Here is a 71,723-nt window from a genome sequence, read left to right on the forward strand (position 1 = left end):
AGAGGCAGAGGTATAAAAGGTGGGGGGGGGGGTGGCATTATTGGTCAGGGAAAATGTTACAGCGGTACACAGGCAGGATAGATTAGGGAGCTTGTCTACGGAGGCCCTATGGTGGAGCTGAGAAACAGGAAAGATATGACCACATTAATGGGCTTGTATTATAGACCACCCAATAGTCAGCGAGAATTGGAGGAGCAAATCAGCGGAGAGATAGCTGGCAACTGCAAGAAACACAAAGTTGTGATAGTAGGGGATTTTAATTTTCCACATATAGATTGGAACTCGCATACTGTTAAAGGTTTAGACGGGGTCGAGTTTGTAAAATGTGTTCAGGAGAATTTTCTACATCAGTATATAGAGGTGCCAACTAGAGAGGATGCGATATTGGATCTCCTATTGGGAAATGAGTTAGGGCAGGTGATGGATGTGAGTGTGAGGGAACACTTTGGATCCAGTGATCATAATGCCATTAGTTTCAACCTGATCGTGGATAAGGATAGATCTGGTCCTCGGGTTGAAGTTCTGAACTGGAAAAAGGCCAAATTTGATGAAATGAGAAGGGATCTGGGAAATGTGGATTGGCACAGGCTGTTCTCTGGTAAGGATGTAAATGGAAAGTGGGAGGCCTTCAAAGGAGAAATTTTGAGAGTGCAGAGTTTGTACGTTCCTGTCAGGATTAAAGGCAAAGTAAATAGGAATAAGGAAGCTTGGTTCTCGAGGGAGATTGTAACACTGATTAAGAGGAAGAGAGAGTTGTATGAAATGTACAGGCAGCAAGGAACAGATCAGATGCTCGAGGAGTATAAAAAGTGCAAGAAGCTACTTAAGAGGGAAATCAGGAGGGCTAAAAGAAGACATGAGGTTGCTTTGGCAGACAGAGTGAAGGAAAATCCAAAGAGCTTCTATAGGTATGTTAGGAGCAAAAGGATAGTGAGGGATAAAATTGGTCCTCTTGAAGACCAGAGTGGTAGACTGTGTATGGAACCAAAGGAGATGGGGGAGATACTAAATGGTTTTTTTGCATCCGTATTTACTGAGGAAACGGGCACGGAGTCTACGGAAATGGGGCAAACTGGTAGGGAGGCCATGGAACCTTTACAGATTAAAGGGGAGGAGGTGCTCGCTGTCTTGAGGAAAATCAGAGTGGATAAATCCCCAGGACCGGACAGGGTATTCCCACGGACCTTGAGGGAAGCTAGTGTTGAACTTGCAGGGGCCCTGGCAGACATATTTAAAATGTCAGTATTCACGGGGGAGGTGCCGGATGATTGGAGGGTGGCTCATGTTGTTCTGTTGTTTAAAAAAGGTTCCAAAAGAAATCCGGGAAATTATCGGCCAGTAAGTTTGACGTCGGTGTTGGGAAGTTATTGGAAGGTGTGATACGGGATAGGATCTACAAATATTTGGATAGACAGGGACTTATTAGGGAGAGGCAACATGGCTTTGTGCGTGGTAGGTCATGTTTGACCAATCCATTAGAGTTTTTCGAGGAGGTTACCAGGAAAGTGGATGAAGGGAAGGCGGTGGATGTTGTCGACCTGGATTTCAGCAAGGCCTTTGACAAGGTCCCTCATGGGAGGTTAGTTAGGAAGGTTCAGTCGCTAGGTATACATGGGGAGGTAGTAAATTGGATAAGACAGTGGCTCAATGGAAGAAGCCAGAGAGTGGTTGTGGAGGATTTCTTCTCTGAGTGGAGGCCTGTGACTAGTGGTGTGCCGCAGGGATCGGTGTTGGGTCCATTGTTGTTATATATCAATGATCTGGATGATAATGTGGTCAATTGGATCAGCAAGTTTGCTGATGATACAAAGATTGGAGGTGTAGTGGACAGTGAGGAAGGTTTTCAAAGCTTGCAGAGGGATTTGGACCAACTAGAAAAATGGGCTGAAAAATGGCAAATGGAATTTAACGCAGACAAGTGTGAGATATTGCACTTTGGAAGGACAAATCAAAGTAGAACGTACGGGGTAAATGGTAGGACTCTGAAGAGTGCAGTTGAACAGAGGGATCTGGGAATACAGGTACAGAATTCCCTAAAAGTGACGTCACAGGTGGATAGGGTCGGAAAGAGTGCCTTTGGTACATTGGTCTTTATAATTCGGAGTATCGAGTATAAAAGTTGGAGTGTTATGGTAAGGTTATATAAGGCATTGGTGAGGCCGAATTTGGAGTATTGTGTACAGTTTTGGACACCGAGTTACAGGAAGGATGTAAATAAGATTGAACGAGTGCAGAGAAGGTTCACAAGGCTGTTGCCGGGACTTGAGAAGCTGAGTTACAGAGAGAGATTGAATAGGTTGGGACTTTATTCCCTGGAGCGTAGAAGATTGAGGGGAGATTTGATAGAGGTGTATAAGATTTTGATGGGTATAGATGGAGTGAATGCGAGCAGGCTTTTTCCGCTGAGGCTAGGGGAGAAAAAAACCAGAGGGCATGGGTTAAGGGTGAAAGGGGAAAAGTTTAAAGGGAATATTAGGGGGGGGCTTCTTCACGCAGAGAGCGGTGGGAGTGTGGAATGAGCTGCCGGATAAAGTGGTAAATGCGGGGTCACTTTTAACATTTAAGAAAAACTTGGACGGGTTCATGGGTGTGGAGGGATATGGTCCAAGTGCAGGTCAGTGAGACGAGGCATTAAATGGTTCGGCACAGACAAGAAGGGCCAAAAGGCCTGTTTCTGAGCTGTAATTTTCTCTGGTTCTATGGTTCTATTGTTATGCTGGAGGTGATGAAAGGGAGGAAGAGCTGAGGACATGGAGGGTTTTGGAAACACAGATAAGAATATTAAAATTGAGACATTGCTTAACCTCGAGTCAGTGTTTGTCACTGAGCACAGGGTTGATGCATTAACAGTATTTGGACTAAAATTCTGATTTAATGATGAGAAATCAATCAGCAGCTTTCTGGACACAGCAGCACAATAAATCGGATCAGAAGTGGACTACGTGGCCTCTCAAGCCTGCTGCTCCATTCAATAGTATCATGTTTTAGATTCCATACCACAGAATCTTTACAATGCAGTAGCAGTCCATTTGGCCCATCAAGTCTACACTGCGTTATTGAAATTGCACGCTACCTAATCCCACTCTCCCGCCTCAAAGCCCCAGAGACCCGGGTTTGGTCCTGACCTTTGCTGACTGTGCAGATTTTGCACATCTTCCCCCGTGGGTTTCCTCTGGGTGTTCTGGTTTACTCCCGTGGTTCAAAGATGTGCAGATTAGGTGGATTGGCCATGTTAAATGTTCCCTTATTTTCCTAAGATGTTGCAATTTTGACACTTATTTTGAAAATTTTCTCCTGGTTCTTGATGAACTCTTGACTGGAACATGAAAACATCTATCATTGAATTCCTACATTGCAAAAGGTGGTCATTCGGCCCATTGAGGCTGACTGATTCTCCGACCTGTCCATGCCACCTCACATATTTACCCCGTTAATCCTCCTAATCTAAACGTACTGGGAGACATAAGGGCAAATCTAGCATGGTAAATCCACTTACCCTATCAATGGAGTGTGGGGGGAAACCAGAGCACCCGGCGGAAAGCCACGTGGACACAGAGAAAATGTGGAAAATACGTATAGTCACCCAAGGCCTGAATTGAACCCGGGTCCCTGTCATTCTGCAGCAGCAGTGCGAAAGCCACAATTCTTTCTCTTCCATAAGACCATAAAATGTAGGAGCAGAATTAGGCCACTCAGCCCATCGAGTCTGCTCCGCCATTTTACTCATTCCCATTCTCCTGTCTTTTCCCCATAACCCCTGATCCCCTTATTAATCATGTATTCAATCTGTCTCCAATACATTGGAGGATGTATTCAATCCTCCAATAAAACGTAGGATGCCATTTGCTATATTACCTGCTCTCTCAACATGCCCAACCACCTTCAATGACTTTTGTACTGAGAAACCGAGATCCCTTTTTTACGTGCATTTCCTTAAGTGTTTCTCTCTTTATTTCTCCACAATCTCAAAATGAATCAACTCACACTTCTCTGCATTGAACTTCATCTCGTTAGGTGATTGACCCACACAGGTGCCCGACTGTGGCAATTCGGAGAATTTCACAGTAACTTCATTGCAGTGTTAATGTAAGCCTTACTTGTGATGAATAAACTTTACTTTAACTTTACTTTTCTTTACTTTTACTTTATCTGCCACTCGTCTGCCCAGAGGACAGCAATGGAAGCGTTCACTCAGCATCTACACATTGTTCTGAGCTCTCGGGTCTCTCGTCTTATTCACTCAGCCTCTCAACATAGAACAACCTCCTCATTCCGGGGGGCAATCTAGTGAACCTTATCTGTACCGCCTCCAATGCAAGCTGATCTTTTCTCAAATGTGGATACCATAGCTGTACACAACATTGCAGATGTGGTCTCCATAAAATCCTGTACAATTGTACAAAGACACCTTTCTTCATCTACCCCAATCCACTTGCAATAAAAACAAACATGCCATTTGCTTTTGTAATTGCTTTAATGAATAATCTGGATTGTGCTCCGAATTCTCTGCAACATTTTAAATCCGTCACATTTCAACGTCTCTTCAGCTCTGAAGAAGAATCATACAGACTCGAAGCATTAACTCTGTTTCTCTCTCCATAGATGCTGCCAGATCTGCTAAGGTTTCTAGCATTTTCTGTTGTTATTTCAAATTTCGTCTCTCTGCCATCCTCACCTTTTAGACATATATTTGTTTTTTTTTAACTTTCCCGTCAGACTTCGGCCACCAACTCTCTTGTCATTTAAACATTGCTGCACTTCTCCTTGTTTAGAAACGACAAGAGAACAGCTCGCACTCGATTCAGTGAGAGTAGTGAATGAGAAATTATGTGAGGAGTTGTGACAGAAAATGAACATCTCCGCCTTTTCCCTGCAACCCTGCACATTCTTCCTTTTCAGATATCATTCGAATTCCTTTAGAACGTTTCAATTGAATCTATATCCACCACACTCTCCAGCAATACATTCAACACTTTACACACTCACTGTGTGAAAAATGTTTTCCTCGCGTTCCTATTCCTTCCTTTGCCAATGATGCTAAACCTGTTCTCTCTCATCTTCATCATTCCAGAGTGGGAAAAGTTTATCCCTATCCACTCTGTCCAGATGCCTCATAACATTTAATGCCTGTAAGTGGAACCCCTGATGGGATGGTGAGATTTTTAAACCAGTCGACATTAAGGTACTGATAAAACTCGCAGCATTCAGTTAAGCGACTTCTAAATGCGTTTATGAGCTAACAAGAAACAATATGAGATGCAGTAATTGATTCAAACGAGTAATTATGATTGTAAAACACATATGCTGATATTTTGAATGGATTATTATTAACTTTAAGGAAGATACCAGTTAGCAGTAAACCAATACAGATGAGACTTTGTCAAAGGGTCATCTGGACTCGAAACATCAACTCATTTTACTCCTTTCAGATGCTGCCAGACCGGCAGAGATTTTCCAGCATTTTTTCTTTTGATTACAGATGATCGCATCAGCAGCAATTTGCTTTTATTTTAGAGTTGTACTGTTGCACCTCATTTAGAGTTGTAGGACTGAGAAACCTCACTAATGAAATGGATTAGATACTTTGGAACTATTTTCCTTTTACTTTTCATTGTCTCTCTATAATCTTCCTACCAGAATGAATAAGTTCACAATTCTCATCTTTCAATTTCATCTGCAACTTATCCACTCATTCCGTCAACTTGTCTGTGTCCTTTTTGAAGTTTCACACTATCCTCCTCACAGTTCACAATGCTTCCAACTTTAACATTATCCCCAAATTCTAAAATTGTGTCCTGTGCACCATTACGTCTGTCACTAATAGATCCTGGGATGTTCACAGTATCTACACCTTTTGTGCATACCAAACTGGTTTGAGGCTTATATCAGAAAAGAGGAGACAATGCAGATACCTGCCTGCATATTCCACGCAAATGTTGCAGAATTGCAGTCAAGTGGTTCTGTTATTATTGTTAAGAGGAAGTAGCAGAGAATGTTTTCGATCCATCGACCTCTGAGCTATGGGCCCAGCATGCTTCAGCTGCGCCACTCTGCTACGGCAAGCCCAGCTTCGCCTACCTTCTCCCGCCTCCACCCCTCCTCCCCCACCGCCTCAACCCCCTCTCCCTCCTCTCTCCTCTCCTCCCCGCATCTCCCCCCTTCCCCCGTCCCCCCTCCCTACTGCCCTCTCCCTCTCTCCCCCCTCTCCCCCCCCCTCGTCCCCTCCGCCCCTCTCCCCCCACACCCTCGTCCCCTCCGCCCTCCTCCCCCTCTCCTCCCGTCCCTCTCCCCCCTCACCCCTTCCCCTCCAGCCTCCCCCTCCCCTCCCCGCTCCCCACTCCCCCTCCCGGTCCCCCTCCCCCTCCCCCTCCCACTCCCCCATCCCCCTCCCCCTCCATCTTCCCTACCCCTCCCCGTTCCCCCTCCCCCTTCCCCAACCACCCCTCCCCCATCCCCCTCCCCATCCCCCGTCCCCCATCCCCCTCCCCCTCGCCTAACCCTCCGCCTCCCCCCTCCCCTCCCCTCCCCCTCCTCTCCCCCTCCCCCCTCCTCCCTCCCCCCTCTACCCCTCCCCCCCCAGCCCCGCTGTTCAAAGATGTTCACTGTTGTTGTGCAAAGTGTTTCACTGTTTTTCCTGCTGTGCTCTATGATGTAGAGGTTTACAACATGGAAACAGCCCCCCCGGCGCAACCTGTCCATGCCGCCCAGTTTTTTCTTACCACCGAGCTATTCCCAATCGCCCGTTTTTGTCCCATATCCCTCCAGGAACGTCTTACCCATGTAGCTGTCTCAATTGTTGTTGAGAGATGATTTCTGCTGTTGTGTAAAATGCTCCCCTGTTGTGTTTCCGGCTGTGTAAATGTTTTCTTTCTCTGTTCTGTTTATATGGCCCCTGCTCTGCAAATGTGTTCCATGTTGTGTGAGAAGATTCTCCGGGAAGATGTTTCTGTCATAAATTGTTGCATATTGTGTTAAGATGTTCCCCGTTCATATGCTTTCTTGCATATAAAAGTGATTCACTGCAGATCGAGGTTTTTTGGGGGAAAGAGAAGCCGATGTAATTACATGTCTGCAGACTCCATCTAAAAGTCACAAGTCGTTTCATTATCAGTGATAATAGGAATAGCAGAGGATGGTTGTGATCCACCTCTGAACCACTGCTGGGTTGTGGATCCAGCACGCTTCCGCTGTGACACTCTGCCATGGTAAAAGTCAGCTGTGCTGTCTATCAATGTAGTCATAGAATCATAGAAACCCTACAGTGCAGAAGGAGGCCATTCGGCCCATCGAGTCTGCACCGACCACAATCCCACCCAGGCCCTACCCCCACATATTTTTACCCACAATTCCCTCTAACCTACGCATCTCAGGACTCTAAGGGGCAATTTTTAACCTGGCCAATCAACCTAACCCGCGCATCTTTGGACTGTGGGAGGAAACCGGAGCACCCGAAGGAAACCCACTCAGACACGAGGAGAATGTGCAAACTCCACACAGACAGTGACCCGAGCCGGGAATCGAACCCAGGATCCTGGAGTTGTGAAGCAGCAGTGCTAACCACTGTGCTACCGTGCCACCCAGGCAAATTTTCGCCGTTGTATCATTTAATACTCGTTCCAGTGTCAGGAGGTTCAGCCACTGCATCACACCGAGAAGAAAACAGAGAAAAACACACAATCGCAGTAAGAGAGATTGTCTGGACACGTAACGACAGACAAAGGTGATGAAAAACCGGCAAAACACGGAATTGGAAAATCAATCATTATTTTAAAAGGAATTTTCTGTTGCAAATACATGTTTGTAAATATAATTCCTGCTGTGCAACTGTGCTCTCTGTTGTTGAGAGGTGTTTTCTGCTGTTGTGTAAAATGCTTCCCTCATGCTGAAAGTATCTTTTCGGCTGTATAAATATGGTCCATCTTGTGTAATTTTAAAAAATGTTCTGTTAATATATGCCCTGCTCTGTAACCGTGTTCCCTGTTGTGTCAAAATGTTCACCGTGAAGATGTTTTCTGTTCGGCAGAAAGATAATTAACTGGTCTCATGATGTTCCATATTCGGTTAAAATGTTGCACGTTATGTTAAGATGTTCTCTATTCTTGTATAAAACTCTGGTTAAACTGCAACTGGATAACGATCGCCCAATTTCGACTGCATTTTACCCTCTGTTAGTGAATGGGATTGGGGGATTCACATTGTGTCCAACACAGGCACGTGAGTGAGATTTGTTCAGTATTCGTCCGTCTCTGGTTGTAGTTGTGAGTTTGTGTTTGTTTTATTCATTTCGAGAGGTGGGCATCACTGACGAGGCCAGCATTCGTTGCCAATTTCTAACTGACCTTAAGAAGGTGGTGGTTTGCTGCTTTATTGAACTGCTGCAGTCCCTGAGGTGTCGGTACAGCCACAGTGCCGTTAGCCAAACAGTCTTTCGGGATTTTGCCACTGCGACAGTGAAGGAGCCGCGATGTATTTCCAAGTTAGGATGGTGAGTGGCTTGAGGGGGAGCTTGCAGTGCAGGTGTTCCCTTGTATCTACTGCCACTGTCCTTCGAGATGGTAGAGGTGGTGGGTTTGTGGGTGTAGTCGAAGAAGAGTAGATGAAGAAACATTGATCCCATTGCCAGAGGAGAGAAGGTTGGTTTTAAATGTGCTGAGTGTTTAGGACATGGGATGCACTGCCTGGGAGGGCGGCAGAGGCAGCATCAAATCAGAGCTGTCAAGGGGGAATGGGATCAGCACCTGAAGTGAAAGGATATCCAGCTTTATGAGACAAGGACTTGGAAAGGGATGAGATGAGATGCTCTTTTACAGACCAGCATACAGACAAAGGGCCGAATGGTCTCCCTCTCTTGTTGTATCCATTCTAAGATTCTAGATATATGAGTGTTGGACTCATTCTGTATCTTTCTGTCTCTAATGCGACATATGTCTGTGATATTAATTTCTAAATCAATCTGAGAGACTTTGCAAATCTGTACACATTCTACCTGGAAGATACCTAATTGAAACTGGGCCTTTTGCTCTAATTAGTGCTTGATTCCACACGATCCTCTACTCAAAGTCTTGAACGTAACATCATCTGCTTATCTCTGAAATTCATTCTCCATCGTCTCATTACCGAGATTTTCCTTTAGTACGTCTGTGCTCGTCGACTCAAATGTTCCAGGTCATAGCAAATTCGAAGTTATAGAACAAAGAACAAAGAAGATTACACCACAGGAATAGGCCCTTCAGCCCTCCAAGCCTGAACCGACCATGCTGCCCGACTGAACTAAAACCCCCTACCCTTCCGGGGACCATATCCCTCTATTCCCATCCTATTCATGTATTTGTCAAGATGCCCCTTGAAAGTCACTACGATATCAGCTTCCACTACCTCTCTCGGCAAAGAGTTCCAGGCACCCACTACTCTCTGTGTAAAAAATCTGCCTCGTGCATCTCCTTTAAACCTTGCCCCTCGCATCTTAAACCTGTGCCCCATAGTAATTGACTGTTCCAAACTCGGAAAAAGCTTCCATCCATGCCTCTCATAATCTTGTAGACTCCTATCATGTCGCCCCTCAACCTCCGTCATTCCAGTGAGAACAAACAAAGTTTCTCCAACCTCTCCTCATAGCTAATGCCCTCCATACAAGGCAACATTCTGGAAAATCTTTTCTGTACCCTCTCCAAAGCCTCCACATCCTTCTGGTGGTATGGCGACTTGAATTGAACACTATATTCCATGTGCGGCCTAACTAAGGTTCCATAAAGCTGCAAAATGACTTGCCAATTTTTAAACTCATTGCCCTGGCCGATGAAGGTAAGCATGCCGTATGCCTTCTTGACTACCTTCTCCACCTGCATTGCCACTTTCAGTGACCTGTGTACCTGTAAACCCAGATCCCTTTGTCTATCAACACTTGTAAGGGTTCTGCCATTTACAGTATATTTCCTATCTGTATTAGACCTTCCAAAATGCATGACCTCACATTTGTCCGGATTAAACTCCATCTGCCGTCTCTCCTCCCAAATCTCCAACTGACCTATATCCTGCTGTATCCTCTGATTGTCCTCATTGCTATCTGCAAATCCACCAACCTTTGTGTCGTCCGCAAACTTACTAATCAAACCAGTTACATTTTCCTCCAAATCGTTTATATATATGACAAACAACAGAGATCCCAACACTGATCCCTGAGGAACGCCACTTGTCACAGCTCTCCATTCAGAAACGCACCCTTCCACTGCTACCCCCTGTCTTCTTTGACCAACAACATGTCGGTCTGCAGCGATAGTTGATGTGCATTTTTTCCACGCTACTGCAGTTCTGCATTGCGGCCAGTGGATGTCAGCACACTCTGGTAGACTGAAGTTTAGAGATGAGAGAGGGACACAACAGACAAGGATCGTTCACATTATATTGAACCTGAGACGGAGAACTTCGAAATACTAAATCTGTTGGCCAGATCATTTTGAAATCTACCAGTACGCTGCTTTCCTCTGTAATTAAATTCAATCACTTAAATTATGATAAATCAGCAAGGCGATGCTTTTTAAGTGAATGTATTAGTGCCGGTTGGCATTTTATTTTGAACCAAGTGGCATTTTGAATCACTGCTGTTTCGGATAGTAAGAATTGAATATCCAACCTGCAGTCTGCATTGCACCTTTTGCTTGTACAGTGATCATTAAACGTTTAGCACTCCCACTTTCTTATGTACCTTCACCCTACAACGTCTCCCTGCCCCGTCTCACAAGGCAGTCAACGTCGCACCTTCACTTTGTCTTTTACCCATGGGAGGCTTATCGTGACCAGTCCCCATGTGTTTCACTTTGCTCAGTTATATTGCCCAGATTGCATACAGTTCCAACTTTTCTATTCTCCATTAATAATAAATGAATGAAGAGAACCATCCCTTGATTAAACACTGTCAGCCTTTAGCGGGTGATTTTCATGAAGTGATGTGTGTGATTCCCGCCTTTATGCTTCTGTACAAATTCAGTCATAGGAAAATTATCCAAATATATCTTCAATTCTCCTTCTCACTCACAAAGAACTGAATAGGTGATAGATACAGTTTCAATAGTAGCTTTAAAAGATAGAGAATGGATTTACAAATTTAAAATCCAAGGGCGACATCAATGCCTGGAGTGGTTTTCAGGCTGTGGCGACCAGAATAACAATGCACATCCTCAAATTTGGATTATTCAAAATCATGGAATGGATCATCCATTGTGGATGGAAGGTAACTTTAAACTGTGCAGATGTGCTGTGCTTCAGGAGCTTGTTTTCCAAAAATCTACATTAATCAAAAATGCTGCCTCATCCGATGAGCATATCCAGCATTTTCTGTTTTAGATTTCCAGCTTTGCGTTCATGGAATCCCGACAGTACAGAAAGAGGCCATTCGGCCCATCGAGTCTGCACTGACCACAATCCCACCCCCATATCCCTACATATTTTACCCGCTAATGCACGCATCCCAGGATTCGAAGGGGCAATTTTAGCATGGCCAATCAACCTAACCCGCATATCTTTGGACTGTGGGAGGAAACCGGAGCACCCGGAGGAAACCCACGCAGACACGACGAGAATGTGCAAACTCCACACAGACAGTGACCCAAGACGGGAATCGAACCCAGCTCCCTGGAGCTGTGAAGCAGCAGTGCTAACCACTGTGCTACCGTGCCGCGTTGTGCTCTGTGCAGATGTTTTAGTGGAACAGGGAACAGGTTCTGATTAGCCCTGTGACAGATAGAGTAGAATGTGTCTCCCGACTATCAAGCCTGCGAGATTTGCCTCCAAGCTGTACATGAGAATGAGGAAGCGAGAGAGAGGGAGGATCATTCTGTGATGGACACATTTCCTGTATAAAGGTGTGAATTTCCACAGCTGTTTCAAAAGACATAAGATGTTCCAACACGAGTTGCAATCAACGAAGTTCCTCTTAACAGTTCTTGGCGTTTTAACTGTGAGATTGTTGAACTGACGAATAGTTTCTACATTGTCAAAAATCCATAGATGGACAAATAAAGGAAGGCTCCAATGCGCGGCTCTGTGGCGCAATGGATAGCGCATTGGACTTCTAAGTAAGGGCAAGTTAGCCATTCAAAGGTTGTGGGTTCGAGTCCCACCAGAGTCGCATTGTTGATCAGATTCGTGGCCACCAGTTTGCTGCTTCGCTGATGTGATTCAGCTTCGGCACCGACAATTCCTGCTCTGCCATCTCTCCATGCTGTTTCTGTTGACTCGGCTCCCAGGGAAACCACTGACTCGAGAATAAATCGCAAACCCCAGGGGCTTTCTTAAAGTTTGACACGACGTTCGCTGGTTGGGTTAGAAATAGTAACATATTTTCAATTAGATATTTCACTTCTTCTGGGAGATAAAAAAGATTAAAGAACACACACACGCAACAACAGCAATTGATAAATAGCTACAATCAAGAAATCAATATCAGTGCCCTGCAACCTGGTGGTGTTATTCTGGTGTGTCTGCCGCGCTTGTCCTTCCAGGCTGTCGTAGTCGTGGGTTTGGAAGCTGCTGGCAAAGGAGCCTTGCTGAGTTGCTGCAGTGCATCGTGTAGATGGTGCGCACTGCTGTAGTGGAGGGAGTGAATTTTTAATGCTTGGGAAGCGAATGAAGTGGGATGCTTTGTCCTGGATGATGCGAAACTTCTGTAGTGCTGTTCAAGCTGCATTCACCCAGGCACGTTATCTCAGGAAATCAAGTGCTCCTGTTTACCCCCACAGTCCAAAGATGAGCAAGTTGCGTGGATTGGGTGGATTGGCCCTTGGTCCCGAAGGTGTTTGTATGGGTAGATTAGCGGGGTGGATGCGTGGCGCCGCGGGGATAGGTCCTGTGTGCTCTCTGTTGGAGAGTCGATACAGACTCGATGGGCAGAATGGTCTCCTTCAGCACTGTTGGGATTGTATGATTGTAAGGCCATTCGACTGTGTTAGAAATTCCCTGAGAAAAAAAATGGAAAGCTGTATTTGTGGAATTTACAGCATTGGCTTTATTGCAGATTATTTTTTTCTGCAAGATGAAGAAAATACCTGACCGAGTAAATAAATAGGAGACATATTTGTGGGGAGTCTCGAAACATGTTTTTGTTTCATCTTTGTAGATCATCCACTGTAAAGGTAAAGACAATATCGACTAGCAAGGATAGGACATTACGACTTGCAAAATTGAACTGATCACTTGTAAGGACTCAAGGTTCTCGCTGGGATTTGAAACCGGGATCTCCTGTTTACTAGGCTTGTGCAATGTCCTGTTTGCTCAAGTCAACAAAGACCCAAATCCCACCCTACGTGTTCCTTGCACGAAGGTACTAAGATTGACAGGTCTGAGCCACGGGAACTGTGTAATTGGAAGGTTTCATCCTGGCGACAGGAATATCTCCCCACAGCTGCTTTCGGAGTTGCTGCATATTTCCAGCATTTCCTGTTTTTGATTTTGTGCCTTCATTATAGGAGTTCATTTACTGACAACCCAAAAGTTGTCTCTTGGACGCAGCACCAGATAGAGCTTTTCTGTGATCTTCACACAGACAAGTTCACTATTCACTTTCCTACACAAGTGCTTTAAAATCGGCTGTTTTCACACTGAGCACCCTGCGGCATTGCCTTCAAACCTCACCCCACCCTCCACCCACACACCAGATTCTCAGTGGTACAAGTGTATCTGAGGAATTCACAAAGATAAGAGATCACGGTGTTTATGAGGGAATATAAAGGATTAATCCATACTCACAAACAGATTGATTATGTGAGAATCTCTCTCTCTCTCTCTCTCACACACACACACACAGCCACGGCAGATGGTGAAATTTGACATCAGGAAAAACATCTGGATTTAAAAGTCCAATGACCACGAATCGATTGTCATAAAATAACATAGCTGGTGCACTAAAGTCCTTTAAGGAATGGTTTTTTACCTGGTCTGGACCTACATGTGGCCCCCGACCCACAGCAATGTGGTTGACCCTGAGCTGCCCTCTGAGGTCACCTATAAAGCTGCTCAGTTTAAGGACAATTTAGGATGGGCAATAATTGCGGGCCCAGCCAGCGACACACACATCCCAGGAATCAACAAAGAAAATTAATCAGTGATTCAAAATGAGGGGATACAGAAAGTCAGTTGCAGTACCAAAAATTGACAGGTAAAGAATTAATTTATAAACTATTTTACAGTTCCGGAAGCTGGCAGTCAGAACAAGTAACTTCTACACGCACAGTTCAGCTGATATAATCAGAAAGATCCCAATCCTCATTGAGCAGCAGATAATGCAAAGCGCAGTCTGAATACAGACAGACGCACCAGAGAAAGCATTCCTTCTGGTTGCATCTCAGCTCCTGCTCTGTCCAAGACCACAAAAAAACTACAAAGTGTCGTGAAATCACACAAACCAGCCTCCCATCTATTGACACTTCCCGCTGTCTTGGAAAAGCAGCCAGTTTAATCATGGAGGGACGCACCCTGTTCATGCTCTCTTCCACCGGCTTCCGTCGAGAACAAGAGACAAAGGTCTGAGGACTGCCACTAACTAACTGAAGAACGAACAGGACTGAACAAGGAATATTCCACAAACTCCAGAAACAGGCAGTCTTGCGTGGCCGTAGCCTAACGGGTAAAGCGATTAATTTCGCTACTGTCCATGCTGCGATCCAACCACGGCAGGTTCCAGCCCAGTCTCTTTCTGCAGAAATCTGGTGGAAATTCCTGAAAACCGAGCTTTCGCCCATTAACTGAAATCCACCGTTAGTTCCAAACAGCTCTCTCAGAATTACTTTCCTTGTAACTTTGTTCATTTAATTCTCACTTATCTTCGTATTTTTAGATCGGAACTATTCCACGATGTATGCTTGATCTGGATGAATTGTCAATGGTCCAAACTAGAACAAAATGCTTTGTATCAATCGGCTAATTGAAATTCTGTGGCAGGAATACTAACCTCCTCAAGAAGAGGTTTAATACTGAGCTGAATGAACTGTTTTTGTTTGCAGGGTTGAAAGGTGATGTCACTGGCCTGGTAATCCAGAGGCCAGGATTAATCTTTGGGGACACGGAGTAAATCCCACCATGGCAGCTGGTGAAATTCACTGATTTAGCACATCGGCACATGGATAGAAAACAGACACAGGAGGAGGCCATTCGGCCCAAACAAACCTGGAATTGAAAGCAAGCCTCAGAAATGGCGGCCTTTAAATTTCCGTCGATTGTTTTCCCACAGAAAACATCTTTACAGAACAACAGAGAACATTTCACACAAAGGGAAAACTTCTGCTCAAGACGGATCATATTTGCAAAGCGGGCACACATTTACACAACAGGGAAGAATTTGTCAGAACCACAGTGAAGATCTGTCAACGACAGAGTCACAGTTCCAAACAGAGAGAACAGTTACACGGCAGAGAGCACAGTTACACAACAGAGCATACATTTCAAAACAGGGCCTATCTTTGTGAAACAGAAAATCCCTTTTCATACATAATCATTTTTTCCATCTCAGTATCTTGGTCGAATATTTTCTGTCTCTCATTGTGTGTGTGTCCTAATAGTTTTTTTTACTGCTTTTCTATGTGTCTTTCTCTGTTACATTCGGGATGATGTTATGTGTTATTGTTCAGCCAGGGTGAGCTTCCCAACACGTAGGCCTTGTTTGAAATAAAAAGAGACAGTGAATAATTTCCTGGCTCGCGGGCAGCAGTAACAAGCAGGGAGGTATCAGCTTTCGAAGCAGAGTGGCGCAGCGGAAGCGTGCTCGGCCCATGGATCGATGGATCAAAACCATTCTCTGCTATCACATGCTCACTCCATCAAGTAGGAATATTCTGTTGCTGCCCAAAGGCAAATCAGGGTTTTCTCTGTAGTTCATTTGCTTCACCTTCCTGATTTTCATTAACGAGTAGCACAGCGTATTTGTCTCAGTTGCCTGTCCAGTTTATTCAGCCAGCAGCGCGGGATCAATTCCCGTATTGGTTGAGATTGTTCATGAAGGCCCCGCCTTCTCAGCCTTGCTCCTCGCCTCAGGTGTGAATCCTCTGGTTAAATTACCAAAGTAGCTGCGATGGCCGAGTGGTTAAGGCGTTGGATTCGAAGTCCAATTGCGTTTCCCCGCGCAGATTCGAACTCTACTCGCAGTGATTATGGTTGGAAATGTTTGCTTCAGGCAGGGACAAAGTCGCCAACTTTTTCTATTCAGTATGTGGATCTCCATCATGCTTTCAGCTGCATGGCTCTGGGCCGGGTGTCGGAAGCTGAGCTTGGAAAGGACACCTGGGTGTCCTCGGGCTGGCATGGACGCGATAGGCCGAATGGGTTCCTTCTCACCCGGTGCGGAGAGGGGAGGTTCGGGATGGCGACCTCCTCGTGAACCTGCTCCTGGGCCTGGCGAAACGCGACATTTACCGGTCCAGGCAGCGGGCGATCGAGGAGGCCGTCCATCCTGACTGTCTGCCCCTCTACCGCGGCTACGTTCGCGGCCGCGTGTCCCTGGAGAGGGAGCATGCGGTGTCCAAGGGCGTGGTTGACGCCTTCCGCGCCCGTTGGGCACCGCAGGGGTTGGGGTGTGTTATTGACCCTGACAATCACATTTTAATTTGATGTTTTTAAGTTTCCTTTGTACTTTCATTTCTGTTCGGGCTGTTCCACCTCCTTTTGGGGAGCTGCCCCTTTTTTACTTTGTCCTGACTTAATCTGAGTTTCTTTATTTGGTTTGACCTAAAAAGAGGGCAAACCGGGCACACATTTACACATCAGGGAAGAATTTGTCAGAACCACAGTGAAGATCTGTCAACGACAGAGTCACAGTTCCAAACAGAGAGAACAGTTACACAGCAGATAGCACAGTTACACCACAGAACATACATTTCAAAACAGGGCCTATCTTTGTGCAACAGAAAATCCCTTTTCATACATAATCAGTTTTTCCATCTCAGTATCTTGGTCGAATATTTTCTGTCTCTCATTGTTTGTGTCCTAATAGTTTTTTACTGCTTTTCTATGTGTCTTTCTCTGTGTGTTACATTCGGGATGATGTTGTGTGTTATTATTCAGCCAGGGTGAGCTTCCCAACACGTCGGCCTTGTTTGAAATAAAAAGAGACAGTGAATAGTTTCCTGGCTCGTGGGCAGCAGTAACAAGCAGGGAGGTATCATCTTTCGAAGCAGAGTGGCGCAACGGAAGCGTGCTGGGCCCATAACCCAGAGGTCGATGGATCAAAACCATCTTCTGCTATCACATACTCACTCCATCAAGTAGGAATGTTCTGCTGCTGCCCAAAGGCAAATTCGGGTTTTCTTTGCAGTTCATTTGCTTCACCTTCTTGATTTCCATGAACGAGTCGCACAGCGTATTTGTCTCAGTTGCCTGGTCAGTTTATTCAGCCAGCAGCGCGGGATCAATTCCCGTATTGGTTGAGATTGTTCATGAAGGCTCAGCCTTGCTCCTCGCCTCAGGTGTGAATCCTCTGGTTAAATCACCAAAGGTCAGCTCTCCCCATTGATGCCTCCCAGACACAACTGGGACTGTGGACCTTGCTTTAATTTTACAAACAATGGACGAATCATTTCTCTGACACATTGTTCAAATATAAAAGTGTGCAAAAAGTAAACTGAGCATGCGAACCGGAAGCATCCCTAAAATTTCATTTCTATTACAGTTGTATCATTTCAGGAACAATCGGAAACAACCAAAATCCAAAGATGCAGAACAGCTCCGTGATTCGAACACGCAGCCCTCTACTCTGAAGTAGCATTGCGCCACTTACCACTTTTTGCATCAGAGTCATGTTCGGTGAATTCAAAACCAGACAGGGACAAGAGAGGTGAACTGCCTCTCTCTTTACTTTCTCTGGATTTACATCAAATTGAAAAGTAACAGCGAATCAAGATTAACGAGAAAGCAGAAAGGCAACATTTTCCTGTGGGAGAAATGTGTTCTTTGTTACGGATGTTAAACCACAAGAGGTGGTTTGAAGAGCCACCATTGCATGACGAGGTGGCCGAGTGGTTAAGGCGATGGACTGCTAATCCATTGTGCTCTGCACGCGTGGGTTCGAATCCCATCCTCGTGGGTGGTGCATTTGTTCTCCTTATTGGCGGTAAACTGATGATTCGTTCCGTATTTTGAGGTTCACGGAACCAAGATGAAGTTTGGGGACACATGCTTGACGGGTGAATAGTCCAGAACAATTCCACATTCCCATTTTTCTAATCCGATGAGAAACTCGATTCAAATCAGGGCACCGGTTTTGGACAGGAGTTTGCCACCAGATTAACATGTGCTTTCAGAAGCTCCAAAGCAGACGCCAGCTTCATTGGCGGCCCGAAAGACAAATTTTGTCTTTCCAGAATAGGCAGCTCAGCCATGAAAATTAGCGCCGTCTTAGCGGGATTGGCCATGCTAAATAGTCCCTCAGTGTCAGGGGGATTAGCACGGTAAATATGTGGGGTTACGAAGTTACAGGCTGGCTGGGATTGTTGTCGGTGCAGGCCCGAGGGACCAAATGTTTTCCTTTTGCGCTGTAGACATTCTCATGAAGTTCCAGGCGGCCGTTTCACTTCTCTGAGAGCACTGATACACCAGTTCCTGATTTCTTCAAACTTTACCTAAAAAGCCGACTTCGATGAGATTCTGACCCACAACCTTTGAATGTCTCACCAGACAACATTCTCTCTTCCACATTCTTCCATCGGGACAAAGATACATCAGTCTGGGGTCACCTACCAATCGACTCAAGAACAGCTTCTGCCCTGCTGCCATCAGACCTCTGAATGGACCTCCCTTGCATTACTTTGATCTTTCTCGACACCTTAGCTATGATTGTAACACTACATTCTGCAGTCCCTTCTTTCCTTCTCTATGAACGGTATGCTTTGTCTCTATAGTGCACAAGAAAAAATACTTTTTCACTGTATACTAATACATGTGACAATAACAAATCAAATCAAATTAAATAAAACAATGATGAGAAGTCCTACATGCCATTCTTTGCGCCACAGATCCGCAGCTGCAGCGCTCATACTGCAACAAAGAGTGATCAGAGTAGAAAGTGCATCTTGCTGAAATAATAGGCCAATTCCAGTTCAACATTTCAGCAAACGAGCAAATAAACACGACACGTCGCGCTAGGGAAAGGGTATCGTGGGGAAAAAAAGACAAGAATCAAAGTTCATCAGACGTGACTGCCGTCGAACTGAACAGAACCAGACATCCATTATGCAAATACTCCCAGTGACACAAGAGAAGCCCTTTCTCCAAATAGGTGTTTGTATAATTTCATTTGTTGTTCTTGCACTGACAGGTAACAGTAAATCACAACCACAACAACCAGTAACAGCCAGTTAAATAATCATCCCACAGTCGCTGATAATGGAGTTTCTGACAGTGACAGACAGTTTCTGACCACCCTCCGATTGGGCCTGGAGGAAACCAGATTCACTGTCAGAGCTGAACTTTCTGCAAATTAACAGATACAGTGAAAAAAAACACAGAAACGTAACATCGCAGCTGGAGGAGGCCATTCGGCCCTTCGAGCCTGCTCCGCCTTTCATTATGATCATGGCTGATCATCCAACTCAATCGCCTGGTCCCACATTGTACCCACATATCCTTTGCTCCAGTTTGCCTCAAGTGCTATATCTAACTGCTTTGAAAACATTCAGTGCTTTGACCTCAGAAATATCCATCTGTGTCCAAGGTAAAATTCAGTTTGAAGTTGCTGCCAGTGGAAACTTGGTTTAAATCAAAGAGCAGGCCTCAAAGCTCATCAATGAGTTCTCAGTCCGAAACAGTAGTAAACAGGTGGCAGCCGTCCTGAAAAATGAGACAAGCCAAGTTTACTTTATATTCTGTGCAATGGGCACACCTGGAGCCTGATGAAATCAGCAACTAAGTTAGTTCTGTAATTATAACGAATGAAAATAAGGGTTGTTTAAGCAAAGTGAGTGATGATGGTATAGTGGTGAGTCTCGCTGCTTTTCCGAAAGAGTTGACCTGGGTTCGATTCACGACCATCGAATTGGTAATTTATTTAGAACCTTATCCGCGGCATCTTGTGTTTTAAACCGAGTGGACAGAAACAGGGCGAACGCAACATTTGGCAGTTATGACATAAAATGGAGATTTCTCTTTTTCAGTTTTTATTCGGATGTAATTCGTTTCTGATGAAAAATTATTGAAATAGAAAAACAAGTCTCTGATCTAATAAATGAGTTCTCAGTCAGAGACAAAGATACAAAGGACAGGAACAAATTTTACCTCACACACTGGGCTCTGCACAATCCTGGTGCCGAAGGAAGTTAATATGAACGTTACTGAGGTGGAATCCAATAGGGTTTCCCCACGTAGGTTCGAACCTTGCTCACAGCGATTATGATTGGAAGTGTTTACGTCGGCTGCTTCACAGAGCCGCAAATCCCAGTGAATGTTTGGTATGAAGGTTTTGGATCTCCATCATGCTTTCAGCTGCATGTTTCCGGGCCGGGTGCAGCTGGGTGAACTTGGAAATGACACCTTAGTATCTCCGGGCTGGCATGGAGAAGCTAGGCCGAATGGGTTCCTTGTCTGCTGTTACCTTTCTTTCGTCCTTTCTATGGTTCCATGAGGAAAATAGCATGAACAGAATGTTTTTTAAATCAGCATCAGGGGCACAAGGGCATGTCAGGGGAAGATTCTTGTGCAATGACACACAGAGCATAAGAAATACATTTCATCAGAATATAGTGAATGAATGAGAATTTCAAAATGCTGCTTCGATGATATGACATCGTGTTCATTCAAACACATTGCAACAAGCTGGTCATTACTGGGCGTTCTGTATTCCTGGTGATAACAGTTTGGGAATGGAAGGAGCAGGTTCACATCTGCACATTGTCAGGCCAATCTGTGTCTCAGATTGAGAGCTCCCAGGACAGGCTTTCCTCTCCTCTCGCTCTGTGCTGTGGATTCTCCAGGATTAGTTGGAGTTTCCCTGTTCAGTAACTGTTAAAGTCTCTGAGGACGGTAATGCTCATAGTGTCTGCTCCCGAGATTCAGGGGGCTGTCTCCAATCAGAGCTGTGCCTAAGTTAACCCAGAACTGGTTGAAATATTGATGTTGTTCACAAGCTGAATTCTATTTGATCTGATGAAGATGCAGATTGTGTGCACTCGGTTACTAAGCAACAATATCTCACCTTTAATTGAATTAATGAGAGGGGTTCAAGTGATAGACAGAGACAGAGTGAATTCGAGCAGTGAGACACCGACGGCTAGACAACGTATCAATGACTGAAATCCTTGTAAATTCCGGCTTTATACGGAAAGATTCTCTTGGAGAAACAGAAATTGCAGTCTCAGCTCTCACTGATATTGTCGCTGAGAGACATTATTAATTCCACACTCAGGAACAGTGCTGCATTTTGACAGAAGAGATGGGGAGATTTTAGGAAGTGTGTCAGGGTCCTTGGGAGGGTGTAAATGTGATTTACTGCACTGGACACAGCGATGAGGGATTTTAGCTGCAAGGTTTGGTTGGAGAATCCAGAGTTCCTCTCGTTGGAGCAAACTCAATTGAGTGCGGCTCTGAGAGAATCGTAAAAGTGTATAACATATTGAACTAAGATGTGGAGATGCCGGCGTCAGTATTGAGTACTGAGGCTATTGTAGCAATGTCGTCGTCGCTGGTGTAGAGTGCCATTGTCCATTGTGACAAGGAGTATTCCTGGTTCAACTACTCCATGGGTGTTGAGTTTCTGTAAGAAGTTCGTGGTGTCGTTTCAGAAGCCGGGGGTCCCTTTTCGATGGGTTTAAGGATGCCCTCGACTTAGCCAGAGAGGATCTCACACAGAATCCTATTGCCTAATGTTGAACTAAAGTACTCAGGCGGAAATTGTTGCAGTAACAGCTCGCAGAAAGATTTGGGAACAGTGAAGATTTAAAATGTATGGAAGGCATAGGGGCATCGCACTTCAGAAGGAAGCATTCGGTCGATTGAGTCTGTAGCGGCTCTCTGACAGAGCATCCCACTCTATCCCCAGGTAATTACCCCGACATTCCCCCTAACCCAAACATCCTGGGACATTGTACGGCAATTTAGCATGGCCAATTCACCAACGCTGCACATCTTTGAGGAAACCCATGGGGACACTGGAAGAATGTGCAAACTCCACACAGACAGTGAATCACGGACAGATTTGAAAGCGGGTCACTGGCCCTGTGAGGCAACAGTGAAAGTGGTTGTGGATAAGATAAGTTTATTTATTTGTCGCAATCGGCTTACATTCACACTGCAATGAAATGACTGTGAAGATCTCCTCGTCGCCACATTCCGGCGACAGTTCGGGTACACTGAGGGGGAATTTACCGATTCACCGAACCTGCACATCTTTGGAGTGTTGGAGGAAAGTGGAGCACCCAGAGGAAACCCACGCAGACACGAGGTGAGGGTGCAAACCCCACACAGACAGTGACCCAAGCCAGGAATCGAACCTGAGGCTCCGGCGCTGTGAGGGAGCAGTGTTAACCACTGTGCCGTCTCAAATAAATTAAAACAATGCGATAGCCGGGAGTCGAACTCGGGTCAACTGCTTGGGAAGCAGCTGTGTCACCACTACAGCAACATCACTCGGCCAGAAAAGCCGAGTAATGGATCAATCAAGTTCTCTACGAGGATGGTGGAAGCAGAGACGATCAATAATTTCACAGAAATAGTTTATCCATATTTGCTGCGTGTGTGTCTGATCTACAGGACACCCTGCAGTAAGTCACCATGCTTATTTGGACAGCAGCGTCCTCCTTGTGACATGTACCACCAAGAAGGACGAGAGAGTCAGCAAAGTGGAAACGGCACCACGTTAAAGACGTAGCTAATCATTATTTGGACAGAAATCAACATTCCTTCTTAATGGTTTAAAACATGGAATTTTGTTCCCAAAATCACTATGAATTGATAAAGTGAGGTTTCAATTCTTTCCGGTTGTATTAGATACATATTGTTCCATCTGTATCTTTCTGTGTCTCCGATTGTTTGTGTTTGCCTGTTGGCACCTGTTCCAATTTAACATGTTCAACTTACCGCTCATTCTGTCCATATCAACCTTACATAAGGTAACAATTACAGCATTTGAGTGATTTTGCCCTGCCTCAAACACTCATTTCTGAATGTTTCGCTGCTGTCAGAATATTAATTAATTATTTCTTGATACTTATTACTGAATTTAGCATTAATATTTCTCTTCTGGTTTCAAAGCATCGTTGAGGGCAGGAGACACTAAATGACAAAGGAGTTGATGGTATGAGGCTAAGGTAAATGCACTAGTACTGAGACTATAAATGTGCATAATATTCCAAGAAATGTACAAAATTGGGACAGAGATTCCACACTCAAAGAAATGCAACAATTTCAATGAAGAATCATATAATCCCTGCAATGCAGAAGGAGGCCGTTTCGCCCATCAAGCCTGCATAGAAAACAACTCACCGAGTTCCTATCCCCGTAACCCCATGTATTTACCTTGCTTGTCCCCCTGACACTAAGGGACAATTATAACATGGCCAATCAACCGAAGGCACACATCCTTGGAGTGTGGGGGGAAACAGGAGCACTCAAAGGAAAGCCACGAGGACACAGGGAGAACATGTGAACTGTACACAGACAGTCACCCTAGGCTGGAATTGAACCCGGGTCGCTGACGCTCTGAGGCAACAGTGCTAAACACTGTGCTACCCTCCCGCCTTAAATTTGATTTTATTTGATTTTTGGTTTGATTTATTATTGTTACCTGTATTAGTATATTGGGAAAAATATTGTTTCTTGTATGCTATACAGACAACGTATACCAATCATAGAAAATGAAATGAGAATGTAGTATTCCAGTCATGGCCAGGATGTAGAAAAAGATCAGTTTAATATAAGGTAGGTCGATTCAAGAGTTTGATGGCAGCAAGAAAGAAGCTGTTCTTGAGTCAGTTGATACGTGATCACAGGCTTTTGCATCTTTTTCCCAACAGAATGTCGAAGACAGTATGTCAGGAGTTTGTGAGTTCCTTGATTATGATGGCTGCTTTTCTGAGGCAGCGGGATGTGTAGACAGAGTCAATGGATGGAAGGCTGGTGTGTGTGATGGACTGGGCTTCGTTCATGACCCTTTGTAGTTGCTTCCAATCTTGGTCAGAGCAGGAGCCTGTGATGCAACAGGAAATAATGTTTTCTATGGTGCATCTGTAAAAGTTGCTGAGCGTCGTAGTGGACATGCAGAATTTCCTTAGCCTGCTGAGAATATAGAAGTGTTGGGGGGCTTTGTTATAGCGTTGGCCTGGACGGACCAGGACAGGTTGTTCTTGATCTGCGCACCTAAAAATTTGAACCTCTCGACCAAAAGAAATTGGCAGATTGATAACGGCAGAAAAAAAGGGACAAAATAGAAGGTCTGTGATTGTGTAGAGTACAAGAGAGATGAAATGCAGGAACTGGTGGTGCAAAACTACCAAGAATAGAAAAAGAACGAGTGAAGATATCAAAGTAATGCGTTGAGGAATTGTGCACTGAGGTTCATTGGAACACGAGAGAAGACGAAGGACAGAGAGATCAGAGTGAAAACAAGTGAAGAATTAAAAAGATAGTGGACCAAAATTCTGATCAGAAGTGGAGCCACAATTTTGGACTGAATGGAGGAATCCCACAGGGTTATTACACAATCTTTGTTTGGTCTCCACAATCCAGAGCAGTTCATGATATAAACAGCAAATACGATTAATTTGGGAGACGAAACTGGCCTTTCATCTGGAAGTAATGTTCAAGGCGTTTTACTATGAGCAGATTGGATCGGATGAGGGGGGGCGGGGAGGAGGAGGGGAGGGGGGCGTGCGGTGGGGGGGGGTGTCGTTGGGGGTGGGGGGCGTGGGGGGGGGCGGAATTGCCTTAACTGATAGGAAATGGGTGAAGGTGTAAAGAGGAAAATCTCCACTCAGAAAATTGAAAGGACTGCAGAGGGGAGTGGAATTCTAGTGGTGGCAACAATCTGGAGTTGGCAGAAATGACAAAGGATGATGCATTAAATGAGAAGAATATTGGGGAAGAAGATAAAGTGAAGTTTGTTTATTTATCAGTGTCACAAGTAGGCAGACATGAACACTGCAATGACGCTATGGTGAAAGTCCCCCATTCGCTTCAATCCAGCACGTGTTGCGTACACTGAGGGAGAAGTTAGCATGGCCAATGCACCTAACCAGCACATCTTTCGGACTGTTGGAGGAAACTGGAGCACCCAGAAGGAATTCACGCAGCCATGGGGAGAACGGAGTAACTTCAAACAGACAGAGACCCAAGTCAGCAATCGAACCCAGGTTCCTGGCGCTGTCAGGCAGCAATGCTAATCATTGCACCACTGTGTCGCCGTGAGGACAAGGGGAAAACATCCATAGTTTTAGAGGGGAAGGGATAGGAATGAAAAACAGGAAGTGGGACAGAAAAGTTTGAAATCCCTGTCAACCTCAGTGGGAGCAGATCATCTGGTGAGGAAACAGGAAAATGGATTACAATTGTTGGTGTGATAAGTTCCATATTCTCTCCTCACTGTTCAGATCACGAAACTCAAATTCCACATGTAAGATTGATTTCTATAATTCTTTTTTCCAACATGTTATTTTGCTTATATGTCATATTGGGCAGAGTATTTATTTATTATATATTATTTGATTTATTATTGACAGAAGTATTAACATACAGTGAAAAGTATTGTTTCTTATGCGCTATAGAGACACAACATACCGTTCATAGAGAAGGAAACGAGAGAGTGCAGCATGTAGTGTTACAGTCATAGCTGGGGTGTGGAGAAAGATCAACTTACTGCAAGGCAAGTCCATTCAAAAGTCTGATGGCAGCAGGGAAGAAGCTGTTCTTGAGTTGGTTGATGCGTGACCTCAGACTTTTGTGTCTTTTTCCCGATGGAAGAAGATGGAAGCGTCCAGGGTGCGTGCGGTCCTTAATTATGCTGGTTGCTTTGCCGAGGCAGCGGGAAGTGTAGACAGAGCCAATGGATGGGAGGCTGGTTTGCTTGATGGGTTGGGCTACATTCATGACCTTTTGTAGTTCCTTGCGGTCTTGGGCAGAGCAGGAGCCATACCAGGCTGAGATACAACCAGAAATAATGCTTTCTTTGGTGCATCTGTAAAAGTTGGTGAGAATCGTAGCTGACATGCCAAATTTCCTTAGTCTTCTGAGAAAGTAGAGGCATTGGTGGGCTTTCTTAACTAAAGTGTCGGCATGGGGGGAACCAGGCCAGGTTGTTGGTGATCTGGACACCTAAATACTTGAAGCTCTCGACCCTTTCTACTTCGTCCTCGTTGATGCAGACAGGGGTATGTTCTCCTTTACGCTTCCTGAAGTAGATGACAATCTCTCATTTTGTTGACATTGAGGGAGAAATTGTTGTTGCCGCACCAGTTCACCAGAATCTCTCTCTCATCATTGTTTGAGATCCGACCCACTATGGTGGTGTCGTCAGCAAACTTGAAAATAGAATTGGAGGGGAATTTGGCCACACAGTCATAGGTGTATAAGGAGTATAGTAGGGGGCTGAGAACACAACCTTGTGGGGCAGCGGTGCTGAGGATGATCGTGGCGAAGGTGTTGTTGTCTATCCTTTCTTATTGTGGTCTGTAATTTCGGAAGTCCAGGATCCAGTCGCAGAGGCAGGGACTGCTTCGTGAAACATCTCTGTTCAGTTCATAAACATCACTCGGATTTCACAGTCTCCTGTCATTTTAATTTTCTACCTTGCTTTCTACTGCTCTTTCCATTCAGCCTCCTGCAATGTTCCGATGAAGCTTAATGTAATTTCCAGGAACAGAAACTCATCTCTCAATGAAACATTTTACAGCCTTCCAGACTCAGAACCGAGTCAAACAATTTCAGACATTAAACACAGCTCCATTTTGCGTCCATTTTTCTTTGCAGGTTTTGGTTTTTACCCTCATGTTTATTCTTGTTTTTGTTTTCACTTCCTTTTCAACACAAACTTGGGTTCTTTACCTCCCGTTTCGACTTACCCCACCAACTTTTTTGTCAGTTAAACATTGCTGTACTTCACCGTATTTAGAAACAACAAGAGAACAGTTCATACTCGATTCAGTGATGAGTGACGAATGAGAATTTATTAATGTTCTGACAGAAAATTAACATCTCCACCTCCTCCCTGTAACCCTGCACATTTGACTTTTTCATGTCACAGCCGAATTCTTTTTAAAATGCTTCATTTGAACTTACCTTCATCACACTCTCCAGCAGTGCATTCCACACATTAAGCATTCACTGTGTGAGAAAGGTTCTGTTTGTATTTCTATTCCATCCTTTGCTAATCGTGTTCCATCTGCTTTCTCATCCTTGATCATTCCAAGTTTAGTTACAGTTTGTCCCTATCCACTCTATCCAGACGATTCGTGACATTTAATACCTCTATTAAATCCCCTTCAATTTTCACTTCTCCAAGGAGAACAATTCCAAAGTCTTTGATCCATTTCATGAGTGAAGTTTGTCAGTCTCGCAAACAATCTCATGAACCTTTAATGCACTCTCCAATGCCATCGCATTCTTTCTAAAGTGTGGCTTCCAGAACAGGCTACAACACTCCAGCTGGATGTTTTAGTGTCTTACACCATTTGAACACAACCTCCTTGCTCTTGTAGTCTATGACCCTGTTAATAAAGGGTAGAATTCAATATGCCTTATTAAACGTATCTTAACCTGTCCTGACCTGTTCAGTGACATATGCACATGCACAACCAGTTCCGTCTGCTCCTGCACCTCATTTAGAGTTGTACCCTTTATTTTGTATCTCTATAATCTTCCCACCAGAATGAATCCCTTCACAATTCTCTGCTTTAAATTCCGCCGGCGTCTTTTCCATTCATTCGAACAACTTATCTATGTCCTTTTTGAAGATTGGCACGATTCTCCTCAGAGTTCGCAACACTTCTAAGTTTTACATTATCCACAAATTCAGGAACTCTGCCCTGTACAACATTACCTCGATCACTAATATATGCTGATGCATTTTCATAGTATTCCTAGCTTGTGTGAATAGACAAGAGATTCGCTGCAGATTGAAGCATTTAACGAAAAATTGAAGCGAATGTAAATATCTGTCTATATATTCCACGTAAAAGTCACAAATGCATTGGTGTTGATTTCAAGAGATTTTATTATCAGTATTAACAGAAATTAGCAGAAAATGATTTTGATCCATCGACCTCTGGGCTATGGGCCCAGCACACTTCCGCTGTGCCACTCTGCTACAGCACTCTGAAGTTTTGCTGCCTATTAATGTAGCGAGAGAAATATTCATTGCTGTATTTTTATTTAACCCAACACCAGTGTATCGTCCATAGTTGACCTTGAGAATGACTGCTGCAGTCCCTGAGGTGTAGGTACTGCCACAGCGCTCGTAACCTAATAGTTTTCGGGAGGTTGTTCCAGGATTTTGCGACAGTGAAGGTCGTGACATTTTTCCAAGCCAGAATGGTGAGTGCCTTGGAGGACAATTTCTAGGTGCTGGTGTTCCCATGCATCTGCTGCCACTGACCTTCTAGACGGTAGCAGTCGTGGGTTTGATTGTGCTGTCCAAGGAGAGTAGATGAAGAAAAACTGTTCCCATTGGCAGATTGGAGAAGGATCGTTTTTAATATGCTGAGAGTTTAGGACCTGGAATGCACTGCCTGAGCGTGTGGCAGAGACAGCATCAAATCAGGATTGTCAAAGGGGAAAGGAATTAGCACCTGAAGAGAAAGGATTTGCAGGTTTTTGATACAATGACTGGGAAAGGGTCGAGATGAGTTGTTCTTGTACAGGACAGCACACAGACAAAGGGTGTAATGGTCTCTCGCCCTCTCTTTTGTATCTATTCTAAGATTCTACAGGTGCTGGACGCATTCTGTCTCTGGTACAACATAAGTGTGTGATATTCATTATAAATCCATCTGAGACACTTTGCAAATCTGTACTCATTCTACCCGGAAGATATCGAATTGAAATTGGACCTTTTGGTGCACTTAGTACATGATTCCACACGATCCTCTGCTCAAATCTTTAACGTAACATCATCTGCTTATCTCTGAATTTCATTCTCCATCGTCTCATTACCCAGATTTCCCTTCAGTACAGCTGGACTAATCGAGTCAACTGCTCCAGCCTATAACAAGTTCCAAATTATACCGACTACATGGGAAAGTACATTAATATTGAATACTTTATTGGATTTAATGCTGACATCCAATCATTAATTCCTGTTTGATCTGCCTCTGCAACAGGGACAGTTCATGTAAATATCTTCCTCGCTGTTGCAGTTCCGGGTTGCGGCCAGTAGATGGCATCACACACTGGTAGACCGAAGTTTAGTAAGACGTTTTACAACACCAGGTTCAAGTCCAACAGGTTTATTTGGTAGCAAATGCCACTAGCTTTCGGAGCGTGCTGCTCCTTCGTCAGGTGGAGTGGGAGATGTGCTCACAAACAGGGCATACAGAGACACAAACTCAATTTACAGAATAATGATTGGAATGCTAATCAAGCTAATCAATGCTAATACAGCTTCATAGATAGAAACCCGACAGTGCAGAAAGAGGCCATTTGGCCCATCGAGTCGGCACCGACCACAATCCCACCCAGGCCCTACTCCCATATCCCTACTAATCAAGTCTTAAAGGTACAGACAATGCGAGTGGAGAGGGCATTAAGCACAGGTTAAAGAGATGTGCATTGTCTCCAGACAGGACAGCTAGTGAGATTTTGCAAGTCCAGGCAAGTTGTGGGGGTCACAGATAGTGTGACATGAACATAACATCCCGGTTGAGGCCGTCCTCATGTGTTCGGAACTTGGCTATCAGTTTCTGTTGGAGGGATAGACAGCGACAAAGTCTGCTCGGCCAGATAATGCATCAATGCCAAAAATCCTTGTAAATTCTGGTTTGGAGAAACAGAAGCTGCAGTCTTAGCTCTCACTGATATTGTAGCAGAGACACATTATTCATCCCACAATCAGGAACAGTGCTGCATTCTGACAGAAGGGATGGGGAGCGGCGACAGAACATAGATACGCTGTAGTTCAGAAGGAGAAAATTTGGCCCACTGAGTCTGGACTGACTGCAATCCCACCCAGGCCATATTCCCACAACCCCACACATTTACCCGGATCATCCCCCTGACACGCTGCATTCAATCCCTCTGACATTTCGCGTGGTCAATCAACCTAACCCACACATATTTGGGCTGTGGGAGGAAACCAGTGCACCCGGAGGAAACCCACGCAACGCGGGAGAAAATGCAAACTCCACACAGACAGTGACCCGGGGCTGGAATGGAACCTGGGACTCTGGTACTGTGAGGCAGCAGCACTAACCACCGTGCCAATCACTTTGCCGCAGTGGCATTCTGAATGGTCCAGTTCTAATCAGTGTTCAGTATCAGAGGGACCTTAGGTTCAGAGAGATCTTTGAACGTAAGAGGAGATTTTGAGAGATTCGATCGGAAAGTGCACTGAATCCTTGGCTTCAACAATCGAGATACTGAGTATAAAAACAGGGAAATTATGCTCAATCTTTATAAAGCTCTGATCAACTGCAGCTGTTTTAGGATTGCACCCAGACCCGGGAACCACATTCTCGAAAGAGTGTGAGGGTCCATGGGAGGGAGAAAAGGAGATTTACCATTTTAGATCCAGCGATGAGGGATTTTAGATACAAGGTTTGGTTGAAGATTTCGAAGTTTCTCTCTTTGCAACAAAGAAGATTGAGTGGTGCAGTAAGTGACGTGTAAAAGGGTATAACATATTGAACTAAGGTACACAGGGGATGTTGCTGCATTAGCTGCGAGCAGAGGGATTCTGGGGATCAGTAGTGAATGTTTAAGACAGGATGTGTAGCAGATATAGGATCCCTATAGTGCTGTATGAGGCCATTCTGCCCAGTGATTCTGCACCGACTCTCCGTCAGAGAATCCCTCTCCAACCCTGTAGCCACAAGTAATTACCCAACTAATCCCCCTGACACTAAGGGTCAATTTATTCTGGCCTATCCATCTAACCTGCATTGTTGAAGCTGGGAGGAAACCGGAGCACCCGAAGGAAACACAGGCAGACACGGGGAGAACATGCAAACTCCACACAAAGGGTCACCTGGATTCGAAACATCAGCTCCTTCTCTCCTTACAGACGCTGCCAGACGAGCTGAGATTTTCCAGCATTTTCTCTTTTGGTTTCAAACTCCACAAAGGCAGGCACCCAAGAATGTAAGAAGTAGACTTTAGTTTTCGTTGGTTACAGCAGCTGGAGATTTCCCTTCAATTTTCTGGTATCCGGAAACCAGCGGAGCATCCAAAAATAGAACTGACAATTAATCTCACCACAGTAGTTATTCACATGGCGCTGGCATCCGCCGCTTTCATGCGTGTGCTAATGCCGTGGGCTAATGGATAAGGTGTTTGACTTCGGCGATCATGATGACGATAATATCAGAAGATTGCCGGTTTGTGTCCTGCCGCCGTCGCTTTATGCAGAAATTTTCTGGTGGTATTTCCGGAAAACCGTGATATGCCTCGTCAGCTGAAAGTTCTGCATTTATTGCCAACATTGCAGGGCGCCTTTTCAGAAAGTACTCCCTTGTTCTGTTCATTCAATTTTCTCAGATCATTAATTTTTTGAGTTCCGAAAAATCAATCTTACCTGTGTGATCCTAATAAATTATTGATGCTCCAGAATAGAGCAACAGGCTTTGCAGCAATCGGTTTAGTAGAACTCTGTGGGGGGAATTCTAATCTCCTCAGGAAGAGGTTTAATAAGGACCTGAACGAACTGTTTTTGTTTACAGGGATGAAAGACTGCGCTGGTAATCCAGGGGCCCGCACTAATATTTGCGGATATGGAGTGAATTCTACCATGGCAGCTGGTGAAATTTAAATTCACTGATTTGATCAAAGTGGAATTGAAAACTGGTTTCAGTAATGGCCGCCTCGAAACTACCGTCGATTGTTGTAAAACCTCATCTGGTTCACCAGTGCACTTTAGATAAAGAAGTCTGACCGCCTTACCTGGTCTGGCCTACATGTGTCTCCAGACACAGAGCAATGTGGGTGACTCTTACCTGCCCTCTGAAATGGCCGAGTGAGCCACTCTCAGTTGAAGGCCAATTAGGGAAGGGCAACAAATGTTGGTCCTGCAGGTGACACCCACAGCCCATAAAAAGTAGTGTCATTGAGAACAAAGGAAAGACCTGGTAAAGTTTTGACTGCTTGCATCTTTCTTTTCTTGTAATCACAAGGCTGAGGTGTGGCCTGATGCTGGGCTTTAAATTAGTGAAAGATTATTTAAAAAATCATTTCGATAAAATGGACCAGAGAAGGGCAGATAAGAATGTACCTTACCCTTTCATACATGTCGTTGATAGTTGGTATGTACCTGGACTGCGTGGTTAGGGCTCTGAATAGTGAGGACGGATAATGGAACACATCACACCAACACTTCTGATCCATTTTCCTATTTCCTCAACAGATGATCTGCTCGCACTCGTGCTGATGTGGAGGTGCCGGCGTTGAACTGAGGTGGGCACAATAAGAATTCTCACAATACAAGGTAAAGTTGGAATCACAAGCTTTCGGAGATGTGCTCTTTCATCAGATGAGTTGAGGAGGTTGACAAACAGGGCATCGATAGACACAAATACAATAGTACGATAATTACAGATTGGAGCGTGGACAATGGTTAGAATGCGAGTCTTTTCAGGTAAAGATATAAAGAGCAAGGGTGGAGAGAGGGATAACCACCGGTTAAAGAGGTGTGAATTCTCTCAAATCAGGAGAGTTAGAAGGATTTTGCAAACTCAGAGAGTATGGTGAGGGTTGTGTGTCCTGTGGCTTGAACCCAGGATCCCGGTTGAGGCTTTCATCATGCATGTGGAAGTTGCCTGTCAGCTTCTGCTCGGCGATCCTGCTTTGTCGTGTGCCATGAAGATACCCGAAGATCGGAGGCTGAGTGCCCTTGACTGCGGAAGTCCGATTGGAAGGCAATGCTGCAGCCTGGTGAGGCCGCACGCACTTTCCGACGGTCCAGTGATAAGGATTCGGCGCTTTTCACCGCCGTGGCCTGTGTTCGATTCCCAGCCAGGCAAGCTACTTTCCATGCCCAAAACAAAGGAATTTCATTCCCAAAAGAAATTTGGTATGTCAGCTATGATTCTCACCAGCGTTTACAGATGCACCAAAGAAGCATTCTTCCTGAGCCTGTCACAGTTTGGTATGGATCGTGCTCTGCCTAATACCGCAAGGAACTACAAAATGTTATAAATGTAGCCCAATCCATCACGCAAACCAGCCTCCCATCAATTGACTCTGTCTACACTCCCCGCTGCCTCGGCAAAACAGCCAGCATAATTAAGGACTCCACGCACCACGGACATAGTCTCTTCCACCTTCTTCCGTCGGGAAAAAGATACCAAAGCCAGAGGTCACGTACCAACCGACTCAAGAACAGCTTCTTCCCTGCGGCTATCAGACTTCTGAATGGACTTATCTTGCATTAATTTGATCTTTCTCTCCACTCTATCTATGACTGTAACACTACGTTCTGCACTCTCTCCTTTCCTTCCCTGTGAACGGAATGTTTTGTCTGTCGAGCGCGCAAGAAGCAATAATTTTCACTGAAGGCGAAAACATGTGACAAAAATAAATCAAATCAAATCAAGTGAAATGAAACAACTGATCAGATCACATCAGACTCTGGCGAAAGGCGTGTTTTTGCGCTGCAGGGATTACGTGGTTCTATGTTGCAGACACTGCTTGGAAATCTGTTTGGTTTTCGAATCCGTGGCCGAACCATGGACAGTAGAGCTTTAATTGAGCTTCTTAAAATTATCATCGGAGACAGAGAATAATTAACTTCAACTTCATGAGTTCAGAAACGGGTTGGAAACTTCGCTCATTTTCCGGTGGCTCACAGAAATATGCACCAATAAGATGTTAACTGAGGCAGCTTTGAGCTGAGTATCTATATCAAACAACTGATGAGATGGTCAAAGCCACAGAAATAATTTTTCCATGATCCTGTGAGATTGGGGATGATATTTTCTGTTTTTGCTCAATCCGCACCTACACCTCGGGCTATACAAAAGACAATAGAATTAAAGAAAAGCATCTGAGCTGTAAAGCACTTTGGAAGTTCCAGCAGTTTGGAGAAAAAAAACGCATTTCGAGACAAGATAAAAGCAAAATACTGCCGCTGCTGGAGTCTGAAACAACAAATGAAAATGCTGGAACATCTCAGCATGTCTGACATCATCTGTGGAGAGAGACGAGCTGAGATTGTCCAGATTGTTCAGATTTCAACACAGGCCGTCTTTCCTCCAGAATTAATAAGAACATGCAGTTTGAAATGAACGGCAAACGCACCTTTCTGTCTCCGCTTGATTCTTGTTTTTTTCATGCATCCATCTCATTCTCTTTCTTGCTAATCCAAAAGTCGGTTGGTGAGAGCCGCTGTTTGCTGCATAAAATGGGACTCCGAATTGGGGAAACGAACTGATCTCGTCCGAACTCAGTTGTCGCTCTGAAAGTGTAAGTGGCAAGTGTACAGTACGCAAAACATCGCTTCCTCGTTAGTATAGTGGTTAGTATCCTCGCCTGTCACGCGGGAGACCGGGGTTCAATTCCCCGACGGGGAGCTTGTTGCATTTTTATTATGTCAAATTGTACACTCTGGTCGACTGAAGTTTGGACATCAGAGAGGGACACAACAGACAAAAATTGTTCACATTATATTGAACCTGGGACGGTGGAATTTCGAAATACTACATCTGTTGACCATATCATTTTGAAATCTAGCCGTACCCTGCTTTCCTCTGTAATTAAATTAAATCATTTAAATTATGATAAATTATGATAAATAAGTGAATGTATTAGTGCCGGTTGGTATTTTATTTTGAACCAAGTAGCCTTTTGAATCACTGCTGTTTCGGATAGTAAGGATTGAATATCCAGACTGCAGTCTGCATTACACCTTTTGCTTGTAAGTGAGCATTAAACGCTTAGCACTCCCACTTTCCTATGTACCTGCACCCGACAACGTCTCCCTGCTCCGTCTCACAAGGCAGCCAACGTCGCACCTCCACTTTGTCTTTTGCCCATGGGAGGCTTATCGTGCCCAGTCCCCATTGTGTTTCACTTTGCTCAGTTATATTGCCCAGATTGCATACAGTTCCAACTTTTCTATTCTCCATTTATAATAAATGAATAAATAGAACCATCCCTTGATTAAACACTGTCAGCTTTTAGGGGGTCATTTTCATGGAGTGCTGTGTGTGATTCCCGCCTTTATGCTTCTGTACAAATTCAGTCAAAGGAAAATTATCCAAATATATCTTCAATTCTGCTTCTCACTCACAAAGAACTGAGTGGGTGACAGATACAGTTTCAATAGTAGCTTAAAAAGGTAGAGAATGGATTTACAAATTTAAAATCCAAGGGCGACATCAATGCCTGAAGTGGTTTTCAGGCTGTGGCGACGAGAATAACAATGCACATTCTCAAATTTGGATTGTTCAAAACCATAGAATGAAGCCTCCATTGTGGATGAAGGGAAACTTTAAACTGTGCAGCTGTGCTGTGCTTCAGGAGCTTGTTTTCCAGAAATCTCCATTAATCGAAAATGCTGCCTCATCCGCTGAGCATTTCCAGCATTTTCTGTTTTTGTTTCAGATTTCCAGCTTCCAGCTTTGCGTTGTGTTCTGTGCAGATGTTTCACTGGAACAGGGAACAGGTTCTGATCAGCTCTGTGACAGATAGAGTAGAATGTGTCTCCCGACTATCAAGCCTGCGAGATTTGCTTCCAAGCTGTACAGGAGAATGAGGAAGAGAGAAAGGGAGGATCATTCTGTGATGGACACATTTCCTGTATAAAGCTATATATTTCCACAGCTGTCTCAACAGACATAAGATGTTCCAACACGAGTTGCAATCAATGAAGTTCCTCTTCACAGTTCTTGACGCTTTAACTATGAGATTATTGAACTTAAGAATCGTTTCTACATTGTCAAAAATCCATATATGGACAAGTAAAATAAGCTTCAGGCACTCGGCTCTGTGGCGCAATGGATAACGCGTAAGACTTCAAAATAATGGTAAGTTAGGCATTTAAAGCTTGTGGGTTCGAATCCCACCAGAGTCCGATTTTTGATCAGATTTGTGGCAAACAGTTTGCTGTTTCATTGATGTGATTCAGCTTCGGCACCGACATTTCCTGCTCTGCCATCTCTCCGTGCTGTTTCTGTTAACTCGGCTCCCAGGGAACCATTGACTCGAGAATAAATCGCAAACGCCGGGGGCTTTCTTTAAGTTTGATACAACGTTCGCTGGTTGGGTTAGAAATAGTAACTTCTTTTTCAATTAGATATTTCACTTCTTTTGGAAGATAAAAAAGATTAAAGAACACACACGCAACAACACAATTTATAAATAGCTACAATCAATAAATAAATATCAGTGCCCTGCAACAACATTCTGATGTGTCTGCTGCGCTTGTCCTTCCAGGCTGTCGTAGTCGTGGGTTTGGAAGCTGCTGGCAAAGGAGACTTGCTGAGTTGCTGCAGTGCATCGTGTAGATGGTGCCCACTGCTGTAGTGGAGGGAGTGAATATTTATGCTTGGGAAGCGAAAGAAGTGGGAAGCTTTGTCCAGATGGTGCCAAACGTCTGCAGTGCTGTTCAAGCTGCACTCACCCAGGCAAGTTATCTCAGGAAACCAACTGCTCCTCTTTACTCCCACAGTCCAAGGATGAGCAGGTTGGGTGGATTGGCCATGCGAGATTGCTCCTTGGTCTTCAAGGTGCTTGTATAGGTAGATTAGCAGGGTGGATGTGTGGCGCCGCGGGGATAGGTCCTGTGTGCGATTCTCTGTTGGAGAATCGATACAGACTCGATGGGAAAAATGGTCTCCTTCAGCACTGTTGGGATTGTATGATTGTAAGGCCATTCGACTGTGTTAGAAATTCCCTGAGGAAAAAAAATGGAAAGCTGTATTTGTAGAATTTACAACATTGGGTTTATTGCAGGTTATTTTTTTCTCTGCAAGATGATGAAAATACCTGGATCATGTAAATAAATAGGAGACATATTTGTGGGGAGTCTTGAAATATGTATTTGTTTCATCTTTGTAGATCATCCACTGTAAAGGTAAAGACAATATTGACGAGCAAGGGTGGGACATTGTGACTTGCACAATTGCACTGATCACTTGAAAGGACTCAAGGTTCTCGCTGGGATTTGAAACCGGGATCTACCTGTTTACGAGGCTGGTGCATTGCTCTATTTGCTCAAGTCAACAAAGAGCCAATTCCCGCCCTTCTTGTTCCTTGCAAGAAGGCGCTATGATTGAGAGATCTGAGCAACATGAACTATGCAATTGGAGGGTTTCATTCTGGCGACAGGAATATTTCTCCACAGCTGCTTTCGGAGCTGCTGAATATTTCCAGCATTTCCTGTTTCTGATTTTGTACCTTCATTACAGGAGTTCATTAACTGACAACCCAAAACTTGTCTCTTGAACGCAGCACCAGAGAGAGCTTTTCTGTGATCTTCACGCAGACAAGTTCACCCTTCACTTTCCTACACACGTGCTTTAAAATCGACTGTTTTTACACTGAACACCCTGCGGCATTGATTACAGAATCATAGAAGCCCGATAGTGCAGAAAGAGGCCATTTGGCCCATTTGCCTCCAAATCTCACCCCACCCTCCATCCGCACACCAGAGTCTCAGTGGTACAAGTGTATCGGAGGAATTCACAAAGACAAGGGATCACCGTGTTTATGAGGGAATATAAAGGATTAATCCAAACTCACAAACAGACTGATTATGTGAGAATCTCTCTCTCTCTCTCTCTCTCTCTCACACACACACACACACACACACACACACAGCCACGGCAGATGGTGAAACTTGACATCAATAAAAACATCTGGAATTAAAAGTCCAATGGCCACGACTCGATTTTCATAAAATAACACAGCTGGTTCACTAATGTCCTTTAAGGAATGATTTTTTACCTGGTCTGGACCTAAATGTGGCTCCCCGACCCACAGCAATGTGGTTGACTCTGAGCTGCCCTCTGAGGTCACCTATCAAGCTGCTCAGTTCAAGGAAAATTTAGGATGGGCAATAATTGCGGGCCCAGCCAGCGACACCCACATCCCAGGAATCAATAAAGAAAATTAATCAGTGATTCAAAATGAGGGGATACAGAAAGTCAGTGTCAAAAATTGACTGATATAGAATTAATTTATAAACTATTTGACAGTTCCGGAAGCTGACAGTCAGAACAAGTCACTTGTACACGCACAGTTCAGCTGACAGAATCAGAAAGATCCCAATCCTCATTGAGCAGCAGATAATGCAAAGCACAGTCTGAATACAGACAGACGCACCAGAGAAAGCATTAATTCTGGTTGCATCACAGCTTGCTGTGGCTCCTGCTCTGTGCAAGACCGCAAAAAAACTACAAAGTGTCGTGAAAGAAACCAGTCCATCACGCAAACCAGCCTCCCATCTATTGACACCTCCCGCTGCCTTGGAAAAGCAGCCAGTTTTATCATGGAGCGACGCAGCCTGGTCATGCTCTCTTCCACCTGCTTCCGTCGAGAAAAAACTACAAAAGTCTGAGGACAGGCACTAACCAACTAAAGAACAGTTTCTTCCCTGCTGCCATCAGAATTTTGATTGGACTTATCTTGTATTAATTTGTTTTTTCTCGACCAGAGATGAATGGGACACGGTTGAGCGCCCAGTCAAACACCGAGGGTGGGGATGGAGTCACCCTGGTTTCAGGAAGCTGGAGTCCATGTCAGGAGCGCTGCTTTGGAAAGAGGCATCAGGGGAACAGTTGCGACAGAGGTACAGAAGCCAGGAGAATGGGGATGGCGTCCTTACAGGGCGCGGGGAATGAAGATTTGTACTCGACGTGTGAGTCGGTAGGGTTTTAATTACTGGTGGTCAGTCTGTGTAGAATTGGAAACAGAGAGGTCAAGGAAGGGTAGGGAAGCGTCAGAGATGGACCATGTGAATGTGCGACGGTGGAAACTGGAAGGAAAGTAGCTATTTTTTTTGTCCAGGTGCAGACGAGAGCAGGACGCGGCACCGATACAGTCATCGATGCAGCCGATTAATTTCGCTACTTTCCATGCTGCGATGTAACAATTGCAGGTTCGAGTCCTTTCTCTTTATACAGAAATCTGGTGGAACCTCCTGAAAACCGAGCTCTCGCCCGTTAACTGAAATCCACCGTTAGTTCCAAACAGAATTACTTCCCTTGTAACTTTGTTCATTTAATTCTCACTTATCTTTGTATTTTTAGATTAGAACTATTCCACGATGTATGTTTGATCTGGATAAATTGCTAGTGTTCCAAACTACAACAAAATGATTTGCATCAATCGGCGAATTGAAATTCTGCGGCGGGAATTCTAATCTCCTCAGGAAGAGGTTTAATACTGAACTGAATGAACTGTTTTTGTTTGTAGGGATGAAAGGTGATGTCACTGGGCTGGTAATCCAGAGGCCCGCGCTAATCTTTGGGGACACGGAGGAAATCCCACCATGGCAGCTGGTGAAATTCAAATTCACTGATTTAACACATAGGCACATGGATAGAAAACAGAAACAGGAGGAGGCCATTCGCCCCAAACAAACCTGGAATTGAAAGCAACCCTCAGAAATGGCGGCCTTGAAATTTCCGTCGATTGTTTTCCCACAGAAAACATCTTCACAGAACAACAGAGAACATTTCACACAAAGGGAAAACTTCTGCTCAAGACGGATCATATTTACAAACCAGGAACACATTTACACAACAGGGAAGAATTTGTCAGAACCACAGTGAAGATCTGTCAACGACAGAGTCACAGTTCCAAACAGAGAGAACAGTTACACAGCAGAGAGCACAGTTACACAACAGAGCATACAATTCAAAAGGGCCTATCTTTGTGTAACAGAAAATCCCTTTTCATATATAATCAGCTTTTCCATCTCAGTATCTTGCTGGTTTGCTCGAAGCTTTTCTGTCTCTCATTGTGTGTGTGTCCTAATAGTCTTTTACTGCTGTTCTGTCTGTCTTTCTCTGTCTCTTACATTCGGGGTGATGTTATGTGTTATTATCCAGCCATTGTGAACTTCCCAACACGTGGGCCTTGTTTGAAATAAAAAGAGACAGTGAATCGTTTCCTGGCTCGCGGGCAGCAGTAATAAGCAGGGAGGCATCAACTTTCGAAGCAGAGTGGCGCAGTGGAAGCGTGCTGGGCCCATAACCCAGAGGTCGCTGGATCAAAACGATCCTCTGCTATCACGTACTCACTCCATCAAGAAGAAGCATTCTGCTGTTGCCCAAGGGCAAATCTGGGCTTTCTCGACAGTAAATTTGCTTCATCACCTTGATTTCCATTAACGAGTAGCACAGCGTATTTGTCTCAGTTGGTTGGACAGTTTATTCAGCCAACAGCGCGGGATCAATTCCCGTATCGGTTGAGATTGTTCATGAAGGCCGCGCCTTCTCAGCCTTGCTCTTCGCCTGAGGTGTGAATTCTCCGCTCAAATCACCACCAGTCAGCTCTACCCATTGATGGCTCCCAGAAACAACTGGGACTGTGTACCTTGCTTCAATTTTACAAACAATGGACGAATCATATCTCTGACACATTGTTTAAATATGAAAGCGTGCTAAAAATAAACTGAACATGGGCACTGGATCATCCCAAAAATTTCATTTGGATCATAGTTTTGGAATTTGTCATTTCAGGAACAATCGCAAAGAAACCAAAATCCAAAGACATACGCAGAAAAGCTCCATCATTCGAACATGCAGCCCGTTACTCTGAAGTCAGACGCTCTACCGTTGCGCTACAAACTCACAGCATTGGCTGCTTTTTACATCAGGGTCATGTTCGGTGAATTCAAAACCAAACCGGGACCAGAGAGGTTAACTGCCTCTCTCTTTACGTTCTCTGGATTTACATCAAATGGAAAAGTAACAGCGAATCAAGATTAACGAGAAAGCAGAAAGGCAACATTTTCCTGCGGGAGAAATGTGTTCTTTGTTACGGATGTTAAAACAGTTGGGGAGCAATCACTGCATGATGAGGTAGCCGAGTGGTTAAGGCGATGAACACAATCCATTGTGTTCTGTACGCGTGGGTTCGTAATCCCATCCTCGTCGGTTGTGGATTTGTTCTATCGCCTTATTGCCTGTGAACTGATGATTCATTCAGCGTATTGAGGATCACGGAACCAAATGAAGCTTGGACACACAGGCTTGAGGGGTGAATAGTCCAGAACAATTCCACGCTCCCATATTTGCAATCCGATGAGGAAGCTCGAGCTGAAATTCAATTCAGGGCACCAGTTTTGGACAGGAGTAAACTTGTGGTTTCAGAACCTCCAAAGCAGACGCCAGCTTCATTTGCGGCCCGAAAAGCAGATTTTGTCTTGCTCAGCCATGAGAACTAGTACCGTATTAGCTGGATTGGCCATGCTACAAAAGTCCCTCAGTGTCAGGGGACACTGTGGGGTTACGAGGATACAGGTTGGGTGGGATTGTTGTCGGTGCAGGCCCGATGGGCCGAATGTTCTCGTTCTGCCCTGTCGGCATTCTATGAAGTTCGAGGCGGCAGCTTCACTTCTCCGAGAGCATTGATACGCCAGTTCCTAATTTCTTCAAACTTTACCTAAAAATCCGACTTCGATGAGATTCTGACCCACAACTTTTGAATGTTTCACCAGACAACCTTCTCTCTTCGACCTTCTTCCATCGGAAAAAGATACAACAGTCTGGGGTCACCTACCAACCAATGGCTTTAAATTGAGGGGGGGTAGTTATAGAACCGATGTCAGGGGTAGGTTCTTTACCCAGAGGGTGGTGAGGGATTGGAATGCCCTGCCAGCATCAGTAGTAAATGCGCCTAGTTTGGGGGCGTTTAAGAGATCCGTAGATAGGTTCATGGACGAAAAGAAATTGGTTTAGGTTGGAGGGTCACATTTTTTTTTTTTTTTCAACTGGTCGGTGCAACATCGTGGGCCGAAGGGCCTGTTCTGCGCTGTAATGTTCTATGTTTTTCTATGTTTAACTCAAGAACAGCTTCTGCCCTGCTGCCAGCAGACCTCTGAATGGACCTCCCTTGCATTAAGTTGATCTTTTTCGACACCCTAGCTATGACAGGATTTATTCCCACTTGGAAATAAGTGGACGTATCAGTGAGAGGCAACATGGTTTTGTGAAGGGGAGGTCGTGTCTCACGAACGTGATCGACTTTTTCGACGAAGTGACGAAGATGATTGATGAGGGTAGGGCAATGGATGTTGTCCACATGGACTTCAGTATGGCCTTTGACAAGGTCCCTCATGGCAGAATGGTGCAGAAGGTGAAATCAGAGGTGAGTTGGCAAGGTGGATACAAAACTGGCTCGGTCATAGAAGACAGAGGGTAGCAGTGGAAGGGTACATTTCTGAATGGAGGGCTGTGAAAAGTGGTGTTCATGATGTGGAGATGCTGGCGTTGGACTGGGGTAAACACAGTAAGTGTTTTGTGGAGATGGCGGCGTTGGACTGGGGTAAACACAGTAAGAGTACAAGTGGTGTTCCTCACGGATCAGTGCTGGGACCTTTGCTGTTTGTAATATATATAGAAATGATTTGGAGGAAAATGTAATTGGATTGATTAGTAACTTTGCGGACGACACAAAGGTTGGTGGATTTGCGGATAGCAATGAGGACCATCAGAGGATACAGCAGGATATAGATCGGTTGGAGACTTGGGCGGAGAGATGGCAGATGGAGTTTAATCTGGACAAATGTGAGGTGATGCATCTTGGAAGGTCTAATACAGATAGGAAATATACAGTAAATGGCAGAACCCTTAGGAGTATTGATAGGCAAAAGGATCTAGGTGAACAGGTACACAGTTCACTGAAAGTGGCAATGCAGGTGGAGAAGGTAGTCAAGAAGGCATACGGCATGTTTGCCTTCATCAGCTGTGGTATTGAGTTGAAAAACTGGCAAGTCTTGTTGCAGCTTTATAGAACCTGAGTTAGGCCCCACTTGGAATATAGTGTTCAATCCTGGTTGCCACTCTACCAGCAGGATGTGGAGGCTTTGGAGAGGGTACAGAAACGATTTACCAGGATGTTGCCTGGTATGGAGGGCATTAGCTATGAGGAGAGGTTGGAGAAACTTGGTTTGTTCTCACTGGAGCGACAGAGGTTGAGGGGCGACCTGATAGACGTCTACAAGATTATGAGAGGCATGGACAAAGTGGATAGTCAGAAGCTTTTTCCCAGGGTGGAATAGTCAATTACTAGAGGGCATAGGTTTGAGGTGCGAGGGGCAAGGTTTAAAAGAGATGTACGAGCAGACTTTTTGCAGAGAGAGTGGAACTCGTTGCCGGGGGAGGTAGTGGAAGCAGATACGGTGGTGACTTTTAAGGGGCGTCTTGACAAGTACATGAATGAGATGGGAATGTAGGGATATGGTCCCCGGAAGGGTGGAGGGTTTCAGTTAAGTCGGGCAGCATGGTTGGTGCAGGCTTGGAGGGCCGAAGGGCCTGTTCCTTTGCTGTAATTAGTAGTTACTAATCAATCCAATTACATTTTCCTCCAAATCATTTCTATATATATTACAAACAGCAAAGACCCTGGAGCTGTGAAGCAGCAGTGCTAACCACTGTGCTACCGTGCCGCCTACGGGTCACCAAGGGACCCGGGTTCGATTGTCGGCTCGGGTCACTGTCTGTGTGGAGTTTGCACATTCTCCTCGTGTCTGCGTGGGTTTCCTCCTGGTGCTCCGGTTTCCTCCCACAGTCCAAAGGTGTGCGGGTTAGGTTGATTGGCCAGGTTAAAAATTGTCCCTTAGAGTCCTGGGATGCGTAGGTTAGAGGGGTTAGCGGGTAAAATATGTGGGGGTAGGGCCTGGGTGGGATTGTGGTCGGTGCAGACTCGATGGGCCGAATGGCCTCCTTCTGCACTGTAGGGTTTCTATGTTTCTATGTTTCTATGTCCTTTCCAAGCTCACCTTCCTGTTATGTAGCTGAAAGCATGCTGGAGATCCAAAGAATTCATTCCAAAAAAATTGGATTTGCAATTCTGTGGCTGCCGAAAGCAAACATTTCCAATCACACTTGCTGCCAGCAGGGTTCGAATCTGCATGGATAAACCCCATTGGGTTTCAAATCCAACGCCTTAACCACGCAGCCACGGCAGCTGCTTCTTTAAAGAATGAAAGCAAATCACTGCGGATGCTGGAATCTGAAACCAAAAGAGAAAATGCTGGAAAATCTCAGCAAGTCTGGCAGCATCTGTAAGGAGAGAAAAGAGCTGACGTTTCGAGTCCAGACGATCCGTTGTCAAAGCTTTGACAAAGAGTCATCTGGACTCGAAATGTCAGCTCTTTTCTTTCTTTACAGATGCTGTCAGACCTGCTGAGATTTTCCAGTATTTTATCTTTTGGCAGCTCTTATTTGTCTGAATAATGTAACCACCTCAGTAACGTTCACATTAACTTCATCAGGCACCAGGATTGCGCAGCACACAGTGTGGGAGCTGAAATTTGTTCTTCTACTTTTACTTTGAGTCTTTGTGTCTGGCTGAAAATTCATTTATTCGGTCAGAGACTTGTTTTTCTCTTCCAATATTTTTCATCAAAAAAGAATTATGTCCGAACAAAAAATGAAAAAGCTATCTGCATTTTATTTCATTCTTGTCAAATGTTTCGTTTGCCCTGTTTTTGTCCACTCAGTTTAAAACACAAGAGGCCGTGGATAAGGTTCGAAATAAATGACCAATGCGTTGGCCAGGAATCAAACCTGGGTCATCTGCTTGGAAGGCAGCTATGCTCACCCCTATACCACCATCACTCACTCTGCTTAAACAACTGTTATTTTCATTAGTTATAATTAAGGAGCTTCCTGAGTTGCTGATTTCATCAAACACCAGATGTGTCCACAGCACAGTTTGTAAATTGAACTTGGCTTGTCCCGTTTTTCTGGACAGTTTCGCCCACCTTTCGTTTTACAATTGTTTCTGACTGAGAACTCATTGATTAGTTTTGAGGCCTTTTCTTTCATTTCAACAACGTTTCAGCTGAAAGCAAATTGAATGTGGATTTTACATTACAAACACAGCGATTATGAGAATTTTTAGTGAATTTTATTTTCGGAGTGCCCACCTACTGTTCTGACCTGCGATAGATAATTAAATGAATTACCACTGTGATGGCCAGGAACTGACCCTTGGTCAAATGTTCGCACAGTCACCACCATCACTCACCTGTCTCTGCCACCCCCTCAGTAAGAAAGTCCAGCTGTGACACTGAATCTAGTTACCTTCGTGCCCAATTGGAGGATGGTCAGAAACTGTCTGCCACTGTCAGAAACTCCATTATCAGCGAGTGGGGGATGATGATTTAACTGGCTGTCACTGGTTGTTGAGGTTGTGATTTACTGTTACCTGTCAGTGCAAGAGAAGCAAATAAAACAGGAAAATTGAGAGACTCCGAGAGCAGATAATTTGTCCTTCGCCCTAAAGAAACACAATCATGTCTGCAATCGCTATAATAACTGAAAAAAAACAGATATAATTGGCTGTTGCCGCGAATCTGGTGAACAAATGTGGCCGTACAGCACATGGACTGCAGCGGTTCCAGAAGGCAGCTCACCACCACCTTCCCAAGGGCAATTAGGGATGGGCAATAAATGCTGACCCAGACAGCGACACTCACATTCCATGAATGAATTCAAAGACAATCTGCAGGGAGGGGGCTTCAGAGTGTTTAACAGTTACTGAGGTGAAAAACTCTAAGGAACCCCCCGGAAGACAGAGGAAAGGCGAAAAGGAGGATAAATTCCGTCCTGGGACCTTACATTTGGTGAAAGTTTTGTCCTGTGAATGTATAGATGTGAATATTGTGTAAGAGAGAGTGTATGAAAGGGACGGGCGGGTCAGACGGCTCAGTTCGAGTGAAACCTTTTCAACAGCAAACATTCGAGTGTCAGAGACATGAAGGATGTGAGCTGGATCTCTGGAGAGGTGGAATACCATTGCAATGGGAGAGTTTGTGAGGAGAGAGAAACACAGAGAGGCTGGAGGAGCCGGGAGCTGACAGCAGCTTGTCTCTGCTCCGTCCGCTCTCTGCCTTTAAGTTGCTCTGTGCCGCCACCACTGGGTTCATTTCGGATCCAGTTCTGACTCTCACACAGATTTTCCACACCCTCTCGGATATGACTGAAACTGCAGCCGCCGAAACGGCTCCTCCAGCCGCTCCCGCTCAAGTGAAGTCTCCCAGGAAGAAGAAGGCGGCTCCCCGACCTGCGGCAGCCGGTCCCAAGTTAGGCGAGCAGATCCTCAATGTTGTGGCGGGATGCCGCGACCGCAAGGGGATGTCCCTGGCCGCGATAAAGAAAGCTTTGGCTGGCAGCGGAGTGGATGTGGGGAAGCGCGTCTCCCAGATCAGGTTAACGATCAAGAGGAAGGTGGAGACAGGGTCTCTGGTGCAGACAAAGGTGCGCCTCCGGCTCCTTCAAACTCGCTAAGAAGGAAAGCCCGGGGAAAATGGGAAAGAAGGTGAAGACACCAACAGCCAAGAAATCTTTAGTAAAGAAAACAGCGGCCAAGAAGCTGACAACAAAGAAAGCAGCAGCCAAGAAACCCGCAGCAAAGAAACCCGCAGCAAAGAAAACTCCAGTGAAGAAATCAACAGTGAAGAAAACAAGCAGCAAAAAGGCGGCAACTCCAAAAAAGGTGGTGAAGAAAGCAGCCCTGAAGAAAAAGTCTCCTGTGAAGAAGGTGACGTGCGGAAAGTCTGTCAAAAAAGTGACTAAATCGAAAGCCAAACCCAAAGTGAAAGCAGCAAAAGCGAATAAAGCGTCAGGAAAGAAGTGAAACAACCCGAGCAAATTGTAAACCTCTGAACCCAAAGGCTCTTCTCAGAGCCACCCACATCTCAGGAAAGAGCTGATCCCGCAAGAAAATGATTCCTGTCCCGCGGCCCGGCTCATTCTCAATAGAGATCATTTCAAATTCGGACTAAAGCAAAACACAGCAGATGCTGAATTTCATTTGAATTTCACATTTGTTCAATCGCCACTTTCTCTCATAATAAAGATGTCTGGTAGATTCAGTGTGAGACAGTAACACTGGCGGCTCAAAACCGCATTCCCGCCTCATTTCTAACCGAATTCCTGCAATGCAGAAGGAGGCCAATCGTCCCATCGAGTCTGCACCGAACACAATCCCACCCAGTCCGGATCCTCATTACCCTATTTATTGACCGGACTTACCCCCTGACACTCCGGTGCAATTTAGCATGGCCAATCAACCTGACAGGCACTTTGTTGTGCGGGAGGAAACCGGAGCACCCGGAAGAAGCCCGCACAGACAGAGACCTCAGCCGGGAATCGAACCCAGGTGCCTGGCGCTGTGAGACGGCAATTCTTCGCCAAACATCAATGTCAGGAGTGGGATTTAAACCCACGCCTCCAGAGGAGACTGTGGCCTTAGACCGCTCGGCCATCCTGACTCCCTTAATTTTAACACAGGAGATTGCCCCAAACAGCTTCAATAAAGTGTTTGCAAACAGCGAGAATCAGATGTGTGTGAGGTTGTTCCGGAGGAAGATTCTTGCTATAGAATCGACTGTGTTTCGGTCGGAATATTACTGACTGGGAATTATTCCGGGACCAGGTTTAAAAACACAAAAGGACAAAGTCACGACCCGAAACGTTAACTCTGTCTCTCTCTTCACAAAAGCTGCCGGAGCTGCTAATTATTTGCAGCATTTTCTGTTTTGATTCCATATTTCAAAGCTCCGGGTTTGTGGAAACTCTTGAGTGTGAAGGGCGGCTCTGGAAGGGTTTGTGTGGGGAGCTGTGTTTCGCTTCCATTGTTAATAAACGGGTTGAAATTGGCGGTTGCAGAAACTGGAGGTGGAGCTGAAAGATCAGGGGCCGTTCTGTGAGTGTGTGTCAGTCCGGCTCTCTCCTCCCTCCCGCTCTGTGTTTAATCTTCACCCTGTCTCCTCCCCTCTCTGCTCTCTCACTCCGCCTTTCTCAGTCAGGTCGGGGCGGGCTGTATAAAAGGAGCCTGAAAAACTTCCTCTCATATTGTGCAGTGATCTGAGTGAAGAATCATCATGTCTGGCAGAGGGAAAGGAGGCAAAGGACTGGGTAAAGGCGGCGCAAAACGGCACCGCAAAGTGCTCCGTGATAATATCCAGGGCATCACCAAGCCAGCAATCCGCCGCCTGGCTCGCCGTGGCGGTGTCAAGCGGATCTCGGGTTTGATCTATGAGGAGACTCGCGGGGTGCTGAATGTTTTCCTGGAGAATGTGATCAGGGATGCGGTCACCTACACTGAACACGCCAAGCGCAAGACGGTCACTGCCATGGATGTGGTGTACGCTCTGAAACGCCAGGGCCGCACTCTCTATGGATTCAGCGGCTGAACAACTCGACCCTTTCTACCGAACACTCAACAAAGGCTCTTTTAAAAGCTGCTCACCCGCTTCACAGAGAGAGCAGTGACCTGGGAACGGCAGCTGGGACAGGCTGTTCAGTGTCCAATTAATAAAGAATAAAGTCTTCTTGAAACAGACGGTCATTTCTTGCATCGAAAACGGCCCAATTTCTGAAAGGGGCGGTTAAGGAAACGACTGAACCAATTAGAACCTGAGTTACAGATATTAATTCCCTGGTCACAATTTGATTGAACCTTCCTGGGCCAATTCCCGCTGGGGGCGGTTCCTCACAGAGTTTAAAAAGGCGGATGCAGCGCAGACTCTGTATTAACAGTCTTCGTCTCTCAGATTGTGCTGAATCCGCTCAGAAAATGGCCAGGACCAAGCAGACAGCGCGCAAATCGACCGGAGGGAAAGCTCCTCGCAAACAGCTGGCTACCAAAGCTGCCCGGAAGAGCGCTCCAGCCACGGGCGGAGTGAAGAAGCCTCATCGCTACAGACCCGGCACTGTGGCTCTGAGGGAGATCCGCCGCTACCAGAAATCCACCGAGCTGCTGATCCGCAAACTGCCCTTCCAGCGCCTGGTGCGAGAGATCGCTCAGGACTTCAAGACAGATCTGCGGTTCCAGAGCTCGGCCGTCATGGCCCTGCAGGAGGCCAGCGAGGCTTACCTGGTGGGGCTCTTTGAGGACACCAACCTGTGCGCCATCCACGCCAAGCGAGTCACCATCATGCCCAAAGACATCCAGCTGGCCCGCCGCATCCGCGGGGAACGCGCCTAAACCCCGACTTCAGCACCAAGTACAACAACGGCTCTTTTAAGAGCCACCAACTCGACAAATGAAAGAGCTGCGATCTCCTGTTAACGATTCTAGTGTTTCAATTCCCAGGACAGGATATTCCCAGGGCTCCAGTACTGACACCTCTCAATGTTACAATTAACTCTCCGTTGCATTGAGGTCATTCATATCTCCAATCCTTTGATGGTTGGAGTAAAAGCGATGCCGTTAACAATTTTACCACAATTTAATTTTAAAGTAGTTTATTAAACCTGCGATCATTTCAGTTTCCGAGCAATAATTCCGCAAATTCACTTTCTCCGCACGTGTTTCGAGTCGCAGCGAGAGTGTTGAAAATTGTGTCAATTAAGTTCAGAATATGAAGCATGTCTCAAACAGTCACCCACTCACACAGATATAGCCATTGCAGGAACGCTTGCACATTCGCATAGACAATAATTAACACTTTTCCAGATCCAGTGACTGACTTTGTGAGGACATTCATCGGTTTTCAAAGTCAGTCACTGGATCTGGAAAAGTGTTAATTATTGTCTCTGTGAATGTCTATGCGACTATCACATTTTAAAGCAATTATATTGGAAATAGGATCATTTCAGTTCACTGGGATGGTTTCCCCGATAAACAACAGCAACTTGTATTAAAATACTGTATGCGTCAATAGTACGGATTGAGAGAACAAAGCGGGAAACAGCTGTGCTGTGAATAGCAGTGCAGAAACTGACCGATAGACACCAGGTCGCCCTTTTTCAGATAAAGTGAGTGGCTCTGAAAAGAGCCTTTGGGTTATCAGATTAAAGACTGGTCGCTTCACTTGCTCTTCGCGGTCCCAGCGCTGCTTTTCTTGGGCAGCAGCACGGCCTGGATATTAGGCAGCACCCCGCCCTGAGCGATGGTCACCCCTCCCAGCAGCTTGTTGAGCTTCTCGTCGTTGCGGACGGCCAGCTGCAGGTGTCTGGGGATGATGCGGGTCTTCTTGTTGTCCCGGGCCGCGTTCCCGGCCAGCTCCAGGATTTCAGCGGTCAGATACTCGAGCACAGCAGCCAGATAAACCAGGGCTCCGGCACCCACACGCTCAGCATAGTTGCCCTTTCTCAGGAGCCTGTGAACACAGCCCACTGGGAACTGCAGTCCAGCCCGGGAGGAGCGAGACTTGGCCTTGGCCCGAGCTTTCCCGCCGCTCTTTCCTCTTCCAGACATTTGCACAATCTCACAAACACTTTCACAAAGAATCAGCAATTTCTCCAGCATTGACTGTTCTTATAAACTGACAGCTCCTCTGATTGGCTGCTGCTTGGCGGCACGGTAGCGCAGTGGTTAGCACTGCTGCTTCACAGCTCCAGGGTCCCGGGCTCGACTCCCGGCTCGGGTCACTGTCTGTGTGGAGTTTGCTCATTCTCCTCGTGTCTGCGTGGGTTTCCTCCGGGTGCTCCGGTTTTCTCCCATAGTCCAAAAATGTGCGGGTTAGGTTGATTGGCCCGGTTAAAAATTGCCCCTTAGAATCCTAAAATGCGTAGGTTAGAGGGATTAGCGGTTAAATATGTGGGGGAAGGGCCTGGGTGGGATTGTGGTCGGTGCAGACTCGATGGGCCGAATGGCCTCCCTGCATTGTAGGGTTTCTATGATTTCTATTCACCTCATTTGCCTATATTCTTCACCAATCAGCTCACTAGAAACAGAAGAGGGCGGGATTTCCCCACAACAACCGGCAGAAGCAGAGAATGTGTCCATTTCCAAAAGCCCGCCAATTTCATTGTGGGAAAGGAGCGAATTCAAATCAATGTTGCCCTCAGTCAGAGATTTCAAATCCCTTCTATTGATTTCCTTTTATTCAGCTCTTCCCGTCACCAATCGCAGGCGCGGCTTTAACATTTTCTTTCAATGTGCTTCATTCTCCTATCGCTTTCTAACTGTCCTGGGCGGGAATCAATCCCTGTTCACAGCATGCCCAGAAGGAAAACACTCCGTTTAGTCTTCAATCAGAACCCAGTGTCCTTCACTGAAAACAGGGAGCCGGATCGAGTCCGCACACTGTCCTTATTCCGCTCTGGAATAATCCCACTCCGGAATGTTACCCTGCGGAGAATTACTGTGAATAAAATGATGAATCAATGAACATTTCAGGAATTGAGAGAAGGGACCGTTACCGCGAAAAACAGCCGCTAATGGGGTCATTTAGGAGCTGTGAAAATAACAGAATAATCACAGTTTTTAGCACAAAGCGAAGGCAGTGAGTGAATTCTGGGTCAGTGTTTGGATTACAGGACAGGAGACACAAACGAAAGTTTAAAAGATAATTCATTCGTCACAAGTAGGCTTACATTTAACACTGCAATTAAATTACTGTGAAAATCCCTTAGTCGCCACACTCCGACGCCTGTTTGGGTACACTGAGGGATAATTTAGTATGGACAATTCACTTAACCTGCACATCTTTGGACTGTGGGAGAAAACAGGAGCCCTTTCCTCTTTCAGAAGAGGAAAGAGGCAGAGGATGGATGTACTGGTCTGGAAACCCAGAGACCTGGGTTCAAATCCCAAATGGGGTGGATTCCTAATGGGGCAAATTAGAGGTTTATGGGTTGGCACGGTGGCACGGTGGCACTGCTGCCTCACAGCGCCAGTAACCTGGGTTTGATTGCTGGCTTCGGTCATTGTCTGTGTGGAGTCTGCACGCTCTTCCCGTGTTTGCTGGATTTCCTCCAGGTGCTCCGGATTCCTGCCACAGTCCAAAGATGTGCGGGTGAGGTGGATTGGCCGTGCTAAATTGCCCCTTAGTGTCCCAGGATGCATCGTTGAGAGGCATTTGCGGGATAACTATGTGGGGTTAGGACCTGGGTGGGATTGTTGTTGGTGCAGACTTGATGGGCCAAATGGCCTCCTTCTGCACTGTTGGGATTCTATGATTCACCCAGAGGAAAACCAATTAGATTTCCTGACCCAATTGTTGTTGGAATGATGATCAAATAGGATTCGGGAAAAAGGCAGCAAGATTTTTCCTTTCTCCCTTCCATTATCTGGACTTACACCGGCTGAAAGAACAACGGAAAACGTTATTAGTGGTGGAGCAGTAACAGATTATCTTTGGGAAACACATTAAGTTTGAAATTGCCTTGTTATGTAATAGAGCAGAGTGGTTATATTTGTGGCGAGATGCAAGAAACTGTGGAGGAGCAGAGAGCCGTGTACATACATCATTATCAGCTAGTGGACAGGAAGGTAAAAAATAATGTAACAAAGCGAATAGAATATGAAGAATTGGAACTCGTGCTACAGTTATAGAAAACTCTGTTTAGACCCCATTTAGATCACTGCGTTCAGTCTGGACAACACACCTCAAGAAGGTTAGATTGGCCTTGGAGTGGGAGCAACAGGATTTCACCAGTGATACCAGACTCAAATGATGAGGACAAATTGCAAAGACAAGTCCTGTAATAACCTGAATATGGAAGATTAAGGGATGATGTGAGTGAGATGTTTACAATGAATGATTTGACAGGGTACAGAGAGATAAATTATTGGCTCTGAATGGGGAACCTCACCGTAAAATGACAGAGAGGCATTTCAGGGGTAATTTCAGAAAAAGCTTCTTTACAGAGGATGGTGGAAATGTTGAATTGTCCACAAACAATTGTTAAAGCTGCGTTTATCAGGAAATTTCCAAGCTGAAGCTGACAAGTAGCCAGTGATATGAAGGTGGATAGTCAGAGATTCTGCAGATAGTTAAACAAGAAAAGAGTTAGCAGAGTGAGCATTGGTTCTATAGAAAGTGCAACTGGGGGATTGATAATGGAAAACAGGGTATTGGCAAATTAATTGAACAGGTATTTTTCATTGGTGTTCACGATAGAGGATACAAGTAACATCCCAGAAATAGCTGTAAACCAGCAAATGGAAGGGAGGGAGGAACACAGGAAAATTCCAATCAACAGAAAGTGGTATTGAGCAAATTGTCGGGTCTACAGGCTGACAAATTCCTGGGTCCGGATGGACTTCTCGTGAAGGACATGAAAGAAGTGGCGAATGAGATAGTTGATGCACTTCCCTGGCTTTGGAGAATATTCCATTAGGTTGGAATATAACAAATGTAATACCTTGATTCAAAAAGGGATGGAGACAGAAAGCAGGAAACTACAGGCTGTTCGCCTAACAGCTGTCATTGGGAAAATGTTAGAAGCCATTATGAAAGATATTATAAATATTACAACTTGGAAAAAATACAAGGTTACAGGCAGAGTCAATATGGTTTCTGAAAGGGAGATCATGCTTAACTAAATTATTGGAGTTTTTTGAAAGAGGCCCATGTGCTGTAAACGGGGAACCGGTGGATGTCCTGTTCTTACATTTCCAGAAGACATTTGCCAAAGTGCCAGATCAAAGGTTATTGTGTAAAATAAACATTCATCGTTTTGGGCATAACATTTTGGCATGGATTGATGGTTGGCTAGCTAATAGGTCAAAAAGAGTTAGCACAAATGGTTATTTTTCTGGGTGGCAGGATCTGATGAGTGGTGTATTCATGCTGGGGCTAGAAATTGTTACAATTTATAAAAATTGCTTGGATGAAGGGACTGAAGGTACCGTTGCTAAATTTGCTGACAGCATAAAGATAGATAAGAAATTAATTGTGAAGTATACGTGAGGAGGTTTCAAAAGGAAACAGATAGATTAAGGGAGGGCAAAATGTGGCAAATGAGGCAAATTGCGAGGATAAACCAGTGGTTGACAAATGGGAGACTTTCAAAGTTGAGTTGAATGGGATGCCAGCCAGGTACATAGCCACCGGCACAAATATGCGGTATCCAAAGCGAGGGTATCCTGGATGTCTAAGGTTATTGACAAGAAAATAAGGAAGAAAAAAAGAGGCATATGATGCATGCTGGAATAATAATCGCAATAGAAATCAGGAAAAACAGCTCAAAATGCAGGAGAGAGGCTAAGGCTGAAATAATGAAGAGGAAGCATGAGGAAATGTTCACAGGCTGCGCTAATACAAATCATAACATCTTCTTCAAACATATTAATTGTAAAGGATTAATGAAGGATAGAGTGGGGTTCATAAGGGCCAAGCAGGGTAAACTGCTCAGTGAAGCAGAGGGTATGGCAGAGATAGTAAATAAGTACCGTACTTCTGGCTTTACCAAATTAGACAATGTGACAATGGCATGTGTGTGTGTGTGTGTGTGTGTGTGTGTGTGTGTGTGTGTGTGTGTGTGTGTGTGGAATTAGCGCTCTCTCAATCTATTACTGTGTGTCAGTGTTGAATTCACTCTCTCTCAATCTATTACTGTGTGTTCCTGTGGAATTAATTCTGTCTCAATCTATTACTGTGTGCTAGTGTGGAACTAACATTCAATCCATTACTGTGAAAGAGTGTTGAATTAACTCTCTCTCCATCTATTATTGTGTCAGTGTGGAATTAACTCTCTCACAATCTATTACTGTGTGTACGTGTAGAATTAACTCTCTCTCAGTCTGTTGCTGTGTGAGAGCATGGAATTAACTTTCAATCTATTACAGTGTGAGAGTGTGGAATTATCTCTCTCTCAATCTATTACTGTGTGAGAGTGTGGAATTATCTCTCTCTCAATCTATTACTGTGTTGGAACATAGAATAACTCTCTCTCAATCTATTGCTGTGTGTGAATGTGGAATTAACTCTCTCTCAATCTATTTCAGTGTCAGTGTGGAATTGACTCTTTCTGAATCTATTAGTGTGTGGGAACATAGAATAACTCTCTCTCAATCTATTGCTGTGTGTGGGTGTGGAATTAACTCTCTCAATCGATTAGTGTGTCTGAGTGTGGAACTAACTCTCTCTCAATATATTACTGTGTGAGAGAGTGGAAATAACTCTCTCAATTTATTACTGTGTGTCAGTCTGGAATTAACTCTCTCTGAATCTATTACTATGTGTCGGAGTGGAATTCACTCCCTCTCATTTGTGTGTGTGACTGGGATTAACGGTCCCTCAATCTATTACTTGTATGAGTGTGGAATTAACTCTCTCTCAATCTATAACTGTGTGAGTGTGTGGAATTATCTCTGTCTCAATCTATTACTGTGTGTCTGTGTGGATTCAATCTCTCTCAATCTTTTCTTGTGTGAGAGTGTTGATTTATCTCTCTCTCTATTACTGTGTGTCAGTGTGGAATTAACTCTCTCTCAATCTATTAGTGTGTGTGAGTGTGAAATTAACTCTCACAATCTATTACTGTCTGTCTGTGGTATTCACTCTCTCTCAATCTTGTCTTGTGTGCGAGTGTGGAATTAAAAGTCTCTCAATCAATTACTTGTATGAATGTGAAATTAACTCGCAATCTATTAGTGTGCGTGAATGTGGAATTAACTCTCTCAATCTATTACCGTGTCTCAGTGTGGAATTATCTCTCTCGCAATCCAAAACAGAGAGAGTGTGGAATTATCTCCCTCTTTTCATCTATTACTGTGTGTCACGGTGGAATGAGCTCTCTGTTTCAATCTATTACAGTGCGTGTGTGTTGAATTAACTCTCTCAATCTATTAGTTTGTGAGAGTGTGGAATTAATTCCCTCTCAATCTATTACTGTAAGTCACTGTGGAATTCACTCTCTCTCAATCATTCATTTTGTGTGACTGTGGGACTAACAGTCTCTCAATCTATTGCTTGGGATGGCGGTGTTCCTCAGGGATCAGTGCTGGGACCGTTGCTGTTTGTAATATATATAAATGATTTGGAGGAAAATGTAACTGGATTGATTACTAAGTTTGCGGACGACACAAAGGTTGGTGGATTTGCGGATAGCGATGAGGACAATCAGATGATACAGCAGGATATAGATCAGTTGGAGACTTGGGCGGAGGGTTGGCAGATGGAGTTTAATCCGGACAAATGTGAGGTGATGCATTTTGGAAGGTCTAATACAGATAGGAAATATACAGTAAATGGCAGAACCCTTAAGAGTATTGATAGGCAAAGGGATCTGGGTGTACAGGTACACAGGTCACTGAAAGTGGCAATTCAGGTGGAGAAGGTAGTCAAGAAGGCATACGGCATGCTTACCTTCATCGGCTGGGGTATTGAGTTTAAAAATTGGCAGGTCATGTTGACGCTTTATAGAACCTTAGTCAGGCTGCACTTGGAATATAGTGTTCAATTCTGTTCGCAACACTACCAGAAGTATGTGGAGGCTTTGGAGAGGGTACAAGATGTTGCCTGGTATGGAGGGCATTAGTTATGAGGAGAGGTTGGAAAAACCTGGTTTGTTCTCACTGGAGTGACGGAGGTGATAGAAGTCTACAAGATTATGAGAGGCATGGACAGAGTGGATAGCCAGAAGCTTTTTCCCAGGGTGGAAAAGTCAACTAATAGGGGGCATAAGTTTAAGGTGCGACGGGCAAGTTTTAAAAGAGATGTACGAGGCAGATGTTTTACACAGATAGTGGTGGGTGCCTGGAACTCATTGCCGGGAGAGGTAGTGGAAGCGAATACGGTGGTGACAAGTACATGAATGAGATGGGAATAGAGGGATATGGTCCCCGGAAGCGTAGGGGGCTTTAGTTGAGTCAGACAGCATGGTCGGTGCAGGCTTGGAGGGCCGAAGGGCCTGTTCCTGTGCTGTAATTTTCTTTGTTCTTTGTTCTTAATTCCACACAGACACACAGCAATAGATTGAGAGAGAGTTAATTCCACACTGACACACAGCAATAGATTGAGAGAGAGTTAATTCCACACTGACACACAGCAATAGTTTGAGAGAGAGTTAATTCCACACTGACACACAGCAATAGATTGAGAGAGAGTTAATCCCACACTGGCACAGCAATAGATTGAGAGAGAGTTAATTCCACAGTGGCACACACCAATAGATTCAGAGAGAGTTAATTCCACACTGACACACAGCAATAGATTGGGAGTTAATTCCAAGCTCTCTCACAGTAATAGATTGAGAGAGTTAATTCCACACTGACACACAGCAATAGATTGAGAGAGAGTTAATCCCACACTGGCACAGCAATAGATTGAGAGAGAGTTAATTCCACACTGGCACACACCAATAGATTGAGAGAGAGTTAATTCCACACTGACACACAGCGATAGATTGGGAGTTAATTCCAAGCTCTCTCACAGTAATAGATTGAGAGAGTTAATTCCACACTGGCACACAGTAATAGATTGGGAGTTAATTCCAAGCTCTCTCACAGTAATAGATTGAGAGAGAATTAATTCCACACTGACACACAGCAATAAATTGCGAGTTAATTCCACACTCTCACACAGTAATAGATTGAGAGAGAGTTAATTCAACACTCTCACACTGTAATAGATTGGGCGAGAGTTAATTCCACATTCACACACAATAATAGATTGAGACAGAGTTAATTCCACACTGACACACTGATAGATTGAGAGAGTTAATCCCACATTGACACACTGTAATAGATCGAGGGAGAGTTAATTCCACATTCATGCATAGTAATAGATTGAGAGTTAATTCCACACTAACACAGTAATAGATCAGAGAGAGTTATTTCCACACTCTCACACTAACAGATTGAGAGTTAACTACACACACACACACACACACACACACACACACACACACACACACACACACACACACACACACAGTAATAGGTTGAGAGTGTGTTAATTCCATACTCACATACAGTAATAGACTGAGACAGAGTTAATTCCACACAGTAATAGATTGAGAGAGTTAATTCCACACTGACACAGAGCAATAGATTGAGAGAGAGTTAATTCCACACTGACACACAGCAATAGATTGAGAGAGAGTTAATTCCACTCTGACACACAGCAATAGATTGAGAGAGAGCTAATTTCACACTGACACACAGTAATAGATTGAGAGAGAGATAATTCCACATTCCCACACAATAATAGATTGAGCGAGAGATAATTCCACATGTACACACAGTAATAGATTGAGCGAGAGATAATTCCACACTGACATACACAGTAATAGATTGAGAGAGTTGATTTCACACTCTCACACAGTTATAGATTGAGAGTTAATTCCACGTGGGCACACACAAATAGATTGAGAGAGAGATAATTGCACATTCCCACACAGTAATAGATTGAGAGAGATAATTCCACACTCTCTCACTGTAATATATTGAGAGTCAATTCCACATTCACATACAGGAATGGATTGAGAGTTAATTCCAGGCTCTCTCTCAGTCACAGATTGAGAGAGAGTTAATTCCACACTGACACACAGTTATACATTGAGAGAGAGATAATTCCACATTCCCACACAGTAATAGATTGAGAGAGATAATTCCACACACTCACACTGTAATATATTGAGAGAGAGTCAATTCCACATTCACATACAGGAATAGATTGAGAGTTAATTCCACGCTCACACACACAGTAATTGATTGAGAGAGTTTTAATTACACACTGACACTCACTAATGGATTGAGAGAGAGTTAATTCCTCACTAACACAGTAATGGATTGAGAGAGAGTTCATTGCACTGTCACACCGTAATAGATTGAGACAGTTAATTGGACACTGACGCACAGTAATAGATTGAGAGAGGGTTAATTCCGCACTGATACACAGCAATAGATTGAGAGTTCATTCCACACTGACACACAGCAATAGATTGAGAGAGTGTTAATTCTACAAAGACACACTGTAATAGATTGAGAGTGCGTTAATTCCACAGTCTCACACTGTGATAGATTGAGAGAGAGTTAATTCCACATTCACACACAGTAATAGATTGAGAGAGAGTTAATTCTACAAAGACACACTGTAATAGATTGAGAGTGCGTTAATTCCACACTCTCACACAGCAATAGATTGAGAGAGCGTTAATTCCACAGTCTCACACTGTGATAGATTGAGAGAGAGTTAATTCCACATTCACACACAGTAATAGATTGAGAGAGTTAATTCCACACTCTCTCACAGTATTAGATTGAGAGAGTTAATTCCACACTGACTCACAGTAATAGATTGAGAGGGAGTTAATTCCATTGCACTGTCACACCGTAATAGATTGAGACAGTTAATTGGACACTGACACACAGTAATAGATTGAGAGAGGGTTAATTCCACACTGATGCACAGTAATAGATTGAGACAGAGAGTTAATTCCACACTGACATACAGTAATAGATTGAGAGAGTGTTAATTCTACAAAGACACACTGTAATAGATTGAGAGTGCGTTAATTCCACACATTCGCACAGCAATAGATTGAGAGAGCGTTAATTCCACAGTCTCACACTGTAATAGATTGAGAGAGTTAATTCCACACTCTCTCACAGTATTAGATTGAGAGAGTTAATTCCACACTGACACACAGTAATAGATTGAGAGGGAGTTAATTCCATTGCACTGTCACACCGTAATAGATTGAGACAGTTAATTGGACACTGACACACAGTAATAGATTGAGAGAGGGTTAATTCCACACTGATGCACAGTAATAGATTGAGACAGAGAGTTAATTCCACACTGACATACAGTAATAGATTGAGAGAGTGTTAATTCTACAAAGACACACTGTAATAGATTGAGAGTGCGTTAATTCCACACATTCGCACAGCAATAGATTGAGAGAGCGTTAATTCCACAGTCTCACACTGTAATAGATTGAGAGAGAGTTAATTCCATATTCACACACAGTAATTGAGAGATAGTTAATTCCACACTGACACACAGTAATAGATGGAGAGGGAATTAATTCTGCACTGACACACTAATAGATTGAGAGAGACTTAATTCCACACTGACACACAGTAATAGAGTGAGAGACCGTTAATCCGTTATAATATATAAAATGAAAAAGAGTGACGAAAGTAAACATTGATTCTTTAGAGGATGAGAAGGGGGATGTAATAACTGGAAATGAGAAAATGGCTGAGGCATTGAACAGGTATTTTGTGTCGGTCTTCACAGTGGAAGACACAAATAACATGCCAAAAATTAATGACAGGAAGGCTATGGTGAGAACCTAGAAACTATCATCATGAAAGAGGTAGTGTTGGGCAAGTTAATGGGCCTAAATGTAGGCAAGTCTCCTGGTCCTGATGGAATGCATCCCAGGGTACTAAAAGAGATGGCGGGAGGAATAGCAAATGCACTAGTGGTAATTTATCAAAATTCGCTGGACTCTGGGGTGGTTCTTGCGGATTGGAAAACGGCAAATGTGACGCCACTGTTCAAAAAAGGAGGTAGACAAAAGGCAGGTAACTATAGGCTGGTTAGCTTAACTTCTGTAGTAGGGAAAATGCTTAAATCTATCATCAAGGGAAAAATAGCGAGACATCTGGATATAAATTGTCCCATTGGTAAGACGCAGCATGGGTTCATAAAGGACAGGCCATGTTTGACTAATTTTTGGAATTCTTTGAGAACATTACATGTGCAGTGGACAATGGGGAACCTGTAGATGTGGTGTATCTGGATTTCCAGAAGGCATTTGACAAGGAGCCGCACCAAAGACTGCTACATAAGATAAAGTTGCACAGTGTTATGGGTAATGTATTAGCATGGATAGAGGACTGGTTAACTAACAGAAAGCAAAGAGTGGGGGTAAGTGGGTATTTTTCTGGTTGGCGATCATTGACCAGTTGTGTGCCTCAGGGATCAGTGTAGGGACCGCAATTGTTTACGAATTACATAGATGATTTGGAGTTGGGGACCAAGTGTAGTGTGTCAAAATTTGCAGATGACACTCAGATGGGTGGAAGAGCAAAGTGTGCAGAGGACGCTGAAAGTCTGCAAAGGGATACAGATAATCTAAGTGAGTGGGCGGGGGTCTGGCAGATGGAAGATACTGTTGGTAAATGTGAGGTCATCCATTTTGGTAGGAATAACAGCAAAATGGACTATTATTTAAATGATTAAAAATTGCAACACGCTGCTGTGCAGAGGGACCTGGGTGTCCTTGTGAAGGAATCTCAAGGAGTTGGGTTTGCAGGTGCAGCAGTTAATTAAGAAGGCAAATGGAATTTTGTCCTTCATTGCGAGAGGGATGGAGTTCAAAAACAGCGAGGTTATGTTGCAGCTGTATAAGGTGCTGGTGAGGCCACACCTGGAGTACTGTGTACAGTTTTGGTCTCCTTAATTGAGAAAGGATATACTGGCACTGGAGGGAATGCAGAGAAAATTCAATAGGTTGATTCCAGAGAGGGTTGGCTTATGAGGAGAGACTGAGTAGACTGGGGCTATACTCATTGGAATTGAGAAGAATGAGGGGAGATCTTATAGAAACATATAAGATTATGAAGGGAATAGGCAAGATAGAAGCAGGTAAGTTGTTTCCACTGGCGGGTGAAACTAGAACTAGGGGGCATAGCCTCAAAATAAGGGGAAGCAGATTTAGGACAGAGGTGAGGAGGAACTTCTTCACACAAAGGGTTGTGAATCTGTGGAATTCCCTGCCCAGTGAAGCAGTTGAGGCTACCTCATTGAATGTTTTTAAGGCAAGGATAGATACATTTTTGAACAGTAAAGTAATTAAGGGTTATGGTGAACGGGCGGGTAAGTGGAGCTGAGTCCACAAAAAGATCAGCCATGATCTTATTCACTGGCGGAGCAGCCTCGAGGTGACAGATGGCCTACTCCTACTGTTCTTCATCCTACACTCATGCACAATAAATGATTGTGAGAGAGTAAATTTCACACACACACGCAGTAATAGATTGAGAGAGAATTAATTCCAGACTGCCACACAGTAATACACTGAGAGAGTTATTTCCACTCTCGGACACATTAATAGATTGAGAGAGATTTCATTCCACACTCTCACACAGCAATAGATTGAGAGAGAGTAAATTCCATATAAACACACACTAATGGTTTGAGAGAGTGTTAATTCCGCACCGACACAACGTAATAGATTGAGAGGGAGTTACTTCCACACTGACACACAGTAATAGATTGAGAGAGAGTTAATTCCGCACACACACAGTAATAGATTGAGAGGGAGTTAATTCCACACTGACACACAGTAATATGTTGAGACAGAGAGGTAAATTCAAACTGACATACAGTAATAGATTGCGAGAGAGTTAATTCCACACTTTACCCAGTCCTTTGCCTCCTTTCCCTCTGCCAGACATGATGATTCTTCACTCAGATCTCTGCACAATATGAGATGAAGTTTTTCAGTCTCCTTTTATACAGCCCGCCCCGACCTGACTGAGAAAGGCGGAGTGAGAGAAGAGAGGGGAGGAGACAGAGTGAAGATTAAACACAGAGCGGGAGGGAGGAGAGAGCCGGACTGACACACACACACAGAACGGCCCCTGATCTTTCAGCTCCACCTCCATGTTTCTGCAACCGCCAATTTCAACCCGTTTATTAACAATGGAAGCGAAACACAGCTCCCCACACAAACCCTTCCAGAGCCGCCCTTCACACTCAAGAGTTTCCACAAACCCGGAGCTTTGAAATATGGAATCAAAACAGAAAATGCTGCAAATAATCAGCAGCTCCGGCAGCTTTTGTGAAGAGGGAGAGTTAACGATTCGGGTCGTGACTCTTTGCTTTTGTGTTTTTAAACCTGGCCCCATTATGATTCCCAGTCAGTAATATTCCGACTTAAACATAGTCTATTCTCCAGCAAGAATCTGCCTCAGTAACATCTTCACCCACATCTGCTTCCAGCTGTTCACAAATACCGTATTGCAGCTGTTTGGAGAAATCTCCTGTGTTAAAATTGAAGTTGGAAAGCGGTATTTAGCCGCCAGTGTTACTGTCTCACACTGAATCTACCAGACATCTTTATTATGAGAGAAAGTGGCGATTGAACAAATGTGAAATTCAAATGAAATTCAGCCTCTGCTGTGTTTTGCTTTAGTCTGAATTTGAAATGATCTCTATTGAGAATGAGCCGGGCCGCGGGACAGGAAGCATTTTCTAGCGGGATCAGCTCTTTCCTGAGAGATGTGGGTGGCTCTGAGAAGAGCCTTTGGGTTCAGAGGTTTACAATTTGCTCTGGTTGTTTCACTTCTTTCCTGACGCTTTCTTCGCTTTTGCTGCTTTCACTTTGGGTTTGGCCTTCGATTTAGTCACTTTTTTGACAGACTTTCCGCCCGTCACCTCCTTCACAGGAGGCTTTTTCTTCAGGGCTGCTTTCTTCACCGCCTTTTTTGGAGTTGCCGCCTTCTTGCTGCTTGTTTTTTTCACTGTTGATTTCTTCACTGGAGTTTTCTTTGCTGCGGGTTTCTTTGCTGCGGGTTTCTTGGCTGCTGCTTTCTTTGTTGTCAGCTTCTTGGCCGCTGTTTTCTTTACTAAAGATTTCTTGGCTGTTGGTGTCTTCACCTTCTTTCCCATTTTCCCCGGGCTTTCCTTCTTAGCGAGTTTGAAGGAGCCGGAGGCGCCCTGTCCCTTTGTCTGCACCAGAGACCCTGTCTCCACCTTCCTCTTGATCGTTAACCTGATCTGGGAGACGCGCTTCCCCACATCCACTCCACTGCCAGCCAAAGCTTTCTTTATCGCGGCCAGGGACATCCCCTTGCGATCGCTGCATCCCGCCACAACTGTGAGGATCTGCTCGCCTAACTTGGGACCGGCTGCCGCAGGTCGGGGAGCCGCCTTCTTCTTCCTGGGAGACTTCACTTGAGCGGGAGCGGCTGGAGGAGCCGTTTCGGCGGCTGCAGTTTCAGTCATATCCGAGAGTGTGTGGAAAATCTGTGTGAGAGTCAGAACTGGATCCGAAATGAACCCAGTGGTGGCGGCACAGAGCAACTTAAAGGCAGAGAGCGGACGGAGCAGAGACAAGCTGCTGTCAGCTCCCGGCTCCTCCAGCCTCTCTGTGTTTCTCTCTCCTCACAAACTCTCCCACTGCAATGAAATTCCGCCTCTCCAGAGATCCAGCTCACATCCTTCATGTCTCTGACACACGAATGTTTGCTGTTGAAAAGGTTTCACTCGAACTGGAGACTCCATTTTCCACTGAAACCCGTTTTACTGCTGCACTGATCGCGCTCTCACACGCGATAGCTGACATGTTCTCTACTTTTCCACTGAAATCTTCAATTTAGCGAACCATTTGCCTTGAAATCTCACTTTGGGGCTCAGCAGGGGGACTAAGGGAATCTTTGATTGGAAGATTGCTTTATTTTACACAAGAGAGACTCGGGGATCTCATGATCAGAACAGACACACAAACACAGTTGGAGTAGTCTGACCCGCCCGCTCCTTTCATACACTCTCCCTTACACAGTATTCACATCGACACATTCACAGGACAAAATGTTCACCAACTGTAAGGTCCCAGGACCGAATTTCTCCTCATTTTAGCCTTTCATCTGTATTCCGGGGGGTTCATTATAGTTTTCACCTTCGTAAGTGTTAAACACTCTGAGGCCCGCTCCCCGCAGATTTTCTTTGAATTCATTCATGGAATGTGGGTGTCGCTGTCTGGGTCAGCATTTATTGCCTATCCCTAATTGCCCTTGGGAAGGTGGTGATGAGCTGCCTTCTGGAACCGCTGCAGTCCATGGGGTGCACGGCCACATCTGTTAACCAGATTCCACGGCAACAGCCAATTATATCTGTTTTTTCAGTTATTATAGCGATTGCAGACATGATTGTGTTTCTTTAGGGTGAAGATACAAATTAACTGCTCTCGGAGTCTCTCGATTTTCCTGTTTTATTTGTTTCTCTTGCACTGACAGGGAACAGTAAATCACAACCTCAACAACCAGTGACAGCCAGTTAAATAATCATCCCCCACTCGCTGATAATGGAGTTTCTGACAGTAGCAGACATGTTCTGACCATCCTCCAATTGGGCCCGAAGGTAACCAAATTCACTGTCTGAGCTGGACTTTCAGACTGAGGGGGTGGCAGAGCCAGGTGAGTGATGGTGGTGACTGTGAGGGCATTTGACCAAGGGTCAGTTCCTGGCCATCACAGTGGCAATTCATTTAATTATCTATCGCAGGTCAGAACAGTAGGTGGGCACTCCTAAAATAAAATTCACTAAAAATTCTCATAATCACTGTGTTTCTAATGGAAAATCCACATTCAATTTGCTTTCAGCTGAAACGTTGTTTAAATGAAAGAAAAGGCCTCAAAACTAATCAATGAGTTCTCAGTCAGAAACAATGGGAAAAAGAAAGGTGGCCGAAACTGTCCAGAACTACGAGACAAGCCAAGTTCAGTTTACAAACTGTGCTATGGACACATCTGGTGTTTGATGAAATCAGCAACTCAGGAACAAAGAACAAAGAACAATACAGCACAGGAACAGGCCCTTCCGCCCTCCAAGCCCGCACCGCTCCCCTGGTCCAAACTCGACCATTCTTTTGTATCCCTCCATTCCCACTCCGTACGTTCCCAGTGTGTCCGCCTCCACCACCTTGCCCGGCAGCGCATTCCAGGCCCCCACCACCCTCTGTGTAAAATATGTCCTTTTGATATCCATGTTAAAACTACCCCCCCCCCCCCCCTTCCTCACCTTGAACCTATGGCCCCTCGTGAACGCCACCACCGACCTTGGAAAAAGCTTCCCACCGTTCACCCTATCTATGCCTTTCATAATTTTATACACCTCTATTAGGTCACCCCCTCATCCTCCGTCTTTCCAGTGAGAACAACCCCAGTTTACCCAATCTCTCCTCATAACTAAGCGCTTCCATACCAGGCAACATCCTGGTAAACCTCCTCTGTACTCTCTCTAAAGCCTCCACGTCCTTCTGGCGCAGTATCCCAAATGAGGCCGAACCAACGTTCTATACAACTGCATCATCAGACCCCAACTTTTATACTCTATGCCCCGTCCTATAAAGGCAAGCATGCCATATGCCTTCTTCACCACCTAGTAGAGATCTCTACTGCCTCCCAAAGATACACAAGGCAAACACAACCGGCCGTCCCATCGTTTCAGGCAATGGAACCTTGTGCGAGAACCTCTCCGGCGATGTTGAGGGCATCGTGAAACCCATTGTACAAAGAACCCCCAGCTTTTGTCGCGACACTATGGACTTCCTACAGAAACTCAACACACATGGAGCAGTTGAACCAGGAGCACTCCTCGTCACAATGGATGTATCGGCACTCTACACCAGCATCCCCCACGATGATGGAATGGCTGCAACGGCCTCAGTACTCAATGCTGTCAACTGCCAGTTTCCAGATACAATTTTACAACTCATCCTCTTCATCCTGGACCACAATGTCTTCACCTTCAACAACCAGTTCTTCATCCAGACACACGGAACAGCCATGGGGACCAAATTCGCACCTCAATATGCCAACATCTTCGTGCACAGGTTCGAACAAGACTTCTTCACCGCACAGGACCTTCAACCGATGCTATACACTAGATACATCGATGATATTTTCTTCCTTTGGAGTCATGGTGAGCAATGACATCAACAAGTTCCATCCCACCATCAGACGCACCACGGACTACTCTCCGGAATCGGTTGCATTCTTGGACACACGCATCTCCATTAAGGACGGTCACCTCAGCACCTCAAGCCCACGGATAACCTCATGATGCTCCACTTCTCCAGCTTCCACCCTAAACACGTTAAAGAAGCCATCCCCTACGTACAAGCCCTCCGTATACACAGGATCTGCTCGGATGAGGAGGATCGCAACAGACACCTCCAGACGCTGAAAGATGCCCTCATAAGAACAGGATATGGCGCTCGGCTCATCGATCAACAGTTCCGACGCGCCACAGCAAATAACCGCACCGACCTCCTCAGAAGACAAACACGGGACACGCTGGACAGAGTACCCTTCGTCGTCCAGTACTTCCCCGGAGCGGAGAAGCTACGGCATCTCCTCCGGAGCCTTCAACATGTCATTGATGAAGACAAACATCTCGCCAAGGCCATCCCCACACCCCCACTTCTTGCCTTCAAACAACCACGCAACCTCAAACAGACCATTGTCCGCAGCAAACTACCCAGCCTTCAGGAGACCAGTGACCACGACACCACACAACCCTGCCACAGCAACCTCTGCAAGACGTGCCGGATCATCGACACGGATGCCACCATCTCACGTGAGAACACCATCTACCAGGTACACGGAACCTACTCTTGCAACTCGGCCAACGTTGTCTACCTGATACGCTGCAGGAAAGGATGTCCCGAGGCATGGTACATTGGGGAAACCATGCAGACGCTACGACAACGGATGAATGAACACCGCTCGACAATCACCAGGCAAGACTGTTCTCTTCCTGTGGGGGAGCACTTCAGCAGTCACGGGCATTCAGCCTTGGATCTTCAGGTCAGCATTCTCCAAGGCGGCCTTCATGACACACGACAGCGCCGAGTCGCTGAGCAGAAACTGATAGCCAAGTTCCGCACACATGAGGACAGCCTTAACCGGGATGTTGCATTTATGTCACATTATCAGTAACCCCCACAGCTTGTCCCCTGGACTTGCAGAATCTCACTGGCTGTTCTGTCTGGAGACAATACACATCTCTTTAACCTGTGTTTAATGCTCCCTCCACCCACATTATCTGTACGGTAGCACAGTGGTTAGCACTGCTGCTTCACAGCTCCAGGGTCCTGGGTTCGATTCCCGGCTTGAGTCACTGTCTGTGTGGAGTTTGCACATTCTCCTCGTGTCTGCGTGGGTTTCTTCTGGGTGCTCCGGTTTCCTCCCACAGTCCAAAGATGTGCAGGTTAGGTTGATTGGCCAGGTTAAAAAAAATTGCCCCTTAGAGTTCTGGGATGCGTAGATTAGTGGGTAAAATATGTGGGGGTAGGGCCTGGGTGTGATTGTGGTCGGTGCAGACTCGATGGGCCGAATGGCCTCCTTCTGCACTGTAGGATTTCTATGATGATCTCTTTGAGACCTGGCTGGCTGAAGGGATTCACATTCTAATTAGTATTCTGTAACTTGATTTCTGTGTCTCTGTGCACTGTTTGAGAGCACATTTCCACTCCAACTGACGAAGGAGCAGCGCTCCGAAAGCTTATGGTATTTGCTCCCAAATAAACCTGTTGGACTTTAACCTGGTGTTGTGAGACTTCTTACTCGATTTATTGACACAAACAGCAAATCCAAATTATTGTTCCCTGCTGCCATCTCCTGGCTGAACGCAAGTTGTGCAACAAGGTCACGATTCAAACAAACCTTCACAGATTGGAGTGAAATTACATCAACATGGTTCTGCCCGATTAAAATGATTGCAAAACATGATATTAATCAAATTCCATGTCCCAAGGATCTGCTTTCTGATTGGGCGACCCTGCTCACCCCGATCTATCGGAAAGTGTAAAACTCCCAGAACGGGAATGTCGGTTATATAATTCTCGAAGCTGTGATTTCTCTGCCACTTGATTGCTTGTGTATTCGTTCTATAAATACAGAGGGGGTGACAGAGCCAGGTGGTGTTGTGGTGACTGTGCGAGCATTTGACCAAGGGTCAGTTCCTGACCCAGAGTTTTGACTTATTTAATTGGCTATCTCTGGTCAGAACAGATGGGGGACACTCCTAAAAAAAATCACCAAATATTCTCATCATCCATGTGTTTCTAACATAAAATCCAGCTTCAATTTCCGTTCAGTGGAAACTTTGTTCAAATGAACTGCAAATCTAATCAGAGTTATCAGTCAGAAACAACAGCAAAAAGGTGGCTCAAACTGTCCAGAGAAACGAGACAAGGGAAGTTCAGGTTAAAATAAAATGTGCCAAGGACACACCTGGTGTCTGCTGAAATCAGCAACTAAGGTAGTTTTGTAATTATAACTAATGAAAATAATAACTGCTGACCCAGTGTGAGCGATGGTGGTACAGTGGTGAGCATAGCTGCCTTCCAAGCAGTTGACCTGGGTTCGATTCCCGGCCATCGCATTGGTAATGTGTATCGAACATTATCCGCGCCCTCTTGTGGTTTAAACGCAGCATTTGACTGAAATGAAGTGGACTTTATTTTTCGGATGCAGAATTCGGGTTCAATTTGATTTTCCTGAAAGGTTATTGAAAAAGAATAACAAATCTCTGAACTGGTGAATGAGTTCTGGATCAGAGACAAAGATACAAATTAAAAGGAGACGAATAAATTTCAGCTCACACGCTGTGCTCTGCATCATTCCGGTGCCCGCTCTGTGAATGTTGCTAAGGCGGTTACATCACAACTGCAAATAAGCAGCTGCGATGGCCGAGTGGTTAAGGCGTTGGATTTGAAATCCAATGGGGTTTCTCCGCGCAGGTTCGAACCCTGCTCGCAGCGGGTGTCATTTGGAATGTTGACTCTGCTGTTTGAGGGCAGCTACTGACTCAAAGAAGGCTCGTTAAGTATTTGGATCTCCATCATGCATTCGGCTGGGTGCAGGAAGATGGGCGTGTAAATTGAATTTGTGTCTTTATATGCCCTGTTGTGAATAGAACTCCACTCACCTGATGAAGGAGCAGCAAGCGCTCTGACAGCTCCCAAATAAACCTGTTGGACTTTAACCTGGTGTTGTGAGATTTCTTGCTGTGTCCTTGGACTGGCATGGCAGGATAGGTTCAATGGCTTCCTTCTGTGCTGTTATTTTTCTATAATTCTTCCGGTGGTTCGATGAGAAAATTCATAACACGAAATTTTTTTTTAAAAGCAGCATCAAGGCACAAAGGCAAAACACGGTCTCCTGTCAGAGGAAGATGCTTACGCAATGGCATAAGAATGCACACGGAGCATAAAAATACATTTAATCAGAATACATTGAATGAATATTTCAAAATGCTGCTTCGATTATATCACATCATGTTCATTCAAACACATTGCAACAAGCTGTTCATTACTGGGTGTTCTGTATTCCCCGTGATAACAGTTTGGGAATGGAAGGAGCAGGTTCACATCTGCACATTGACAGGGTCAAACGGTGTCTCAGATTGACAGCTCCCAGGACAGGCTTTCCTCTCGCTCTGTGCTGTGGATTCTCAGGGATTAGTTGGAGTTTCCCAGCTCAGTAACTGTAAAAGCCTCTGAGGCCGGCAATGCTCACAGTGTCTGCTTCCCAGATTCGGCGGGCTGCAGCCAATCAGAGCTGTGCCTGATTTAACCCAGACCTGGTTGAAATGATGATATTGTTCACAAGCTGAATTCTATTTGATCAGATGAAGGTACAGATTGTGTGCACTCAGTCACTAAACAACAATATCCCGTCTTCACATAGAGTGGATGAGAGTGGATGGAGAGACAGAGACAGAGTGAGTTAGGGCGGTGAGACACAGACGGCCAGACAATGTCTTAGTGACAGAAATCCTTGTAAATTCTAGCTTTAGCCAGAAAGATTCTCTTGGAGAAACAGAAGCTGCAGTATCAGTTCTCACTGATATTGTGGAAGAGATACATTATTAATCCCACACTCAGGAACAGTGCTGCCTTTTGACAGAAGAGATGGGGAGAGGCAAATAAAACTGAATGGTCCAGTTCCAAACAATCTGCAGGCTCAGAGGGAGTGAGGTTCAGGGACATATTTGAAAGTGAGACAGTTTAGGACTGTCGGTTGCAAAGTGGATGGGATCCTTGGCTTCACAAATGGAAGAACTGAGTATCCATTGGGTCCCGCATAATCCACAGTGTAAAAGGAGGCCATTGCATCTGCACTGACTCTCTGGAAGAACATCTTTCGCCCATGGCTAACCCTCTTACTCTACACATCTTGGGTCACGAAGGGGCAATATATCATGTCTAATTCATTTATTCTGCACATCTTTAGTCCATGGGAGGAAACTGGAGCACCTGGGGAAACCCATGCAGATACAGGGAGAATGTGCAAACTCCACACAGACAGTCGCCATGGAGGAATTGAGCATGGGTCTCTGGCACTGTGAAGCAGCAGCGCTAACCAGTGCCACTCTGCTGGTGTAACTTTAACAATCCAATTCCTTTCTGAATGCTTCACTTGAAGCAGCATCACCACATTGTCAGACAATGCATCCCAGAGCTGAACTACTCACTGCGGGAAAGGGTTTTCTCATTATGCTTCAATCACTAACTAAGGGTCAGTAAATTGGTCCACGAGGGTGAAAGGGTTTCATACGATGTGACCCTTCATAAACTGGGTCTGTATTCTCTGTGATTCACAAGCATGAGAGGCAAAACATTAAAACATACAAGATTCTGAAGGGGTTTGATTTTGTGGACATTGGGAGATTGCGGAAGCTGGCTCAGTGTAAGGATCAGATCATTTCAGACTGGCATGAGAATAAATTTCTGCACTCATTGGGTTGCGATCCTTTGACATGCTCCATTGTTGAATACACTAGTGGTGGCACAGTGGTTAGCATTGCTGCCTCAAAGCACCAGGGAACTGGGTTCAATTCCACCTTGGGTGATTGCCTGTGTGACGTTTGCACGTCCTCACCATGTTTGCGATTCCTCTCATTCTCCAAACGTTCGGTGCATTGGCTATGTTAAATTGCCTGTTAGTGTCCAAAATATATTGGTTAGGGAGATTAGCAGGATAAATATATGGGGTTACCGGGATAGGTT

The 71,723-nt window shown here is 44.9% G+C and overlaps 3 protein-coding genes and 5 non-coding genes across 8 annotated transcripts; 7 read left to right on the forward strand and 1 right to left on the reverse strand.

Annotated features, from left to right (window-relative positions):
• The first annotated feature begins 12,033 nt into the window (after positions 1 to 12,033).
• Positions 12,034 to 12,124, forward strand: trnar-ucu (transfer RNA arginine (anticodon UCU)). Its single transcript is given in 2 exon segments — positions 12,034 to 12,070; positions 12,089 to 12,124. It is a non-coding gene; the product is annotated as a tRNA-Arg (tRNA).
• Positions 12,125 to 17,982: 5,858 nt separating this feature from the next.
• Positions 17,983 to 18,064, forward strand: trnas-gcu (transfer RNA serine (anticodon GCU)). The gene has a single exon. It is a non-coding gene; the product is annotated as a tRNA-Ser (tRNA).
• A 16,537-nt stretch (positions 18,065 to 34,601) lies between these two features.
• trnad-guc (transfer RNA aspartic acid (anticodon GUC)) lies at positions 34,602 to 34,673 on the forward strand. Its single transcript has one exon. It is a non-coding gene; the product is annotated as a tRNA-Asp (tRNA).
• Positions 34,674 to 48,166: 13,493 nt separating this feature from the next.
• Positions 48,167 to 48,478, forward strand: LOC144486296 (histone H4-like). The gene has a single exon (XM_078204354.1). It carries the CDS (start codon positions 48,167 to 48,169, stop codon positions 48,476 to 48,478), a length of 312 nt encoding a protein of 103 aa, XP_078060480.1.
• A 383-nt stretch (positions 48,479 to 48,861) lies between these two features.
• On the forward strand, positions 48,862 to 49,272 carry LOC144486306 (histone H3). Its single transcript, XM_078204362.1, has one exon. The coding sequence runs from the start codon at positions 48,862 to 48,864 to the stop codon at positions 49,270 to 49,272; it is 411 nt and encodes a 136-aa protein (XP_078060488.1).
• Positions 49,273 to 51,430: 2,158 nt separating this feature from the next.
• LOC144486297 (histone H1-like) lies at positions 51,431 to 63,931 on the reverse strand. Its single transcript, XM_078204355.1, has 2 exons — positions 63,308 to 63,931; positions 51,431 to 51,469 (listed from the first exon to the last, which is right to left on the reverse strand). The coding sequence occupies exons 1-2, from the start codon at positions 63,929 to 63,931 to the stop codon at positions 51,431 to 51,433; spliced, it is 663 nt and encodes a 220-aa protein (XP_078060481.1).
• Positions 63,932 to 69,022: 5,091 nt separating this feature from the next.
• On the forward strand, positions 69,023 to 69,094 carry trnag-ucc (transfer RNA glycine (anticodon UCC)). Its single transcript has one exon. It is a non-coding gene; the product is annotated as a tRNA-Gly (tRNA).
• A 297-nt stretch (positions 69,095 to 69,391) lies between these two features.
• Positions 69,392 to 69,473, forward strand: trnas-uga (transfer RNA serine (anticodon UGA)). Its single transcript has one exon. It is a non-coding gene; the product is annotated as a tRNA-Ser (tRNA).
• The last annotated feature ends 2,250 nt before the right edge of the window (positions 69,474 to 71,723 follow it).

Source organism: Mustelus asterias, unplaced genomic scaffold (assembly GCF_964213995.1).
Source record: "Mustelus asterias unplaced genomic scaffold, sMusAst1.hap1.1 HAP1_SCAFFOLD_311, whole genome shotgun sequence".
NCBI lineage: Eukaryota > Metazoa > Chordata > Chondrichthyes > Carcharhiniformes > Triakidae > Mustelus > Mustelus asterias.

What these genes read in the sequence shown, in the direction of transcription:
- LOC144486296 (XM_078204354.1), top strand. Translation starts at nt 48,167, where the DNA reads ATGTCTGGCAGAGGGAAAGGAGGCAAAGGACTGGGTAAAGGCGGCGCA.
- LOC144486306 (XM_078204362.1), top strand. Translation starts at nt 48,862, where the DNA reads ATGGCCAGGACCAAGCAGACAGCGCGCAAATCGACCGGAGGGAAAGCT.
- LOC144486297 (XM_078204355.1), bottom strand. Translation starts at nt 63,931, where the DNA reads ATGACTGAAACTGCAGCCGCCGAAACGGCTCCTCCAGCCGCTCCCGCT. An exon ending in AATCGAAGGCCAAACCCAAA is followed by an intron (nt 51,470 to 63,307) that starts GTGAAAGCAGCA and finishes TTATTTTCACAG; the next exon opens with CTCCTAAATGACCCCATTAG.